This window comes from Impatiens glandulifera, chromosome 6 (genome assembly GCF_907164915.1).
Source record: "Impatiens glandulifera chromosome 6, dImpGla2.1, whole genome shotgun sequence".
NCBI lineage: Eukaryota > Viridiplantae > Streptophyta > Magnoliopsida > Ericales > Balsaminaceae > Impatiens > Impatiens glandulifera.
In genome coordinates, this window is record NC_061867.1 from 45,292,918 (window position 1) to 45,365,006 (window position 72,089).

The 72,089-nt window shown below is 28.9% G+C and overlaps 1 protein-coding gene across 1 annotated transcript; it reads left to right on the forward strand.

Annotated features, from left to right (window-relative positions):
- The first annotated feature begins 48,208 nt into the window (after positions 1–48,208).
- Positions 48,209–53,447, forward strand: LOC124942341 (galactokinase-like). The gene is made up of 13 exons (XM_047482821.1): positions 48,209–48,479; positions 48,567–48,751; positions 49,027–49,073; positions 49,884–49,978; positions 50,060–50,142; positions 50,446–50,514; positions 50,620–50,805; positions 50,896–51,030; positions 51,514–51,648; positions 51,860–51,930; positions 52,232–52,309; positions 52,915–53,056; positions 53,151–53,447. The coding sequence occupies exons 1-13, from the start codon at positions 48,317–48,319 to the stop codon at positions 53,259–53,261; spliced, it is 1,500 nt and encodes a 499-aa protein (XP_047338777.1). The 5' UTR covers positions 48,209–48,316; the 3' UTR covers positions 53,262–53,447.
- The last annotated feature ends 18,642 nt before the right edge of the window (positions 53,448–72,089 follow it).

A 72,089-nucleotide genomic window follows, 5' to 3' on the forward strand; every position in this document is an offset into this window, starting at 1 on the left:
GAGTTGGTGGTGGTCCATATATGTACCTTCTTTATGTAGAGAGAAAGAGTTAACTGTTGTAGGAAATATAATCCATGACCAAAATTCCAGCATGATACTCTTATTGGCCTCCTTTGTGTAAACATCCTTATCTTTATGGCTATGTACTATCCCAATCGAGCATTTCCTTTTGGTAAGGCTTATATTTATTAAGGATGAGAATAAAAATAATTCCCAATCGAGCATTCACTACACAATATTAAGGATGAAAATAAAAATAATATATATTATTATTGGTTGTAAATTGCAACACTTAGTAGGTTTCTTGTTATTGAAGTAGGTAAGGAAAGAGGTCTACTTAAACTTGAAATAATATAATTAACTAAACTTACCATTCCTACAGCCACAATTTTCATACTTGCATAGTTTACATGCAGTTGAAGATCATCTATATATATATCAGTTGTTAGGTTATCTATTGCCCTGAATCAGGATACCATGTTGGTGGTGTGTGTTGCAATCAAGTCAGATTGCTGAGTAATTCAACTAATTGAGTTTAAGCTTATCATATCTCCTACATAGATCCGTTCCTTCTAAAAAGATCCAAGGTTTAAGTACATCGATCATCATCTGAATGTCAGGTGACTCCCTGAGTTCCCCCAAACACTTCAGTAGATTACATCAAGTATACAACAACTTAATTCCATTGAAGTGTCCAAGGAAAACTCAAGGGGACAACTGACTCCTCCTTCTCAGTTCTACTTTCTTGATGAATTATTCACAATGGATGAGATGAAATCAAATTTATAGTTTTTTTGGGTGGTCATCAACCATTCTTTGTAGAAAGAAGTAGATTTGAGTCTTGAATATGGATGCAATTGTGTGCATGGTGAAGGTAAAGAATAAGATCTTGGAGTTGGTGGTGGTCCATGTATGCACCTTTTTTTATGTAGAGAGAAAGAGTTAACTGTTGTATGAAATAGAATCCTTGCCCAAAATTCAAGCATGATACTCTTACTGGTCCTCTTTTGTGTATATTTCATCTTCATGGCTAGGTACAAACCCAATCGAACATTTTCTTTTGTTAAGGCTGATATTTATCAATCTTCAACTTGATTGTCTATGAAATACTCACCAATATTGGAATAATATCTAATATTTGGATATATATTATTTAGTGATGGTGTATTAGTTGTTATCCTATAAAGAGTAAAGTCCAATCAAAGTGATCTATTATAGTATAAAGATTATGAGTTTATTTAGACATTTATAATAAATATGGGATATATTTGTGGAAAAACAGAAATATTATTTTTATTTCGTTTATGATATGAATAATAAATAAGTATATTAGGACTAGTTCTTCAGCCTATATAGATTAGCTTACCTGTTATGTTTCTCTCATTAGACAAAAAGGTAGAGGTTGTTTATCTCTCAAGAACACTCAATTGACTATCGACAGAGGGTTGGAATACTTAAACCCCATCCACATCAGACATTCTGATCTAGGTCCAGATCCAGAACAAGAATATATAAGATCAAAAAAATCTGAAAAATAACGAAGAACGACTTAATGAACCGTTCTACATTCTAGATTTAAGTATTTTTCCGCAACTTATGTTTGTCACAATTTATCGACATAGAGTATTAAAATATAGACTTAAGGAATAAAGATTTAGACTATAGATTCTAACAAGTGGTATTATTGCCTCTCTTTATGTGATTTTTTTGAGATTTAGGTTTATACAATTGAACAAACATTTTTTAAATATAATGAATTACCGAATTAAAAATGATAAATATATATTGTTGTTGATCTAATTCAAATTAAATTATGATATAATTTTAATTAGAGAATTAAAATTAATTTATAAAATCTTGAAAATATGTTAAAGAATTAAATAAGGAAATCTTCACATCAAGAATATGAACCTGTTTTGTTTAAAGGATTGTGAAAAAATATAATAGATGAATATCTAATTAATTAGATAAAGCTATGGTCAAGAAGTTGAACAATTTTATTATTTTAAGAATAATGTTTAATTATTAATTATAAAATAATCAGTGAAATTAATAATCCGGATTTATCTGGGAGAAATTATGTCGTTAATATATATTTGATTTGAAGTTATATATTTATTATCAATTAAAGATTTTTTTATTATATTAATTATTTAAATCATAATTATATATATATATATATAAATATTTATGAAATTGAGTAATTATAATTAATTAAAGAATTATATATATATATATATATATAAATATATATATTTAAACTTCAGAATTCAAGTATTCTAATAATTATATGAAACCTTAACCTATTAATTAAAGAAATTAAATTTTAGAATAATAATTTATTATTAATGTTCAAGGAATTCAGTTTTAGAATAATAATTAATTATTATAATTAATTAAAGAATTCAGATTTTAAAATATTAATTAATTATGACTAATCATTAAAGATAAAATATTTTATGAAATTAAAAATTAAAAATTATGAAATAAAGTAAATTATGAAATTTAATACATTAAAGATAAAATATTTTATGAAATTAAAAATTAAAAATTATGAAATAAAGTAAATTATGAAATTTAATATATATATATACATATAATATAGTATATTATATATATATACATATAATATAGTATATTATATATATATATATATATATATATATATATATATATATATATATATATATATATATATATATATATATATATATATATATATATATATATATATATATATATCATGATTGAGAATTAAGTAAGAAAAATATACTTGTTTATATTTACCTAACATATTTATCAATATTAATATTTTATTTTATCAATATTAATATTTTATAAATATGGATTATATTAAATACACATGAATTATTTAAATGTATGAATAAATACATTTAATTTATAATTTAATTAAAGTATTAATTATTTATATTGTTCAGTATATTTATATGAATATATTGAGAATTAAGAAAAAGTCAAAAGGGAAATAAAATAAATAAAGAAAACATTTATTATTATTTTATTATTAATAATAATTTATAATTAAGAATAAATAAAAAAATATTAATAACTATTTGTTATATTTATCCAGAATTAAAGAAATAAATCATGTTATATCAATTAATCTAATAATTAATAAATTTAAAAATTTAAAATTTAATTTTTTTTTTATAATTTTTATATTATATTTGGATGAATTATAAATCATGTTATATTATACATTCGGATATATATTTACATATCTTGGTCCTTTTATTTATATATATATATATATATATATATACATATATTTATTGATTATATTAAAAAAATATTTGACTGGAGTACACGTATATAGAATTTATGCAATTTTAATACATAAAATAATATTATGATTTTTAGTATTAATAACACATTCAAAATTTGGTACAATTTTAGGCCCACTTAAATTTATAATTATGTGATTGTTAATCGGCCAAAGAAAGATTAATAATTGGTCCGATTACAAATTTAAATAATGTACATATTAATTTATAAACCATATTTGTTTTATAAGATTAAAACGGTTGTGTTTGTAACTAGCTATGTGGTTATTAATCGGATAAAAGAAAGTTTAATAATTCATCTAGTTACACACTTAAAGTATGTACATAAGTTAATAATTTATTAAATCTATTAATTGAAGCAACATCCTACCAAAGTAGGCTATGTTGCGTAGGTTAATATGTTTTATAAATTAAGAAGGTAGTGTGTATATAATTCATGCGGTTATTTAATCGACCCAAAGAAAGATAAATAATTGGTCAGAATGACATTTTGCACATGTGGTAATAAATATATAACAGTTATTCGGTGTGACATGTAAATAATTGGACTATCCAAAGATAACTAATTATTTGATAGGACTTATTGTTAATATTTGATTACTACAAAAGAATAACGTTTACAAGTTAATATTTAATGTCCAAAGACTAAATATTAATATTGCGCTTGTTATCTTATGATGAGATGTACCATTATTTTGAATTTATGTGATTATTAAATTTTTGTGAGTATGGTTGTTCATTTGTTTTGTTATCTAATTAAGTTAACATTTCTGCTTATACATTTTTTTTGTCGACATCTTAAGTTCATTTTATATGATAAAGTTTTAAGGTCTATTTAGAATTTGCTATTTTTAATAATTATATCTAAAAAGATTAAAATTGCTAAGGGTATTATTAGAAAAAAAAAAATATCATAAAAATACACCATAATATATGTTCTATTTTGTTTCAAAATTAAATGCATTAAAGTTAGAGTTCCAAAAATGTATTCACATGCATCTAATTTAGATTTTCTTATTCACACTTAAGTTAATTGATGTGAATTGCAGTTGTATAAAAAGAGACGTAGTCTCTATATGAAATCACATCATATTGTGTGTAAGAAAATAAAAGATTGAAACAAAAATAACAAAAATATTATTCACTTAGAAAATACTTTAAAAGATAATAAAGTAATGAAGTTGTAAGAATTGCAGATTTTGAACCTAAAAGAAAATTACTAAAGAAAGTGGTGCATAAAAAATATATATTATAGTTTTTTTTATTCTAAAAGTAATTTAACTTTATTACTCATACTCATTTGATGGTAAAACTTCAGTATTACTATCTAAATTAATGTGTTGATGTACGGTTAAGTTAGTTGTCAAAAGTCTATTGATGATGAAAGAAACATCAGTGTGGGCATTGACAATTCAAATTAAAGATGAGAAAATAAAAAAATATTTTAGATACTCTTTATTTAAAGATTGAGTTAGTTGTCAAAAGTCAATTGATGGTGAAAGAAATATCGGCACGGGCAATGACAATTCGTATTAAAGATGAAGAAATAAAGAACTTCTTCAGAAACTCTTTATTTGGAAACAAACATTTATGGAATATCTCCATATAATTAATTTATTTGGAAAGAATAATTAAGAACTACAACTTATATACGGAATAAAGTTATAACTAAAACAACTATTGAATTTTTTGGAGTTGTCCAGTTAAGGTTAGATCTTATAGGTCAAAAGAAAATAAACTAGACAAAAGAATTGTTAAATGTTAATTGTTGGATATTTTAAAAGATCTAGAGAGAAATTTAGTTTTATAAGTAATTCAAGATTATCCTTGAAAATAAATTACAAAGGACTCCTTAAACAAGAGTCTTATGTATTCTCAATATAATATAAATCAAGAAATTAAGTATATTTATGATGTTGTACAAATATTTGAAGGCGCCTGGTTTAGATCATTAAGAAAGCAACCAAACAAGGAATGTTACATATTAAAAACAAAACATTACATACTCATATAGTGAAATCGAATCGGATACGAGATCATTTGGTATTTTGATTCGAATTTTGTTGGATACCAAAAAAGTCGGAAATTCGGGTCACATAATTTTATTTAATTATTAGTTGAAATAATTAATTTTGTAAAGTGTTAAGCAGACACTCAAAGTATTTTAACATGATGACATAATTTATTTTGTGTTTTGTGATATCCAGTTAAAGAATCTGACTGTAAAATTTTGTCACGGGATTGCAAATTATGAATGATATAGAAAGAGCACTAAAGATATTACGTGACAATAATCTACAGTTCTACTTTAAGAGTAATAGGAGTTAGACTAAGTTGAACTATTTGAAAAATAAATAATTCAAAATGTTTAGTTATCTATTGAGCATATTTGGACAAACTCTTAAATTACAGATCGATTCTCTAGAGGCCTTTCATGAACATATTGTTCATATGCATATTGCATATTTAGATGATATATAGTTTTAGTAATAGTTTGTATTATGATGCTTGTATATATATAATTTAGAATGTATGTGCACATTAAAGATTCAGTTTCTAAAGAAATTAAAGATGTAGTTTTAAAGAAAATCAAGATTATAAAATTATTCAGATTGATCTCTATAAAAAATAAAGGAGGATTGGTTGGTATTAGACATGTTAAAAATTAAACTATATGTTAATCCACACTACACACCCATGTTTATTCTATGTCATTTGATTGTATTGACATATGTGACTATTGAGGGTTTAGTTACGAATTAATGTAAAAAAATCGATTCAATCTTATGTTGATATAATTGATGGACGAGATTAATATAGATGCATTTCAAAATGATAACAATATTTTTAGCTCTTAAGGTTATAATATACAATTAATGGAAATATATATGACCCAAGTGGGAGATTGTTATAATTATTTCAATATTTGAGTACATATATTATTTAGTAATTATGTAGGAATTTTTTATCATATATAGAGTAAACTCAATTAAAGTGATCTATTAAAGTATAAAGAATATGAGTTTATTTAGACATCTATAATAAATATGGGGATATATTAGTGTAGAAGCAGAAATATCATTCATTATTTCATTAATAAGCCGAATAATAAATGAGTATATTAGGGCTAAGTCTTCAACCTTATAGATAGTCTACCTATTATGTTTCTATCATCAAATAAAAGGTAGAGGTTGTTCATCTCTCAAGAACACTTAAGAGTTACATAACTCCTATATAGATCCGTCCCTTTTATAATGATCCAAGATTTTAAGTACATCAATCATTTCTCAATGTCAGGTGACTCCCTGAGTTCCCCCAAACACTTCAGTAGATTACATCAAGTATACAACAACTTAATTCCATTGAAGTGTCCAAGGGAAACTCAAGGGGACAACTGACTCCTCCTTCTCAGTTCTACTTTCTTGATGAATTATTCACAATGGATGAGAAGAAATCAAATTTATAGTTTTTTTTGGTGGTCATCAACCATTCTTTTGAGCAAGAAGTAGATTTGAGTCTTGAATATGGATGCAATTGTGTGCATGGTGAAGGTAAACGAATAAGATCTTGGAGTTGGTGGTGGTCCATATATGTACCTTTTTATGTAGAGAGAAAGAGTTAACTCTTGTAGGAAATATAATCCATGCCCAAAATTTCAGCATGATACTCTTATTGGTCCTCCTTTGTGTATATATCCCATCTTTATGGCTAGGTACAAACCCAATCGAGCATTTTCTTTTGGTTAGGCTGATATTAATCATTCTTCAACTCGTTTGGCTATGAAATACTCACCAATGCATATTTTTGTCAAACAATTACTAACTTGGTCAAAAAGGCAATAGTTTTGTCCTCTGATCATCTAATATGTTCTACTCTACTTATCTTAACTTGTTAGCCAATTAAGGAAACTTACATATAATTTGATAGGTTATTTAAAATTACAAACCATTTATTAGTGACTGTATCTAGATTTCCAAGTTGATGACAATCAATAAATATATATCAAAAATTTTATATATTAACTTGCGTTTTAGAAGAAAATATTGAAAATACAAGCGTGGGCCAGATGCATTCATTATATCGATTTGTTAATTAGAATGTATTTGTGTTTCTGATGGACCCTTTTTTACTATTGAAACCTGACAAAGTTCCTGGTTCACTTTGAATTATTTAATCAGATGATAACAAAGATGGAAAATTAAACGTTGAAGAGATATATTCTTTGATTATAATTGAACTTATTTTATTATGGCATTTTATCTTTTACAAACAAGTCCGTATTTTTCTCCTATTATATATTTCTGACTAAACTATAAAATTCATAATTTGTTTACCTAATAACTGAAATGACTAAATTTGATTTGGTTCTTAACTTATTTTTTTATATCCCTACTCAATATGATAATATTGTAAGTTTAAGCCTTTTATTAGGTATCTAAACTCTGTCTGTCGATAGGTACGTGAGATCGTTCATACACTATCCCGTTAAAACCCTAATTATAGTTAGGTATAAAATCTCTATCTATCGATAGGTATGTTAGATCGTTCGTACACGATCCCGTTTAAACCCTAATTGTAATTAGGTATCTAAACCTTATCTGTCGATAGGTATGAGAAATTGTACGTACACAATTCCTTTGTATGCCTTGTTTGTTGACAAGCATAGAGATCATTTGTAAGATGTTTCGTTAACAATCTTGTCTGTTGACAAAGACCTGAGATCATACGTACATGATCTAGTGGAAAACTCTATTTATCAATAGACCGAGACATTGTTTGTATACGATTTTGTTAGAAACCCTATATGTTGATAGGTGTGTTGATCGTTCGTACATGATTTCGCCTGGAAAATCCTATTTTTTAATATGTCGAGACATCGTTTATATATGATTCCGCTGAAAACCCTATTTGTTGATAGGTGCGTTGATTGTTTGTATACAATTCTATTTGGAAAACCCTATTTGTGAATAAGTCGAGATATCGTTTGTATATGATTCTGTTAGAAACTCTATTTGTTGATAGGTTCTTTGATCGTTAGTACATGATTCTGCCTGGAAAACCCTAGCTGTCAATAAGTTGAGACATCGTTTGTATACGATTCCACTAAAAATCCTATGTGTTGATAGGTGCGTTAATTTTCGTATATGATCTCATCTGAAAACCCTATCTGTTGATAGATGCATTAATCGTTCATATATGATTCCGTCTGAAAACCCTATATTTTGATAGGTATTCCCTCTCACGACATCACTACAAATAAATATCCAAGCTTTGTTTATCAACAAGCATAGTGATCATTCGTACACGATCCTAACAAAACCATATCGCTCAAATAGGTATCCCAAACCCTATCACTCGAATAAGTATTCCAAATCCTATCTCTCGATAGGTACTCAAAGTCAAACCCTATCTCGTGATATATATATATCAAAATCCTATTTCTCAATAAGTACTTCCTTCTAATTTACAAAAACACGAAAATCTATATGTTGATAATCTATAATCATATGTATATGATCGCCTTCAATCTCACTTGTTTGTAACCTTCGTGGAAAGTTTGTCGGCTCCCACTATAAACATATCTATGGTTAGTACCCTGATCATATGTATATGATCGTTCAACGCATTGCTTATTAGTAAACCCCATAAGTAAGTTTGTTAGCTTTCACCAAGATTTATCTGTTGATAGTCTCGCGATCATGCACATATGATCAACTTGAGTGTTACTTGTTAGTAACCTACATGAAACGTTACTAAAACTTTTATGTTCCCTTGCATATCTCATAACATGAACCATTATTAATTTGTAGATGACTAATCCTGAATAATTTGTTGATATTCATGCTAGATATGAATTGATATTTCAATATCTATGATTATTTTTATCCTCCAGATTTTATGTATACTTTGTTAAGATCTGTAAAATAGGATCCGCAAGAGTTATCCTTGCTAGGATAATCATGAAGGAAAGATCCTTAGAGCAACGCTTCAAATCACCTCAACGAAATGATATACACAACACCACCAGGTCACTTCAATATCAGCACGCTACAGGTTCTATCTTTCTAAACACCCTCATTAAAAATTGGACAAGATAACTTATGTGATACTAAAATCAGCATTTTCAAAACCAGTTTGGTGTATTCAAACTCGATTCGAGAAGAACTCTCTATAAACACTAAAAATCTACCTACCCAATTTATAAAATTAAAACAATTATTTTATTTATTTTCAAATCAATAAAATCAAAATAATTAACCCCAAAGGAAAACCTAATTCAAATAATTAATTAGATTAATTATTATGATAATTAAAAGCTAATTAATTAAGAAAAATGACCAAAAGAAAAAATATAAAATTATTTGGGATAAATGTTGTACTATTTTTATCTTAAAATAATTTTAGAAAAAAATAAAGGGATAAAATAAATAAAATAAATAAAATAAATAAAATTAATAATTTAATATGAAATGAGGTAACCTTTTTATCCTTAAAAATTATTTATTTATACCAAAAATATACCAAACAAAATAATAAAAAAAACTAGCAAAATATTTTTCATATTTATTTTAAAATATTTGTATTTAAAAAGATCAAAATTAAAGTAAAAAAGGTAAAAGAAAAATCAATTTCAAACAAACCCTTAAGGTTTTAAAATAAAAATAAAATTGCAATCGGGTGTAGCCGAAACTCGGAGAGAAAGCTATAACCGAAACCACATCCGCTGGATGAGCGCTAGATTGACATCCAACGCACTAGACGCGCCCGCGTAGCCAGTTGAAACCGAAGGAATGCGCGTCCGCGTCTCACCAGATCGGCTAATATCTGTTAGCTAAAATGCTAACGAAGCACCCAATCGCTGACATAACTGGACAGAATGCTTTGCGTCCGCGTTTTTCCTCAAAACTACGTTGTTTTAAGCCTATATTGTCTTCTTACTCGCGATCGCCTGAAGGATAAAAACATACGCCATCTTTAATTTTTCAAATAAGGAACTCAACCATTTCTCAACCATTTCGGCTGATTTTAAAGTTAAATTGATCACTCTACCACGGTGATAATTTCTCCTACATCTATATGATGTGATCATGCTTATTCCAGAAAGTTGATCCAAAAACAGCCAAAACATCATTAATGGATTTTGAATTATTAGATCCACTTCAACCCTCCACCGACTCGAGAAGGCTATAACTAGTCTCCCTCAACACTTCCGATCCTAAGGGAGAATATCTCAAGCCTCAAATTAAAGAATTTCGAAAATATGACATTAAAGCTCAAAGCTTTTAATTTTTCGAAATTTTTGTATAAGTCTTCAAAGCTTAGATACAGGCATCTCAAAAGGTTTCTTAAGTCTAAGGAGAGTTCTCCAATTCTTGTTATACTTCCAATCATCCTTTAATTCATACTTCTAGTTTGAAATTATATGTTTTATATTTCAGTTTTTACAAGTTGTATATTGTCTGGTTATTGGATTTTTTGATTGAAAATTGATCCTAGGATCATTTATAAGCTTTCTGTTTAGGTTGGTATCAAAATCAACCTTAAACAGAAAAACCAAAATTTGAATTTTGAAAATCCAAAAATCGGGTTTGTTGTTCTTGGGCTAATCTTCATGAACAATAGTTCAACAAAGCTTTCCAACATGTTTCTAATGATGCTGAGCAACTATTTGGATCATGTTTAATCCATCCCGATCATGTTTAATCAAAATTAAAAATTTCAAAATAAATGAAATTTTTTAGTTCTTGAATTGGTTTAAATGAACAACCAATGCTCTTGTTTTGAAACTAATAAAGTACATGGAATATAAGGAAAATATTAGAAAGCTCTTTTACTTCAAAACAACTTTAAAACCAAAAACTTGAGTTTTGGTTACAAACTATTTTAAACGAATTGATCAACACCCTAGTCGATTGATACATTGGAATGATTTCTAAATGTTCCCGGAAGCTTTGTGAAACTACCTACACCCTTGGATCGAAGAATCCAAGCCTCTATCAAAATTGAAAAACCTACAATTTTGATGTTCTTGAGGACCGAAAGGTCCGACCAAGAAACTTAACCTAAGACCGATAGGTCCGACCGAGGTATTTTAGTTAGGATCGAGAGATCCAACCAATGTTCTTCATCTATAACCGAGAGGTCCAGCCGAGGATTTTTACATCCGACCTAGAAGTAAAACTTAGGATTAAGGAGTCTCACACCCGACCGAGAACTCATGAACCTATGATCGATGACTTACACCCAGGATTGAGAGTTTCGACCAAGAAGTCATAGCTAGGAATAAGGAGTCTCGCACCCGACCGAGAACTCTTGAACTTAAGACCGATGACTTCCACCCAGGCCTAGGAAGTCCGACCAAGAATTTTGGCACCTGACCGAGAATTCTAACCCAGGACCGAGAGTCATTAGCACTCAAACCGAGGATTTTCAGCAATGACCGAGAATCCTAAGCCCCAACCAAGAGGCTTTTGACCTAGGACCGGGGGTTCTTAGCCCTTGACTGATAAAATGAACCCATGATCTAGGACACTAGTCCTAAGACATATTTGGTTCCCATTTTCAAACTCAAAATTATTTTAGTAATTTTGGAACTTCAAACCATTTTCAAAAAATCTAAAAAAATTAGAAAATGATTTCAACATATTTTTGGTATATTTCCACAAAACAATATTTTGACAAACTCATATTCTTCAGGTATTCTCCCTAGTCAATGACATATGCAACATTTACCAACATTTAAATAATTGTTGTTACAATTATTTAAATAATGCTAAAACATATGCATTCATAAGACCGGAAAAATAATCGGTAAAAATAAAACGTTATACAACCGATTTTCAAAATGTCAAATTTATAAGTAGAGACCGTTTTTAAAATGAGTACGGATGATGAAACGCGAAAGCCCTTTCATGAGTATCACCAAACTACGAACTGAACGAAACTTTAACTAAAATTCGTTTATACATATGCCATTTTTGTTGATTTTTAAAAATCAATTGACGACTCTGTTTCAAATAAATAATCTTTTAAATTAATTATTTTTAATTAATTTAAATAACGAATTTCTAAAAAATTAAATTGTAATTTGATTACTAAAAATATCTAGATTGTTCAAATTTAAAATCGAAATAATTATTTTTAATTAATTTTAAAAGTTGTCAGGAAGTATCTAAAATCTTTTAAAATAATATTTTATTTTAAAAAGATTCTTAAAATGCAAACCGAGATTGAAATTCTCGAATCTCGAAATTTCCGTGGAATCAAAGAGTTTTGGGGTTATATATATTAATATAAAAATAAAAATACGAGAGAATATAATATATATATATATATATTATAAATTAAAGAAGAGAAAAAAATATTAATTATTTGTTTTTAATTTTCTCTTTTTTAATTAAGAAAAATATAATAAAAATATAAAATAATTTATAAAAGTCTTATTTTCTAAATAAAGAAAATAAAAAATATATAGGTAAATATTTGTTTTATTTTATATATATATATATATATAATTAAAAAAATATAATTATATTATCTAAATATTAAATATTAAATATTAAGATATAAAAAAATAAAATATATTTTGTATTTTTTTTAAATATATGTTCTGACTATGAAAAATAAAGATGTTGTTAAAAGGGTGATGAAAGAGGGACTAGCAATCTAGTGGATTCTTAATTTTATTTTACCACGATAACACATCACTTATTTAGTAAGGTCACTAAGGTGGAAGAATTACTTATCTTTTAGTTAAATATCTTCTAATTATTTTAACAATTGAGACTGACTACAAGTCTATAATTCTTCAAGACTAATTATTACTTTTTCTTTCTCTGCATAAGTAGGCAACATAGATGGAAGGCAACGACAAGATGAATCGAATATATTGTTCTAATTAACCCTATTTATAAACCGTTTACCTAGCTAATTACCTTCAATTAATAAAAAAATAGTTCTTTATTATTAATATATTTTATAATATTCATTTCAAATATCTAATAACCCCTAAACTCAATAACTTCCATTTAAGTGTGTACAAGGGAAATACAAGGGGATTATCTACTTTTTTAATTCTACTTGCTTGATGAATGGTTCAAAATAGATGGCACCAAATCCAATTTATAACATTTTGTGATTTTAAGGAAGTGACAGGCATTCTTTGGACCAGCAAGTAGTTTCGACTTATATGGCTGCAATTGTATGCATGGTGAAGGTTAAAGAACCAAATAAAAAAGTGTTAAGATTTTATTAACCAATTTAATAATACTTTGTATAAATTTTAAATAGTCATCAAATAATAAACAAGAGATTTGAGATGATAAATCAATTCAATTACTATAAACGGAACATACCTTTAGCTTTAATGGTTCTTGATTGTCTTTGGGATTAATTTCGGTTGATGGATCTTCCAATCTAGCACAACCCTTAACTTCAATTTGGAATTTCTCACTCTGTGAATCCTCTTTGTTGATGGGGAGACAAGAATGATGTCTTACCTACTAACCCTACTAATACCAATCGACAGGTATTAAGATCAATGAGCCTAATCCAGTGTAGCGCTGTGTATATTGGGACCATAACCATCCTTTTTAGATTTCGGTTATTAATAAATCAGCCCCTCATAGATATTTAAATAACCTTTTGGTCTCTACGCATTTATTCCATAACTTACGTACCCCATAAACCTCCTTAATACCGTATTTGATCACTTTAGTTATGATTTATTACATAATAACCCAACACTATAAAATATTGCATTAAAGACCCAATAATTATTGAATTAATTATAAATTAATCCAACAATCTCCCACTGGGCCGAATATGCAAATCCACAATAGTGTAAACTTATTGCTAGCTTGAATGGTTATTATAAACTTTAGGGTAACCCTTACAATCTGGTCCATTAAAAATATTAATAAAGGATCATAGCGGCTTTCGTTAGCATCATCGTAACTAAATCTTCCATGGTCACATTACCAACATAGCTAAATGACACAGATCAATTATGGATGCATAGCATTAAAATACATAAATATGATCACCACATGTCTATTTTCAACCGGTCATCCATAAAAGATTTAAAATGTAATCGAGAGAATAAAATGAATACTTTAAAATGGATAAATCTGATCAGTAAAATATCCAAAACATTATTGACTGAAACACGCAAAACCATACATCTAGAACAAACAATAGAGTATAAAAATAAAATAAATACGAACTCCCACTAAACTGATATATATCATTGAATAACTTAACACAAATGTGATCAGTGTGTTCATGAAACGCTTTAGGTGTTAATGCCTTAGTTAGTGGGTCTACTAAATGGAGTTTGTACATATGTGCTCTATTGAAAGTTGACCATCTTGAATTCTCTCCTTCATAACTGGAAACTTAATGTCAATATGCTTTGACTTGTATGAGCTTGTGTTGTTATTGGAATAAATAACTTTTGATTTATTGTCACAGTATAACTTTAGTGGTTGTTCAATACCCTTTATAACGCGTAGACCAGTGACAAAATTTCGCAACCATAATTCGTGATTTTATGCTTCGTAACATGCAACGAACTCTACCACCATAGTGGATGACGCAACAATTTTTTTGTTTGACACTTTTAATGAAATCAATCCACCGGCCAAAAAATATACATCAATCTACATAGATTTCCTACTATCTGCACATACCACAAAATCAGAGTCGGAATACCCGATAATCTCTAAATCATCTGATTTCCTATACGTGAGCATATAATCATTTGTTCAATTTAGATATCTTATAACCTTTTGGTTGTGCGCCAATGGTCCATCCTAGGGTTACTTAAATATCTACCCAATACTTTGACTATGAACACAATATTCGGACGCGTACATACTTGAGCATACATTAAACTCCCTATAGCTGACAATGGGGAGTTGGTATCGAAGAAAATATGGGAGGTAACCCGAGAAAAAACGTAGAAAGTAGAATGGACTCCTCTTGTATGGTCAACGAAGATTATCCCTCGACACAAGTTTATCATATGGCGCGCCTTCTAGGAATGACTCAGCACACGTGATCGTATCAGCAAGTATATGAGCATCCCGGACGCGAGCTGTCTACTATGCAGAGGAAATGAAGAAATTATAGATCACCTATTTGGGAGCTATTGTATTGCTTCGGAGCTTTGGGACAGATTCTATAAAATCCTGGTGCTGATCAATTTCTCGAGCGAATAGAATGAAATCAATGAAGCACCACTACTCAAAGCCAAGGGAAATAGATTTGCAACAAGCGTGTTCAAGTGCGGCTTTGGAGTAGTGGTGTATAACATTTGTCAAGAACAGAATGCAAGGGTATATGGCAGAACCCACATAAGCGTTGAAGAGTTATGAAAATATATTGTATCGGATTGTAGTGCCCTAGCAGGAACGGGGAGAAGAATTCAAAGCATGGAGCAAAACTAGAATATCTGTAGGAACTGAAATTTACTGTTTTTTGAACTCACTAGAATTAAAAACATTGTAATCAGATAATTAATTTATATTTTTAGCTTTTTAACTTTTATTCAAAATATTATGACTTCAAAATCATTCTAGGCCTGTCTAGAATGATCTCTTAAACTCGTGGGTTTTTTTTCCAGTTTTTGGGAATTTTTAATGAAATGACGCTAAGTCGTCTTTCCAAAAATAAAAAACTCCCTACAGCCGAAAAATAGGGAATTAACTCAATTTCTTTAATTTCCGAATTGTTCTTAGAGAACTGACTAAGACTAAAATTATCACTTTTAGCGACAAGGGTGTCAATCATCTTACTTTTAAGCATGACAAAATTTTCAAGTACTTTATCGATGTAGCTTCTTTCCTATAATCCAAGAACACCACGAGAACGATCTCGATGGATTTGGATCTCTAATACAAAAGAAGCTTCACATAGATCTGTCATTTGTAAATTCCTAGATAGGAATTTCTTAGTGTCATGCAAAAAGCCCTTATCATTTGTGGCTAACAAAATGTCATCAATATAAAATACCAAAAAGATGAATTTACTCCCACTAAACTTATGATACACACAATCTTTGTTATTGTTCACCTCAAACCCGAACGAGATAACCACTTCATGAAATTTATGGTACCATTGAAGAGAAGCCTACTTAAGCCCATAAATGGATTTTGTCAATTTGCACACCATTTCTTTAGTCATTTGACATGAAATTTGTGGTTGCGTCATATGAACGTTTCATCTTTGTTGCCATTAAGAAACATTGTTTTGACATCCATTTGATGTAGCTCAAGATCAAAATATGCTACAAGTGCGATTATTGTTCTAAAAGAGTCTTTCGATGAAACCAGAGAGAAAGACTTTTTCAAATCTATAACTTCCTTGTGAGTAAAACCCTTTGCCACAAGACGTGCTTTAAGACTCTCCACATTACCCTTCGAATCACTTTTGGTTTTATGAATCCATTTATAACCAATGGATTTCTTACCTTTAGGTAATGGGACAAGTTCTCATACTTTATTGTCTTGCATGGACTTATACTCCTCATTCATTTCTTCGATTCACTTTAAAGAATTGAAACAATTTATAGCTTGAGTGAAGGTGAGTGGATCATCCTCACTCGTACCATAATTTTTCCTAATACTCCTGAAGAAATACGATGAAATAATCCAATATTGTACTTCTTCTCTCTCTATTGGACCTTCACAAATGCACTTGTTCCTGAATTTGAGGTTGTTGAGTTTCAACTATAGGAAATCTGCAAAGAAAAGAAAAGTCCTTAGACAAAATCATGGCAATAAATTGAGAGAGAGTGTCTTGTCTCCCAAAGCTACCAAAAATATGTGTTTAAACACAAGACTAACTGAGAAAAAGTACTCATTGTGGTTGAGATATTGAAATTATCACTTGTGATTCACCAAAACGGTGTCTTTATTACAAAGTCAGAACCAAAGTGTATCGATTATATTAGATATATTTGTGATATTAAAAAATAAAAGACTCGCGTGTTGGTTGAGATATTGAAATCACCACTTCTCGTCTAAACGCCAAGACATTATTGTAATGATTCTGTCAGATATGCCCAAACTGTTAAAAAGAAAAATGTATTAAAAGACTCATAGTACTTGAGATATTTCAATCAACATGGTTGTTTGCCGATATTAATCTCAATTGCAAAAGTAAGAACTCAAGTGTACCGATTTTATCAAATACATTCTATGTCTAATAAAATTCTTCTTCAAAACCAGAAGTTATAAAACATCCTCGCAAACCCGTACAAGAGTGGAGACGAGGAAAAATTTCAATAGAAGTGGCTCAAGTTGGAAGCATAAGACAAAACTTCAAAATGGTTATGCTCAACTAAATTTCTTCAAGGGATTAAAATTCAACATATACACAAAGTTGAGTTCATAATTGATGATTTTTGCGCAAAAAAACAAATAAAATAAGAAACAGAAGAAAGTTTGTTTCTCTTGGAAACAACTCAATGAACATAATTTAGATTTAATATGAAGATGTTTCGAGCCTAAATGATTATGTTGGTGGGTAAAATAATAAGTAAATGCATTCATCCAAACCCCCTAGTTCATACATTACGGGCATTTTAAAATGCATTCATCGAAACCCCTATTTCATATATATTAGGGGTATTTTTAAAATGCATATTCATCCAAATCTTTAAATTCGTACATCTAAACCCTCTTCATTTCTCTTCATCCAAAACAGTTTAGTGACACTTAATTAAACACAAAAGAGGAAAAACAATACAAAAGTTTAAGATCGGATCTAGACAATTTCTAGATTTGACAATGAAACAAGAACTGAATTACAGACATTAACAACATTCAGTTAGCGCCTATAGTGATTTTAGTTTGATTCTACTTGTGACTTTGTCAAACGAAATATTTCAATATCTTTCAATTTTCTTCATTCCTTTGATTCCTCTCCAAAATTGAATGAGTGCATTTCGATTTGAAATTATATAGATAATCTTGCATAGACATCATGATCTTTGACGATCAATCAGATCAAGTTCAGAGCATGCGTGTATTTGAGATGACTTGGTTTGTACCTGAGACATGTCTTTTTCCTTTGCTTGGATTAGATGAGTGTGTTTCTAACATTCTCCTTCAACCGAAATTGTAACGAAGACATTGTCACAAAGAATGAGAATAAGAGACATGAAAGTCGTCGATCTAGTACATATTGTCATTCACTACACAATATTAAGGATGAAATAAAAATAATATATATTTTTATTAGTTGTAAACTGCAACACTTAGTAGGTTCCTTGTTATTGAAGTAGGTAAGGAAAGAGGTCTACTTATATTGAAATATTATAATTAACTAAACTTACCATTCCTACAGCCACAATTTTCATACTTGCATAGTTTGCATGCGGTTGAAGATCATCTATATCAGTTGTGAGGTTATCTATTGCCCGGAATCAGGATACCATGTTGGTGGTGTGTGTTGCAATCATGTCAGATTGCTGAGTAGTTCAATTAATTGAGTTTAAGATTATCATATCTCCTACATAGATCCGTCCCTTCTATAAGGATCCAAGGTTTAAGTACATCGATCATTTCTCAATGTCAGGTGACTCCCTGAGTTCCCCCAAACACTTCAATAGATTACATCAAGTATACAACAACTTAATTCCATTGAAGTGTCCAAGGAAATCTCAAGGGGAAAACTGACTCCTCCTTCTTAGTTCTACTTTCTTGATGAATTATTCACAATGCATGAGATGAAATCAAATTTATAGTTTTTTTGGTGTTCATCAACCATTCTTTGTTGCAAGAAGTAGATTTGAGTCTTGAATATGGATGCAATTGTGTGCATCGTGAAGGTAAAACAATAAGATCTTGGAGTTGGTGGTGGTCCATGTATGTACCTTTTTTTTATGTAGAGAGAAAGAGTTAACTGTTGTAGGAAATAGAATCCATGCCCAAAATTCCAGCATGATACTCTTATTGGGCCTCTTTATGTATATATTGTTGGTAATATTATCTCGTAAAAAATTACACGTAAATAATATATGAATACAATAAAAGGATAATACAACAGATACAATAGATTATGTAAAAATGTCTTCCCGTATGCTCCGAGGCCTGTGAAACACAGTTCCCTTAAAACAGTTTCACCGTCTCCCGTTTGTGCTGGAGAGTTTCGTCGGTGGCTGCTTCCCAGGGTACAACGGAACCTGCAATGATTTAGCACAGAAAAACCACTACAACAGCGAACTAGACAAAAGTACCTGAATCACAATCACCGGGTTTCGCACAGAAATGATCGAGGCAAGAAACTCGAAGAACGCTCACAAGAACACTCACAAGAAAACTCACAAGAACAAGAAAAGACTTTAGAATTCTAGAGAGAGAAGTGATAAGATAATGTGTGGAGAGGAATACAATGTGAAGGGATATTTATAGTTGAAAATTAAACTCATAATCAATTCTTTAATCCAACGGTCACTAATCCATCATCCATTCATCCAACGGTTATCGTTGCTTGCCTTTTCATCATCTTTGCAAGTTACATCCTACAATAAATATTTTGTAGTTACAATGGCAATTAACATCATTTGTTAATTGCCTCATTCAAGACATTTATGTTAATTGTAACAATTAACAAATTTAATTCACAATGAATTTGATGTGAATTTCATTTGGATGAAATTTCACCTTAATTTACATTTGAATTTCATGTGAATTTCATTTGGATTAATTTCACTTTAATTCAAATTTGAATTTCATGTGAATTTCATTTGGATTAATTTCACTTTAATTCACATTTGAATTTCATGTGAATTTCATTTGGATTAATTTCACTTTAATTCACATTTGAATTTGGTGTGAATTTAATTAGCCCAAATATCATTTCCATTTAATTAATGGAATTAGTTTAATTCCAACATATATCCCATCTTTATGGCTAGATACAAACCCAATCGAGCATTTTCTTTTGGTAAGGCTGATATTTATCATTCTTCAACTCGATTGGCCAAGAAATACCCACCAATGCATATTCTTGCCAAACAATTTAATAGTAAGAATTTGATTTATAAGAGTATTAGTTATATAATATTCCTATTTATATGTAATTAAGTACTTTATACATTAACAAATTAAAAATAAAAAAATAATTATAAAATTACTTTAATGATAAATAACACTATAAAAATAGTTATATGAATTCATTTTTTGAATATATAATAAAAAAAAATTAATTTATAAACATAATTTTTTTAATGTAAAATTATAAAATCAAATTATATATAAACAAGTAAAATTTTAAGAATTTAACTATTTTAATTTTTTTTTAAATAAGACTCATTAATCTTCTTTAAACTCCTATAGTTTTATAAATAAACTTGAAATTTTCGAGTTATAGAAGAAAACATCCTGGCAAAGTTCTTGCTTCATTTTGTGTGAATGTCGTTACACATAAAAGACTATCTGTAACGGTTCTTTGAAAAATCGTCCGATTCTCGTTAAATGAGCATCTGTAATGGCTCACAACAGATTCGTTACGGATACTCGACCAATTAACCCAAGATTCTTATATTTTTTCCTATCTTATTTCTTTCTGCTTCCTCGTTGCGTTCCTACTCTGATGTTGCCTTGCCTCCCTTCCGTCCCTTCCGTTCATCAGGTTAGTTCTTCTTTCTTTCCTTCTTTCTTTCGGGCTCATCAATCAAGCTCGGTCACCCTTCTTGAAACTAATATATATATATATATATCGATTCTACCATACATACCTCAAAAACAAAAAAATAAAACGACTCAAGTGGTTTAGGTATTGAAATCACCATCCGTTGTCAATCAGACTCTATTCTTAATTGCTATGACAAGGGAAATGATGTATTAATTCTACCAGATATACCCACGAGTCAATAAACGAGAAAAAGAGAAAAATGGAAAATGAAAACCCAAAGCAGAAAGTTTATAGACCTCTATAAAATATATTTTTATGATGAGTTGGACTTTCAAGAAATGTGGTTTAGAGCCGGGCAACCAAAAATAGTTGCACACATGTTAAAACATCGAATTTTTGACTATTTTCTCTAAGGGATTGATTCTGGATAATCGTTTGTGCACGAGATCGAATTTATAGCTAATATCTTGAAAGTTGGGAAAAAAATATTATTCCTTGATGAATAAGAATCATCACAGAGGATGGAAAAGATGTTCAAAGTCTAACCTTGAACACGTTTTGAATGCGAATACTTTATGATTCATTCATATGGATCAAGGTCCATTCCAATCTCAAAAAAAATGAGAAAAAATGATTGGAACTGGTAGAACAAAAAAATGTTTCTTTATCCAAAAATACGAGTCATTTGTTCATAAATAAAGTTTGACACCGCCAACTAACGAATTTCAATTAGTTGTGAATGACACTTTAAAAAAGAAATGAAAATAAGAATTCTTTTGAAATATTCCCTTAAAATGAATAGATCCACGACCGATACTTCAAAAAAATATGCAAAATTGAGTCTCTTAAACCCTATATGTTGTATGTGAGATCGTTCATACACGATCTCCTATAAACTCTAATTATAGTTAAGTATCGAAATCTTATTTTTCAATAGGTACATGAGATCATTCGTACATGATATCTTTTAAACCCTAATTGTAGTTAGGTATCTAAATCCTATATTGATAGGTATGTGAGATTGTTCGTACATGATCCTGTTTAAACTCAAATTGTAGTTAGATATACAAACTCTATATGTCGATAAGTACGTGAGATCGTTCGTACACGAGCCCGTTTAAACCCTAATTGTAGTTAGGTATCTAAACCCTATATGTTGATAGGTACATGAGATCGTTCGTACACGATCCCGTTTAAACTCTAATTGTAGTTAGGTATCCAAACCCTAACTATTGATAGGTATGTGAGAACATTCGTACACGATCTCATTTAAACCCTAATTGTAGTTAGGTATCTAAACACTATCTGTCAATAGGTACGAGAAATTGTTCGTACACAATTCCTATGTACAGCCTTGTTTATTGACAAGAATAGAGATCATTTGTAAGATGGTCTGTTAACAATTTTGTCTGTCGACAAAGACATGAGATCATACGTAGATGATTCAGTGGAAAATCATATGTATCTATAGGTCGAGACATTGTTTATATACGAATCTGTTAGAAACCCTATTTGTTGATAGGTGCGATGATCGTTCGTACATGATTCCACCTAGAAAACCCTATTTATTAATAGGTCAAGACATTGTTTATATATGATACCACTAAAAACCTATTTATTGATAAGTGCACTGATCATTCGTATACAATTCTGCTTGGAAAACTATATTTGTCAATAGGTCGAGACATCATTTTTATACGATTATGTTAAAATCCTTGTTTGTTAATAGGTGCATTGATCGTTCGTACACGATTCAACCTAGAAAACCCTATTTATCAATAGTTTGAGATATTGTTTGTATACGATTTCGCTAAAAACCCTATATGTATTTAGAAGCATTAATCATTCGTACACGATCCCGTCTGAAAATCCTATATGTTGATAGATGCTTTAATTGTTCGTACACGATTCCGTCTAAAAAAACCTATATTTCAATAGGTATTCCCTCTCGCAACTTCATTGCAACCAAAATATCCAAGCTTTGTTTATCAACAAACATAGTGATCATTCATACATGATCATAAAAAAACCCTATCGCTTGAATAGGTATCCCAAATCATATCACTCGAATAGGTATTCCAAACCCTATCTCTAGATAGGTACTCAAAGACAAACCCAATATCTCGAGAGGTATATCAAAATCCTATTTATCAATAGGTATTTCCTTCTAATTTTCAAAAATAAAAAAATTATTTGTTGATAGTACTATGGATCATATATATATGATCTCCTTCAATCTTACCTATTGGTAACCTTCGTGGTAAGTTTGTAGGCTCCCGCGATAAACCTGTATATGGATAGTACTCTAATCATATGTATATAATCTATTAACGCATTACTTATTAGTAAGCCCCATAAGTAAGCTTGTTAGCTTTCACCAAGATTTATCTGTTGATTGTCTCGCGATGATGCACATATGATCACCCTAAGTGTTACTTTTTAGTAACCTATATGAAACGTTACTAAAACTTTTATGGTCCTTTGCATATCTCATAACATGAACTATTAGCCATTTGTACATGACTAATCCTGAATAATTTGATGATATTCATGCTAGATAGGAATTGATATTTCAATACCTATGATTATTTCTATTCTCCGGATTTTATGGATACTTTGTTAAGATTTGTAAAAAAGGATTCCCCAAGAGTTATCCTTGTTAAGATAATCATTAAGAAAAGATCCCTAAAGCAACGCTTGGAAGCGCCTTGACGAAATGTTATACACAACATCACCAGGTCACTCCAATATCAACACGATATATGTTCTATCTTTCTAAACACCCTCATAATAAATTGGATAAGATAACTTAGTGTTAGATGTCATACTTGAATCAGCGTTTTTAAAACTATTTTGTTGTATTTAAACTCAATTCGAGAAGGACACTCTATAATCACTAAAAATCTACCTACCCAATTTATAAAATTAAAATAATTATTTTGATTTATTTTCAAATAAATAAAATCCAAATCATTAACCCAAGGCCAAAACCTAATTAAAATAATTAATTAAATTAATTATTATGATAATTAAAAACTAATTAATGAAGGAAATGGCCAAAAAAATTTATTTGGGATAAATGTTTTACTCATTTTATCTTAAAATAATTTTAGAAAAAAATTAAAAGATAAAATAAATAATTTTAAATGAAATGAGGTATCCATTTCATCTCCAAAAATTATTTATGATACCAAAAATATACCAAAAAAATAGAAAAATATAAAAGAGAAACAAACCTTTCAAACAAAAAGATAAAAGAAAAATCACTTTCAAACAAACCTTTAAGGTTTTTAAATAAAAATAAAATCGCAATCGGGTGTAACCGAAACTCAAAGAGAAACTTACAACTGAAACCACATCCATTTGATGAGCGATGGATTGTAATTTAACGCCCCAAACGCGCTCGCAAAGCCCGTTGTAGCTGAAGGAATGCACGCACATGTCTCACCAGATCAGCTAATGCATGTTAGCTAAAATGATAACAGAGTGCCTGGTCGCCCGGTCGCTGACGGGACTAAATGGAATGTGGATGAAACACTCTACGCCCTCATTTCCCCTCAAAATGACGTCTTTTTGAGCCCCAATTGTCTTTTTCCTCACGATCGCCAAAGGGATAAAAATAGTCACCATCTTTGATTTTTTAAAGATGAAATTCAATCGTTTCTCAACTATTTCAGTTGATTTGAAAGGTGAAACTATCACCCTACCACAATGATTATTTCTCCTACATCACTGGGTTGTGATCATGCATATTCCAACAAGTTCATCTAAGAACAACTAAAATGCCATTAATGGTTTTTGGCTGATTCGGTCCACATGAAGCCTCCACCGACTTAGTAAGGCTATAAATAGCCTCCCTCAACACTTCTGGACCTAAGGAATAACATCTCAAGCCTCAAATCAAAGAATTTCGAAAATCCGCCATTGAAGCTCAAAACTTATGATTTTTCAAATTTTTTGTATAAGTATTTAATGCTTGGATCCAGGCATTCCAAAAGCTTCCTTAAGGTCTAAAAAGTGTTCTTCGATCCTTGGTATGATTCAAATCATCCTTTAATTCATACTTCCAGTTTGAAATTGAAATTATATTTCGGACAAGTTTGCATATTGTCTAGTTGTTGGATTTTTGATTAGAAATCGATCCTAGGATCGTTTATAAGATTTTATTTTAGGTTAGAATCAATCAATCAACCTTAAATATAAATACCCAAAATTAAATTTTGAAAATCAAAAAATCGGGTTTAATGTTCTTAGGCTAATCCTCAAGAATAGCGGTTCAAAAAGCTTTCCAGCATGTTTCTAATGATGTTGAGGAATTATTTGAAACATGTTTGATCCATGTTGATCATGTTTGATCAAAATCAAAAATTTCAAAATAAATGAAAATTTTGAGTTCTTGAATTGGTCCAAACAAACAACCAATTTTCTTGTTTTGGTATCAATCAAGTACATGAAGTATAAGGAAGCTATTGTCAAGCTCTTTTTACTTCAAAACAACCTTAAAACCAAAAACCCGATTTTTGGCTATAAAATGTTTCAACGAATTGATCATCACCCATGTCGATTGATACCTAGAGACGATGTTCTAAATCTTCCTAGGAGCTTTGTGAAGCTACATGGGACCCTAAATTGAAGAATCCAAGCCCTATATCAAAATTATAAAACCTACAATTTTGATGTTCTTGAGTACCGGTAGGTCCGACTAAGGACCGAGAGGTCTGACCGAGAAACTTAAACTAGGACCGACATGTCTAACCAAGGCATTTTAGGTAGGACTAAGAGGTCCGACCGATGCTCTTCAACTAGGACTGATAGGTCCGACCGAGGATTTTTACATCTGACCAAGAATTCTGACCTAGGACCGAGAACTTCTGAACCCAAGACCAATTACTTCCACACAGGTCCGAGAGGTCCGACCGAGAATTCTATCACCCGATAGAGAATTCTAACCTAGGTCCAAGAGTCCTTAGCACCTAGGACGAGACTTTTCAGCTAGGAACAAGAGATTCGACTAAGAATCTTAAGCCTTGATAGAGAGGCTCCTAACCTAGGACTGAGGGTTCTTAGCCCTTGGTCGATAAAATGAACCCAAGACCTAGGACACCGGTCCTAAGGCCTATTTGGTACTCATTTTAAAATTCCAAAATTATTTTTGTAATATTGGAACCTCAAAGCATTTTCTAAAAATCCCGAAAAATTAGAAAATGATATTTCATAAAAATATATTTTGACAAATGCTCGTCTAGGATTTATTTTTAAACCCTAATACCTTTAAAAATTGATGTTCTTCAGGTATTCTCCCTAGTCTACGAAATCCGTAACATGTACTAGCATTTAAATAATTGTTGTTACACTTCTTTAAATAACGCTAAAACATATGCATGCCTATGACTGGAAGAATAATCGGTAAATATAAAATGTTATACAACCAATTTTCAAAAAGTAAAATTTATAAGTAGAGACCATTTTTAAAATGGATACGGAGGATAAAGCGCAATAATCATTTCCTAAGTAGCACCAAACTACAAATTGAAAGAAATTCTTGCTAAAACACGTTTGTACACGTATGTCATTTTTATTAATTTTTAAAAATTAACTAACGACTTTATTTCAAATAAATAATCTTTTAAATTAATTAATTTAAACAATGGATTTCTAAAATATCAAATTGTATTTTGATTATAGCAAATTCATGAATTATTCAAATTTAAACTCGAAATAATTATTTTTAATTAATTTCAATTGTCAAGAGTTTTTTAAAATCTTTTAAAATAATATTTTATTTTAAAAAGATTTTTGAAATGTAAACCGATGTCGAAATTTCGTGGAATCAAATAATTTTTTTATTGTTACATATATACATTAATATAAAAATAAAAATGAGATAAAATATATATAAACTAAAGAAGAGAAATAAATATTTATATATTAATAAACTAAAAAATAAAAAGATATTTTTTATTTATTTAAATATATGTTGGAACTATGGAAAATAAAGATGTTAAAAGGGTGAGAGAGGGACTAAACAATATAGTGGTTTTTTATTTTATTTTACCATGTAACCTTGCATATGAGTGAGAAAAAATACCGATATTATAAGTATATTGAAAATATCGTACCGCAATATATTAAAAATATTAATTTTTAAGGTGTATCAAAAAAAAGGTAAGGTATGATACTGATACCGATACTAAAATTATTTGTACGATATATATATGAAATTTTCAAAATTTTGGTATATCAAAATATAACGAAATAATATATATATATATATAGTTATAAAGAAATAAATAAATTTAATATTAATTTAATTATCTAAACATAATTTTTTAAAATCAAAATATAAGTATACACTTGGCAATAAGATTATAATTAACCAAACTTTCATTCTCTTAGATTGATGGATATTAAATGAAACTAGGCACCGATCCTTTTAATTATTTTCAAAGATAACTGTTACTTGTGAATATGTTTTTAACTTAGGTAAAAAGATAATGAATTATTTTAGGAGCAATTTGAGTACTAAAGTGGTAAGGACATTAGTGTGCACAAATATGAAAAAATCATTCAAGTGATGAACTTAAATTTTTTAAGTAAAATGAACCAATCAAATAGAGTGAGTTTTTTATTGATTAATTATAAATTAACTAATATTTATTATTATTATAAAGATAGAAATGAAAGAGAGAAGCTTAGAGTATTTTGTCTCTTTGCCAAAACTAAAGGTCACCATTCATGTCATTTTTTCATTGATCATTTGGCTTGAATGCAAATGTAGTACGGTTAACATTGGTAGACTTCATGTTCTCCTCATTTATAGTGTTATCCATGAGAGCTTTGTACTAGACTTTCTACAGACATTATCACGGATATGATTGTCCTTTTGAAAGAGTTCAAAGCATGTTGATGTTTGGCTTGGATTCCTTGTTTTTCTTTTGCTTAAGTTTTCATCCACTTCTTTGCGAGACTCGTTTGTAAATTTTCTTATATTTTCTCCATGTCATTTTTTGGTGAATTCAAAAGACCCCATCAATATATTGCAACAAACCATTTCGTGAGGAAAAATAAATTAATTGTGAAAATCTGATTTGTTGTATTACTTTTTCTTTCTATTTTTCCTTTTGATTTCGAACATAGCCGATTTTTATTTAGTTTACATGAATCATTTAAATATCTCTTTTGGTTTTGTGTTTCTAATGAATAAAAGTTTTATGTTACATTTTCTATGTATATAATAAGATGGATTAATCTAGACATTAAGACAACAAATAACAATAATTTAGGTAATATCAAACCTGTTAATTATTTGGAATTATATAGATAATCTTGCATAGACATCATGATCTTTGACGATCAATCGGATCAAGTCCAAAGCATGCGTGTATTTGGGATGACTTGGTTTGTACCTGAGACATGTCTTTTGCCTTTGCTTGGATTAGATGAGTGTGTTTCTAACATTCTCCTTCAACCGAAATTGTAACGAAGACATTGTCACAAAGAATGAGAATAAGATACATGAAAGTCGTCGATCTAGTTCATCATTCACTACACAATATTATTATTAGTTGTAAATTGCAACACTTAGTAGGTTCCTTGTTATTGAAGTACGTAGGTAAGGAAAGAGGTCTACTTAAACTTGAAATATTATAATTAACTAAACTTACCATTCCTACAGCCACAATTTTCGTAGTTGCATAGTTTGCATGCAGTTGAAGATCATCTATATATATATCAGTTCTGAGGTTATCTATTGCCCCTGAATCAGGATACCATGCTGGTGGTGTGTGTTGCAATCAAGTCAGAATGCTGAGTAATTCACTTAATTGAGTTTAAGCTTATCATATCTACTACATAGATCCGTTCCTTCTAAAAAGATCCAAGGTTTAAGTACATCGATCATCTTCTCAATGTCAGGTGACTCCCTGAGTTCCCCCAAACACTTCAGTAGATTACATCAAGTATACAACAACTTAAGTCCATTGAAGTGTCCAAGGGAAACCCAAGGGGACAACTGACTTCTCCTTCTCAGTTCTACTTTCTTGATGAATTATTCACAATGAATGAGATGAGATCAAATTTATAGTTTTTTTGGTGTTCATCAACCATTCTTTGGAGCAAGAAGTAGATTTGAGTCTTGAATATGGATGCAATTGTGTGCATGGTGAAGGTAGAAGAATAAGATCTTGGAGTTGGTGGTGGTCCATGTATGTACCTTTTTTTATGTAGAGAAAAAAGAGTTAACTGTTGTAGGAAATAGAATCCATGCCCAAAATTCCAGCATGATACTCTTATTGGGCCTCTTTATGTATATATCCCATCTTTATGGCTAAATACAAACCCAATCGAGCATTTTCTTTTGGTAAGGCTGATATTTATCATTCTTCAACTCGATTGGCTAAGAAATACCCACCAATGCATATTCTTGCCAAACAATTTAATAGTAAGAGTTTGATTTAAAAGAGTGTTAGTTATATATTATTCCTATTTATATGTAATTAAGTACTTTATACATTATCAAATTAAAAATAAAAAAAATAATTATAAAATTAATTTAATGATAAATAACCCTATAAAAATAGTTATATGAATTCATTTTTTGAATATATAATAAATTTTGTTTAATTTATAAACATGATTTTTTGAATGTAAAATTATAAAATCAAATTATATAAAAACAAGTAAAAATTTAAAAATTTAACTAGTTTAATTTTTTTTTTTAAATAAGACTCGTTAATCTTCTTTAAACTCCTATAGTTTTATAAATAATCTTGAAATTTTCGAGTTATAGAAGAAAACATCCTAGAAAAGTTCTTGCTTCATTTTGTAGTACAAATACTTATAACAATTTTTTTTTAAATCGTTATAGATACCACGTATGTCGATTTGTTTTCCAAAAATGTATCTGTAATAGTTCTGTGTGAATGTCATTACATATAAAAGACTATCTGTAACGGTTCTTTGAAAAATCGTTACTGATTAAATGAGTATCTGTAATGGCTCACAACAGAGCCATTACGGATACTCGACCAATTAACCCAAAATCCTTATCTTTTTCCTATCTTATTTCTTTCTGCTTCCCCGCTGTCGTTCATACTCCGATGTTGCCTTGCCACCCTTCCGTTCATTAGGTTAGTTCTTCTTTCTTTCGGGTTCTTCAATCAATCTTTGTCACCCTTCTTGAAACTAATATATATACCGATTCTACCATACATACCTCGGAAACGAAAAAATAAAACGACTCAAGTGGTTGAGGTATTGAAATCATCATCCGTTGTCAATCAGACTCTATTCTTAATTGCTATGACAAGGGAAATGATGTATTGATTCTACCAGATATACCCACGAGTCAATAAAAGAGAAAAAGAGAAAAATGACAAATGAAAACCCAAAGCAGAAAGTTGATAGACCTCTATAAAATATATTTATATGATGAGTTGGACTTTCAAGAAATGTGGTTCAGAGCCGGGTAACAAAAATAGTTGCACACATGTCAAAACATCGAATTTTTGACTATTTTCTCTAAGAGATTGATTCTGGACAATCGTTTGTACACGAGATCGAATTTATAGCTAATATCTCGAAAGTTGGAAAAAAATATTATTCCTTGATGAAATAAGAATCATTACAGAGGATGGAAAAGATGTTCAAAGTCTAACCTTGAACACATTTTGAATTCGAATACTTTATGATTCATTCATATGGATCAAGGTCAATTCCAATCTCAAAAAAATATAGAAAAAAGGATAGGAACTGGTGGAACAAAAAAAATGTTTCTTTATCCAAAAACACGAGTCATTTGTCCATAAATAAATCTTGACATCGCCAACTAACATATTTCAATTAGTTGTTAATGAAACTTTAAAAAAGAAATGAAAATAAGAATTCTTTTGAAATATTCCCTTAAAAGGCATAGATCCACGACCGATACTTCAAAAAAAATGCAAAATTGAGTCTCTTAAACCCTATACGTCGTATGTGAGATCATTCATACACGATCTCCTATAAACTCTAATTATAGTTAGGTATCTAAACCTTATTTGTCAATAGGTACATGATATCATTCGTACATGATATCTTTTAAACCCTAATTGGAGTTAAGTATCTAAATCCTATATATCGATAGGTACGTGAGATCATTCGTACACGATCCCGTTTAAACTCTAATTGTAGTTAGATATCCAAACCCTAAATGTCGATAAGTACGTGAGATCGTTCATACGCGATCCCGTTTAAACCCTAATTGTAGTTAGGTATCTAAACCTTATATGTCGATAGGTACGTGAGATCGTTCAAACACAATCCCGTTTAAACTCTAATTGTAGTTAGGTATCCAAACCCTAACTATTGATAGGTATGTGAGAACATTCGTACACGATCCCGTTTAAACCCTAATTGTAGTTAGGTATCTAAACACTATCTGTCGATAGGTACGAGAAATTGTTCGTACACAATTCCTATGTATAGCCTTGTTTGTTGACAATAATAGAGATCATTTGTAAGATGGTCCGTTAATAATATTGTCTATCGACAAAGACTTGAGATCATACGTACATGATTTAGTGGAAAATCATATTTATCTATAGGTCGAGACATTATTTATATACAAATCCGTTAGAAACCTTATTTGTTGATAGGTGCGATGATCGTTCATACATGATTCGTTTGTATATGATACCGCTAAAAACCCTATTTATAGATAAGTGCACTGATCATTCGTATACAATTCTGCTTGGAAAACTCTATTTTTCAATAGGTCCAGACATCGTTTTTATACGATCAGTTAAAATCCCTGTTTGTTGATAGGTGCGTTGATCGTTCGTACACGATTCTGCCTAGAAAACCCTATTTATCAGTAGTTTGAGACATTGTTTGTATACGATTTCGCTAAAAACCCTATATGTATATTGAAGCATTAATCATTCGTACACGATCCCGTCTGAAAACCTATATGTTGATAGATGCTTCAATAGTTCGTACACGATTCCGTCTAAAACACCCTATATTTCAATAGGTATTCCCTCTCGCAACTTCATTACAACCATAATATCCAAGCTTTGTTTATCAACAAACATAGTGATCATTCATACATGATCATAAAAAAACCCAATCACTTGAATAGGTATCCCAAATCCTATCACTCGAATAGGTATTCCAAACCCTATCTCTCGATAGGTACTCAAAGACAAACCCAATCTCTCGATAGGTATATCAAAATCCTATTTCTCAATAGGTATTTCCTTCTAATTTTCAAAAACACGAAAATTTCTTTGTTGATAATACTATGATCATATATATATGATCTCCTTCAATATTACCTATTGGTAACCTTCGTGGTAAGTTTGTAGGCTCCCGTGATAAACCTATCTATGGATAGTACTCTAATCATATGTTTATAATCTCTTAACGCATTACTTATTAGTAAGCCCCATAAGTAAGCTTGTTAGTTTTCACCAAGCTTTATCTGTTGATAGTCTCGCGATCATGCACATATGATCACCCTAAGTGTTACTTGTTAGTAACCTATATGAAACGTTACTAAAACTTTCATGTTCCTTTGCATATCTCATAACATGAACTATTAGCCTTTTGTACATGACTAATCCTGAATAATTTGATGATATTCATGCTAGATAGGAATTGATATTTCAATACCTATGATTATTTCTATTCTCTGGATTTTACGGAAACTTTGTTAAAATTTGTAAAACAGGATTCCCCAAGAGTTATCCTTGTTAAGATCCCTAAAGCAACGCTTGGAAGAGCCTTGACGAAATGTTATACACAACATCACCAGATCACTCCAATATCAGCACGATATATGTTCTATCTTTCTAAACACCCTCATAATAAATTGGATAAGATAACTTAGTGTTAAATGTCATACTTCAATCAACATTTTCAAAACTATTTTGTTGTATTCAAACTTAATTCGAGAAGGACACTCTATAAGCACTAAAAATCTACATACCCAATTTATAAAATTAAAATAATTATTTTGATTTATTTTCAAATAAATAAAATCCAAATCATTAACCCCGAGGCCAAAACCTAATTAAAATAATTAATTAAATTAATTATTGTGATAATTAAAAGCTAATTAATTATGGGAAATGGCCAAAAATATTTATTTGGGATAAATATTTTACTCATTTTATCTTAAAATAATTTTAGAAAAAAAAATAAGGGATAAAATAAATAATTTAAAATGAAATGAGGTACCCATTTCATCTCCAAAAATTATTTATGATACCAAAAATATACCAAAAAAATGGAAAAATATGTGTCATATTTATTTTAATATTTTGTGTATTTAAAAAGATAAAATAAGGCAAAAAGGTAAAAGAAAAATCACTTTCAAACAAACCTTTAAGGTTTTTAAATAAAAATAAAATCGCAATCGGGTGAAGTCGAAACTCAAAGAGAAACTTACAACTGAAACCACATCCGTTTCATGAGCGATGGATTGTAAACCAACGCCCCAAACGCACTCGCAAAGCCCGTTGTAGTTGAAGGAATGCATGCACGCGTCTCACCAGATCGGCTAATGCACGTTAGCTAAAACGCTAACAGATTGCCCGGTCGCTGACGGAATCGAATGGAATGTGGATGAAACGCTCTACGTCCGCATTTCCCCTCAAAATGACGTCTTTTTGAGCCCGAATTGTCTTCTTCCTCATGATCGCCAGAGGGATAAAAATAGTCACCATCTTTGATTTTTTAAAGATGAAACTCAACCGTTTCTCAACTATTTCAGATGATTTGAAAGGTGAAACTATCACCCTATCACAGTGATTATTGTCTAGTTGTTGGATTTTTTTATTGGAAATCGATTCGAGGATCGTTTATAAGATTTTATTTTAGGTTAGAATCAATCAATGAACCTTAAATATAAAAACCCCAAATTTAAATTTTGAAAATCAAAAAATCGGGTTAGATGTTCTTAGGCTAATCCTCAAGAATAGCGGTTCAAAAAGCTTTCCAGCATGTTTCTAATGATGTTGAGGAATTATTTGGATCATGTTTGATCCATGTTGATCATGTTTGATCAAAATAAAAAATTTCAAAATAAATGAAAATTTTGAGTTCTTGAATTGGTCCAAACAAACAACCAATTTTCTTGTTTTGGTATCAATCAAGTACATAAAGTATAAGGAAGTTATTGTCAAGCTCTTTTTACTTCAAAACAACTTTAAAACCAAAAACCCAATTTTTGGCTATAAACTGTTTCAACGAATTGATCATCACCCATGTCGATTGATACCTAGAGACAATGTTCTAAATATTCCTAGGAGCTTTGTGAAGCTACATAGGACCCTAGATTGAAGAATCCAAGCCACTATCTAAATTGCAAACCTGTAATTTTGATGTTCTTGAGTACCGGTAGCTCCGACTAAGGACCGAGAAACTCAAACTATGACTGACATGTCTAACCGAGGCATTTTAGGTAGGACTAAGTGGTCCGACCGATGCTCTTCAACTAGGACCGATAGGTCTGACCGTGGATTTTTACATCTGACCAAGAAGTTTGACCTAGGACCGAGGACTCTCGCACCCGACCAAAAACTTCCGAACCCAAGACCGATGACTTACACACATGCTCGAGAGGTCCGACCGAGAATTCTACCACCCGATAGAGAATCCTAACCTAGGTCCGAGAGTCCTTAGCACCTAGGCCGAGACTTTTCAGCTAGGAACGGGAGATTCGACCGAGAATCTTAGCCCCAACGGAGAGGCTCCTAACCTAGGACCTTGGGTTCTTAGCCCTTGGTCGATAAAATGAACCCAAGACCTAGGACACTGGTCCTAAGACCTGTTTGGTACTCATTTTAAAATTCCAAAATTATTTTTTTAATATTAGAACCTTAAACTATTTTCTAAAAATCACGAAAATTAGAAAATGATATTTCATAAAAATATATTTTGAGAAATGCTCGTCTAGAATTTATTTTTAAACCCTAATACCTTTAAAAACTGATGTTCTTCAGGTATTCTCCCTAGTCAACAAAATCCGTAAGAAGAATAATCGGTAAATATAAAATGTTATAAAACCAATTTTCAAAAAGTAAAATTTATATGTAGAGATCATTTTTAAAATGGGTACGGAGGATAAAGCGCAATAATAATTTCCTAAGTAGCACCAAACTACAAATTGAAAGAAATTCTTGCTAAAACACGTTTGTACACGTATTCCATTTTTATTGATTTTTAAAAATCAATTAACAACTTTATTTCAAATAAATAATCTTTTAAATTAATTATTTTAATTAATTTAAACAATTGAATTTCTAAAATAACAAATTATAATTTGATTACTGCATATCAATGAATTATTCAAATTTATACTCGAATTAATTATTTTTAATTAATTTTAATTGTCAGAAGTTTTTTAAAATCTTTTAAAATAATATTTTATTTTAAAAAGATTCTTGAAATACAAACCAGTGTGAAACTTCCATGGAATCAAATGATTTTTTTATGGTTTATGGTTATATATATATATATATATATATATATATATTAATATAAAAATAAAAATGAGAGAAAATATATATAAACTAAAGAAGAGAAATAAATATTTATTATTTATTTTTAATTTTTCTTTTTTAATTAGGAAAATATGTTAAAAATATGAAATAACTTATAAGAGTCACGTGATTATATATATATATATATATATATATATATATATATATATATATATATATAAAATAAAATATATAAATATATTATCAAAATATTATATATTAATAAACTAAAAATAAAAAGATATTTTTTATTTATTTAAATATATGTTGGAACTGTGGAAAATAAAGATGTTAAAAGGGAGAGAGGGATTAAGCTAGTGGATTTTTATTTTATTTTATCATGTCACCTTGCATATGAGTGAGAAAAAATACCGATTATATTGAAAATATCGTATCGCAATATATTGAAAATATTAATTTTTAAGGTGTACCGAAAAAAAAGTAAGGTATGATACCGATACCGAAATTATTTGTATGATAAATGTATGAGATTTTCAAAATTATACGGTAATATTATTCAATATTTGTAATCTCTAACTTGGCAATAAGATTGAGAAAACAATTAACCAAACTTTCATTCTCTTATATGGATGGAAATTAAATGAAACTAGGCACCCGATTCTTTTAATTATTTTCAAAGATATTTTTGCAATATCTCATTCTCAACCGTTACTTGTGAATATTCTTTTAACTTGGGTAAAAAGATAATGAATCATTTTAAGAGAAATTTGAGTACTAAAGTGATAAAGACATTAGTGTGCACAAATATATGAAAAAGATCATTGATGAACTTAAATTTTTTTAAGTAAAATGAATCAATCAAATAGAGTGAGTTTTTTTATTGATTAAATATAAATTAACTAATATTTATTATTATTATAAAGATAGAAATGAAAGAGAGAAGCTTAGAGTATTTCGCCTCTTTTCCGAAACTAAAGGTCACCATTCATGTCATTGTTTCATTGATCATTTGGCTCGAATGCAAATGTAGTACGGTTAACTTTGGTAGACTTCATGTTCTCCTTATTTATAGTGTTATCCATGAGAGCTTTGTACTCAATGCTGTCAAAATCGCGAGTCAACTCGTGAACTCGTTCAAGTTTACGAGTTAACTTATAGGGATCGAGTCACGAGTTGAAGAAACTCGAATGGAAAGAAAATCGTAATGAAATCGCAAGTTAACTCGACTAACTCGTCAAACTCGAAAAAATCAGTCGTATCGTGCGATTTTACCTTCTCCAGCATTCTTTGATTTATGAAACAGACATTGCAGACGATTCTTCTTCATCTTTCATCGGATTAGATATACATTGCTTAAGATCGTAGGATTTATGAAAGATTAGATCTTCAGGAAAAATAAGAAAGGGAGGAAAGAACTGAGAATATGAAATGGAGGAGAGCGGTCTGTGAGTTTATTCCTGGGTTTAGGAGGAGGGCGGCGGCTGAAAAACTAGTAAAAAAATGAGGTGTATTAGGGTTTAATATAAGAGAAATGATTAGGTGAGGGATTTTTGGTGAGGGAATAACTTGGCATAATCTTATTCGCTGAAAAAATTAAATAATTTCTCTCTTTTTTCTCTTTCCTCCCACTTTTACATTTTCTAACCAATGAAGGTGATGCCAAGTCATTTCCTCACCAAATTCCCTTATCAAATTCCCTTACTCTATCACTCCTCTTAATATAATATTATATATTTATAAATATATTAAAAACTTTATATAATATATATTTACGGTTGGATAGACGGTAAATAAATATACTAGTTGGATTGAAAGTAAAGATAAATAAAACTGGGTTTGTAAATTATAAATTTAATTATATATATTAATATATAAATATTATTTTTTATAAATATTTAAAAATATTTTTTCATTTTATATATAAAAATAATCATTATAATTTTATATACCATATTTTTAACTTTTTTTTATTAATTTAATTATATATACAAATAATTATTATACTTTTATTTTTATATTATTTTAAGTAAACTCTTATGAGTTTACGATTCGATTTTGATTTCCGAGTTTACAAGCGTCTAACGATTTTACGTAAACTCTCGATTTTGATAGCCTTGTTTGTACTAGACTTTCTACGTGATAATTACGGATATGATTGTCCTTTTGAAAGAGTTCAAAGCATGTTGATGTTTGGCTTGGATTCCTTGTTTTTCTTTTGCTTAAGTTTTCATCCACTTCTTTGCGAGACTCGTTTGTAAATTTTCTTTTATTTTCTGACCCCTTCAATATATTGTAACAAACAATTTCGTTAGGAAAAATAAACTAATTGTGAAAATCTGATTTATTTTTGAGACCTCTAGAAGACTTTTTGGCCAATTAATTATATTACTTTTTCTTTCTATTTTTTTTTTTTTTTTTATTTTAACTTAGAAGATTTTTATTTAATTTCCATGAATCATTTAAATTTCTTTTGGTTTTGTGTTTATAATGAATAAAAGTTTTATGTTACATTTTCTATGTATATAATAAGATGGATTAATCTAGACATTAAGACAACAAATAACAATAATTTAGGTAATATCAAATCTGTTAATTATTTGGAATTATATAGATAATCTTGCATAGACATCATGATCTTTGACGATCAATCGGATCAAGTCCAAAGCATGCGTGTATTTGGGATGACTTGGTTTGTACCTGAGACATGTCTTTTGCCTTTGCTTGGATTAGATGAGTGTGTTTCTAACATTCTCCTTCAACCGAAATTGTAACGAAGACATTGTCACAAAGAATGAGAATAAGATACATGAAAGTCGTCGATCTAGTTCATCATTCACTACACAATATTATTATTAGTTGTAAATTGCAACACTTAGTAGGTTCCTTGTTATTGAAGTACGTAGGTAAGGAAAGAGGTCTACTTAAACATGAAATATTATAATTAACTAAACCTACCATTCCTACGGCCACAATTTTCGTAGTTGCATAGTTTGCATGCAGTTGAAGATCATCTATATATATATATCAGTTCTGAGGTTATCTATTGCCCCTGAATCAGGATACCATGCTGGTGGTGTGTGTTGCAATCAAGTCAGAATGCTGAGTAATTCACTTAATTGAGTTTAAGCTTATCATATCTCCTACATAGATCCGTTCCTTCTAAAAAGATCCAAGGTTTAAGTACATCGATCATCTTCTCAATGTCAGGTGACTCCCTGAGTTCCCCCAAACACTTCAGTAGATTACATCAAGTATACAACAACTTAATTCCATTGAAGTGTTCAAGGAAAACTCAAGGGGACAACTGACTCCTCCTCAGTTCTACTTTCTTGATGAATTATTCACAATGGAAGAGATGAAATCAAATTTATAGTTTTTTTTGGTGATCATCAACCATTCTTTTGAGCAAGAAGTAGATTTGAGTCTTGAATATGGATGCAATTGTGTGCATGGTGAAGGTAGAAGAATAAGATCTTGGAGTTGGTGGTGGTCCATGTATGTACCTTTTTTATGTAGAGAGAAAGAGTTAACTGTTGTAGGAAATAGAGTCCATGCCCAAAATTCCAGCATGATACTCTGGTCCTCCTTTGTGTATATATCCCATCTTTATGGCTAGGTACAAACTCGATCGAGCATTTTCTTTTGGTAAGGATCTTTCTTCAACTCGATTGGCTATGAAATACCCACCAATGCATATTTTTGCCAAACAATTACTTACTAGGTCAAAAAGGCAATAGTTTTGTCCTCTGATCATCTAATATGTTCTACTCTACTTATGCTAACTTGTTAGCCCATTAGGGAACTGACATATAAACTTGATGGGTTATTTGAAAATATTTCTCAAGTTTAAAACCATTTGTTAATATATATATATATATATATATATATATATATATATATACACGACATCTAGAGTTTATCATAAAATTTTATAAATTAACTCGAAATTTTCAAGTTCAAGAAGAAAATATTGAAAATACAAGCATGGGCCAGATGCATTCACACTACAACAAAACATACTTTCAGCGACCCTTATATGCCAACCCATATTAAGCGTGGGTAAAAATTAAAAGAAAAAAACTTTTGCCAACCTTTATATCTATACCATCACCTTTATTTTTTTTTTTATATACCAACTTTGTAACTTTGTTAAAACTTTACAATTTAAATATTCTAAATTTTAATAATTTTTATGTTTTATTTTTAAACTTTGTAAATATTTTATTTTTAATTTTTTAAAATTAAATTTGACTTAAAATTTTGTTAACATTAAAATTTAATTAATATTTTTTATATAACATAATTTTTAAACTTTTTATAGTATTATTAATATATGTCTTTTATTTAATTATTATTTAAATTTAATTAAATTAAAAGTAAAATATGAGAGAGTTAATTAGTTTGTGAAGTGTTAATATGACATTTATCCCACATCGGAGAAAAAGAAGAAGTTTTTGGTATATAAAATATGAGAGAGTTCCTTAGTTTATGAAGTGTTTTTAAGGTTATAATGTGCTGGAATATGGGTTCACTCTAAGGGTTTAGGGTTATGTTCATCAGGTACTTGAGAGATGAAGGGAAAATGTGATAATAGTAGAGATAAAAAATAACATCTAAAATGAAAATAAAAATAACAAATTTTAAAAAAATAAAATAGACTTTTAGCGACGTTTTTTAATTTTGTCAACGCTTAAATAAGCGTCGTTAAAACTTTCGCCTTTCGGCAACGCTTGTACCGACGCTTAAATAAGCGTGGTAAAAACTTGCGCCCACCCTGCTTCTGGCGACGCAAGAATAAGTGTCGGTAATGTTTTTGGCGACGCTTTTAAAGGTTGACAGAAGTCTTTTTAAGCGTCGCCGAAAGTCATTTTTGTTGTAGTGTCATTATATCAATTTGTTAATTAGAATGAATTTGATGCATTTGTAGTTCTGATGTACCCTTTTTTACTATTGAAACCTGACAATGTTCCTGGTTCACTTTGAATTATTTAATCAGATGATAACAAATATGGAAAATTGAACGTAGAAGATATCTATTCTTAGTTGATAATTGGAACTTTGTCGGAACAGAAATGCGATCAAAAGCAAGAGGAAAGCAAATGATTGAAAACCGTTTCTAATGAAGAAAGAACTGACTTATTTTATTATGGCATTTTATCTTTTATATAGATTAACGAATATACCAATAATTCTCCAGTGTTTTTCTCCTATTATACATTTCGTCTAAACTATAAACATTAGTGAAAAGGGGACCTTTACCGACAGAGTTTATCGGAAATTTTATAAATCTCTTGGTAAAGGTCTCGACAGGAAGAAATCTTTCTTTATTAAAAATAATTTCCAAGAGGTGTATAAAACCTTCGGTAATGTGATTTTTTATCGAAGTTTTTTACAAATCTTACGATAATATCACCAACCCCAAAGACTAAAATAATTCTAAGTATTGAGATGTGGGTATTTGCGAATGTTTTCAAATATCTCTCGGGTTGGCTCTTCCCCTAAGCAACTGAAAAGTTGGGATGGGGTATTTGCGAAAAAAATTCAAATATCTCTCGATTTTTGCTCTCCCCAAAAAAACATAAAATAATTCTAAGTGTTGGGGTGGGGTATTTGCGAAAGTTTTCAAATATCTCTCGGTTTTGGCTCTTCTCAATAAAATAGAAAATAATTCTAAGTGTTGGATCGGGGGTATTTGCGAAAGTTTTTCAAATATCTCTCGGTTTTGGTTCTCCAAAAAAAACATAAAATAATTCTAAGTGTTGGGATGGGGGTATTTGCGAAAGTTTTTCAAATATCTCTCGGTTTTGCCTCTTCTCAAAAAAATAAAAAAATAATTCTAAGTGTTGGGTTGGGGGTATTTGCGAAAAATTTTCAAATATCTCTCGGTTTTGACTCTCCCCAAAAAAACATAAAATAATTCTAAGTGTTGGAATGGGGTATTTGCGAAAGTTTTTCAAATATATTTCGGTTTTAGCTCTACCCAAAAAAACATAACATAATTTTAAGTGTTGGGATGGAGGTATTTGCGAAAGTTTTTCAAATATCTCTCGGTTTTTGCTCTCCCCAAAAAACTGTGTTAAAGTCAATACTGAAGGATATTGAACAAATCTCTCACTATTTCATATTAAAACCGAAAGATTTACTAAATCTTTCAGTATTTTTTTTTGTTTTTTCACTATCTTAGGTTGTCTAAACTCCTAATCTAATCAAGTGTGTGTTATTTTTTAAGTATAGGGATTGTGGTTAATTTTATAAGTGTATATGATTGTGTTTGATTATATAAAGAAGTGTATGTATCTGTTGTGTTTTGATGATAATTAGGTGTGACTGAGTGTGATGGGTCTTTTTGTTGACTAGCTCATTAACCCCTCGTGAAGTTCTTCCCCACATTCTTCATTGGCACAAGTGAAAGCCTTACTTAAAGCTAAGAAAGGAGTGAGAGCAACTTCAAATCTTGTTCCAAGATCTGTATACGCGGGTACCTACGGAGTCCAAAGTGAACGTCTTATAGAGATGTCCCCTTCCCAACTACGTATGATTGAAAACAATTAAATAAATACCTCCAAAATACCCAAAAATATAATAAATAAACATAATTTTTATTATGTTGTCAAAAATAATTTTGTGTATTAATTTGGTGAAGAAAACCACAAGAAAATGGTTAAAAATTCGATTTCAAATAACCTTTATATTAAAAATATAAATCGATAATCTTGTATTGCACAAATTATGTTTAAAAATTGCAGCGGGAACCATGACCGTCAGATGAACGCCCAGGCTTCATCCAACGCCCAAGAACACATCGTGTAACTGGCTGTAACAAAAGCAATGCGCGTCCGGGTCCACACTAGATCAACTAACTGAGCGCTAACCCCGTTAGCCCGATCTTCCAATCGTTAACGGATCTCCAACGAAACGAAACGGCGTGTTTTATTTTTAAATGAAACGACGTTGTTTTATTCATCTTTTCCGATCAATTGGGAGAACGTCGGAGGCTTGCGATTGATGCTGGCAGTTCTTCTAGAAAACTTATCTCCGTCATTTCTCAACCCTATCCCTCCATTCTTTCACCCATGTGCACGTCTATTCCTCTCCATCATTTCCCCTAGGATTAGAAGTCACATCCTACGCTAGACCTAGGCTACTAAATACAAAACATAAGCGTTGAAGAATTATTTTGAAGAGAAATTGAAGTTGAATTCGTCTATGAAATCGACTTAGCTCTGGTAAAAATAGTCTCTATGAGTTCTTCTTCCAATCCATCAAACAAAATCGGAACATTATAGTCTGATTGAAGATCTGCAAAGAACTCCGGCGACTTTTTTTTTTAAATTGCTCCGGCGATCTAGGCTTCGATTCAGGACTTGGGAAAGCTTCCTACACATCATTTAAGTGTTTTTTAGTCGCTAGTAAGCTTCCAGGCCTACTGTAATTCAAGTTAGGATTCAAAATTGGATTTTTTAAAGTTTGATTGGGTTAATCATATTTAGGGATCAATTATGTGTTTTCTTTGTTTGAAATCAATCCTTAGATGTTTTCTAAGCTTTCTATCGAAAGATATTTCATCAATTCATCTATATCGAAAAAACCCAAATTTGATTTAGAAATCTGGAAATTTTGAATTACGTGTTCTTCAGCTTTAAGCTTAAATTTTTTATTCAAGTAGTTTCTTAACATGTTTGTAAACATGCTAGAATAATTTTCAAATCATAAAATTAACATCCCGATCATGTATGATCTAACTGAAATTTTTAAAAATATAAGTTTAAATTTCATTTATAAAAGTTGTTACAGAGTTTGAATGATGTTCTTGTTTTGGTTCTGTTCGACTATAAATATCATTTCAAAACTGTTGGAACAAAAATTAGGTCATGAGATGGCCTAAATTAAAAAGATCTCAATTCTTGCCCTAGAAATTAGGTTGAGAAATTGATCATCTTAGAGCTTGATTGATCGTGTTTAGGACTAGAGATTATGATCCCTACATCCATATGAGTTGTTTGCAATTTACATATCATGTTTTCATGATCTGTATCAAAAGTTACAAATCTTCAATCTTCATACCAAATGAAGAACACTTGGTCCTTTAGAAACGATTCCAATAGGAATGAGGACCAAGAAGCAAGACCGAGAATCATCAGTCCTGACGAAGACTGGGGACCGAGAAAATTGACCTAGGACTGAGGACCAAACAATGGTATTCTTGAATGAGGACCGAGCCCTAGGACCGATGTTCTTGAGCAAGTACCAAGAAATTCGACCGAGGATTCTTAACTAGGACTAAGAGATTTAACCTAGGACCGAGGCTCCTAGATCCCATGACGAGAAATCTAAATCTAGGACCGAGACTCCTAGACCTAGGAACGAACAACCTGAGTTTAGGAACCAAGCCTCCCAAACCCAGGGCCGAACCCTTTCGTACCTTGACCGAGCGTCCCGAGCCCTAATCTAGACCTTCCATAGTCTAGACTGAACCCATCCGAACCCAAACCGGTAAAAATGGATCCAGCCCTAGGACTCTGGTCCTAAGACCTATTTGGTTACACTTTTTTAAATCCAAAATTATTTTTATAATTTTAGAACCCAATCCATTTTTAAATAATCCTGAATGGTCAGAAAATGATTTTTTAATATTTTCGGGATATTTCACAAACAAATATTTTGACTAAGGCCCTATTTTGAATTTATTTTTAAATTCTAATATTTTTTTATATTTTTTAGGTCTTAACTCAGTTTTATATTAGCACAATCATAGGTACGCACTTCTAAATAATTTTGTATAATTATTTACGTAATCTAAATCTATCATTGTTTAGGACCCCGAACTACTAACTAAATGAAATAAATCTTATAAATAAATCTTTTTATAGCCGGACTTTTAAAAAATAAAACCGTCATTGGTCTGCATAAAACTTTATTTTTTAAAAATTTTGACAATACTTAGATATTATTGATAGATTTAGATTGATATTAGTGATAGATTTAGGTTAATATTATTGATAAATTGATAGATTTTAGGTTTTATTTGATAAATTGTTTGAACTATTTCCAAATAATGTTTGATCTATTTGATACGTTGTTTGATTTAGATTGTTTTATTTAGGTTGTTTTATTTAGGCTGTTTGATAAGTATTATTAATAGATTTATGTTTGATTTTTATTTATGGATATTATTGATAGATTTATGTTTGATTTAGGTTGATAGATATTATTGATAGATTCATATATTCAGGTTTTATTTGATAGATTGTTTGATCTATTTCCAAATAATGTTTAATAATAAATTTCCGTTGTTCTTTATTTTCAGTTTTATCGGTCGGAATTAAATAAGTATTTAAGATTTACTCTTCGTCAGCATTCTTCATTTGGTAAGTTCTAAAATTTTCCTATGTTTTTTATTATTATGGATGCATGTTTAGAGAAATGACTTACTTGGATTATTAAGGTTGCATGTTTATAAAAATGACTTATTTGGATTAATATGTTAGGTTTTTTCATTGTGTTTTGGTGTTAGTTGATATGTATTATAGGTATTGATTTCATTAATTGGTTAGTATGTTGATTAATTGAGTATATGTTGCTAGTAATGAAATAGGTAGATGTTAATTTCATTATTGGTTATTAATTCCTAGTTAAAATGGAAGTCCCCGATAAAAGTTGAATTAATCTACGCCGATATTTAAGGGTTGAAATGTTCATAGACTTCGCGATTAGATCTACTTATATAAGTCATGCGGTATGTTAAATAAGTTAGAAGATAATTATTTTTTAAGATTTGTTTGATATTTTTAATTGAATATTTTAATAATTTATGAGTATTTTTTTTTATCTGTGTAGTTGTGTTTATTTTCTTTATGTCCAAATAATATTTTACAATTAAATTGGTGTACATATATTAAATATATGAAACATCAATTCGTAGGAAAAAAAAGGAAAATCATTTATTTCTTCATTATTTTTTTAGAATTAAAAGAGAATTAGAATGACACTTCACAGTCATAGTCCTCCACTTAAATTTAAAGTGCTTTCAGATGGAATCAAACTCGTGACATTTTTGTCTCTTAAACCGACTCTTACCATTGACTACTTTGGTGGGTTTATTTCTTCATTCTTTAATAAGAAAGATCTTGAAAATATTGAAAGCACTTCACATGTAATCTCTATAATCAACCTTAATCTAGTGAAAATCTTCATTTTCTCAATGTCCAAACTCTTTCAATTTTATCCCCTAATAGTGATCATCATTCACCTTCTACTTGTATTGAACATGATCCGGAAAAAAGAAAATATATAGATGAATATAATGTTAACGATCGAGATGAGATAAAACGTCCATATATAAAGATGGGGCCTTATCAACCAAATATGTTAGAGTATCCATGTACAAAGTTTGGGAGTCATAATTGTTGATTTAATAGAAAATAGTTCGATAAATTTAATTGGTTGGAGTATTCGCCTTCAACAAATAATATATATTGTTTTTATTGTTTTATTTCTAAATGATGTTCATTCATCTAATATCTCGACATTGGTCAATGGAGGATTTGACAATTGAAAAGGAGTAAATGAAGGAAAACATGTGCATGTTTTGCTATATTGGTTGTGCAATTTCTTCGCCTCATACTATGTGCGAGAGAAAAGTCGAAAATTTAATGAAGCCCTCACACCATATTGATAATGAGATAAATTATTAATCTAAAGAGTAAAATGAGAAAAATCGTTTACATTTGAGGATATCTATTATAATTGTTCGTTTGTTAGCACCTTAAGGATGTAACTTTACAGGTAACGATGAATTTATCTTTGTCTAATCTAGGGAATTTTATTGAATTGATGAAGGTATTTACAAAAATGAGTACAAAATTCATGAAGTTGTACCTGTAAATGCTCCAAAAAAATGCACAATATATCGCTCCGGAAATTAAAAAAGATATTTGACATATTATGGCTAATAGAGTATGTCACATGATTCGTGAATAAATTACAGATAAATACTTTTTATTATTGTTGCATGATATATCTGGACATGAACTCATTATCTTAAGATTAAGATTTGTGAACAATCATGGAATTTTAAAAGATTTTTTGCAATTAAAAATATTAGTGACACTACTTCACTAAATCTCAGAAGAGAGACATCAAATATTCTTGTTCATCATTATTTGAATATTCTTCTTCATCATGATCTCCAAATAAAAAACATAGCCAAGGATACGATGATGCAAGTAATATGTGTGGCGAGTGGAATAGACTTCATTGTTTTGCCCATATTACAACTCACATTGATTTCTGCAACTAAAAATGTAGGGGTTATTTGAGAACTTTTTTCTCATTTGGACAATATTATCAATATTATGACTTCTTCTACTAAGTGTTACATATTGCACAAATAAAAAAAATGAAATTTAGCATATATTAGTAGTTGAAGAATGTAGTTGTGGAAGTGGGATTAATCAGATATAATTTACAACCAACAGGAACTGCTCATTGGAGTTCTCACTATGACCAAGTAAAAAGTTTAATATGTATGTATGCTACAACTTATAAACTTTTTATAATTTTTTTTTATCATTCTCTAAATAGCTAAGGCTTTCGGGGAATTTATAAAAACATGGAAATCTTTGAATTTGTTTTTCATTTTACATTTGATGCATAGGATTAAGAGAACAACAAATAATCATTGTCAACTTTTCAAAAAAAATCTTTTGACATTTTGAGTGTTATTACATTTATCTCTACTACAAAAACTATCTTTCAACAACTAGAGAATGTGGGTGGAAAGATTTTTGTAATGAAGTAAAAGTATTTTGTTTAAGAAATGAAATTGATGTGCCTTACATTGACCGTCAATATATCAGATTGGTTGTTCCCGTCAACAAAATACATTTGAACATCATTATCACCTTGTTGTCTTTACTTTAATAATATATTTCATCTTGATGAAATTAAATACTTGGTTTAATAAGTCATCAATTGAACTTTTTTCTCTTTGAACAACTCTAAGATCCAAAAAAATCATTTGACTCATTTAACAATTATGGTAATTGCAAACTTGCAACTAAATTGTATTCTGAGAATTTTACCATTTAAGATATTATTGCTTTGAAATGTGAATTAATATATTTTAAATTTAATGTGATGCAAAATATTTGAAGATTTCTAAAATTGTTGAGTTGTGTGAACAATTTAACTAAATATGAGCTGTCAAATTTGATGCGGTAGATATATTGAACGATTAGTTAATAATATATATATATATATATATATATATATATTTAAACAAACATAAAAATATTTAAAAAAAAAAGTGACACTAAAACATAAAGACAAACTTGGCATAATATAAAAGAAAAAATGTTAATAATGATAAAAAAAAAAGAGAAACTAGATTTAAAATTTATGAATAGTTTAATGATAAAATATATAATTGTATAAAAAAAATATTAAAATTGAAAAAGTATTTTAATACTTTTAATTTGAATGACATATTGAAAAAATAGTTGTAATATTTTTGTAATAATAATTATTTGAATAATTCACTTAAATAATTTATAATTATGTTATTATTTTTATTTATTAAAATATTCTTTTTTTATTTAATTTATTTTTTATTAATAATTCAATTTTTTATAATCCTAAATATGAAAATTTATTTGAAAATGTTGAATGAATAGTGAGTGGTCCACAAAAAAGATATTTTTAAATCGGCCAAATATTAAGATCTTATCTTTTTTTGAAAAGATGACTGTATAAGCTAAAAGAGACTTTGTCATCATTATTGCATTTTCGGCTCCTCCTTGGACTTATCTCGTTTTCTCAAAACCCAAATTCTTATTATAAAGAGATCTCATCCATCTTTTTCACTTTGATCGAGTTTATGCAATGACAAGGCATGAAGAACTTCCAATTCCTATATACTCCTCGCTTGACCCAGTCTATGGCGATGGATCATCACTCGAAGAAGCTCAACTTCGTTTCGACAACCTCAAATCCAAATTCATTCAGGTCTTTGGGCATCCGCCAGATGTATACGCTCGTTCTCCTGGTTGATTATCTCATCTCCGACCCTTTTCATCATTTTCATTTATTTCGACGTTTCTTACATAAAGTATGAGTTTTTATGTTTATGCAGGAAGAGTGAATTTGATTGGCGAACATATCGACTATGAAGGGTACTCGGTGCTTCCAATGGCTATTCGTCAAGATACGATTGTCGCAATTAGGATGAAAGATGATGGGTATCCTGAGAATTTGATTCGAATAGCGAATGTCAATGACAAGTACAGCATGTGCACTTACCCTGCTGACCCAAATCAGGTTTAATTAATCTATTTTATTGCAATAGTCTTGACCTAGAGATTCTCATTGGCATGTCATTGTGATGGAATTCTATTATTCTAATACTTGAATCTTTATATGGCTACTTGTGGTTTTTGTGAATATGATTTTCATTCATAGGGACATTTATTTTAGTGGTATTTTACTATACAATGCCTTCAGTCCTGTTGAGTAGGTTTATCTGTTTCATATTTGTTAAAGAGTGAGTTGTTCTCTTAATTATACATAAGCTTGATGGTTTTATGCTCTTGTAGGAAATTGATCTAAAAAATCATCGATGGGGACACTATTTTATATGTGGGTGAGTAAATATTCTTCATCTCTTTTGGTTAGTCTCGTTGCATTGATATGTTAGGTAGTATTAACTTTGTTTTTGTAATATTAATTATAAAAGTGATGCTTCACATCTTATTCTTTCAATAATTTCTCTGGTGCGGGATGGAATGGAACAGTTCCTACAGGTTTAAATCGATTCATAGATCGACCCATTTGTGTTAGATCTCAATACCTATACCTATGAAAATTTTCAACTAAATTATGGGTTTGTGCTTCTTGATGTTGTTGATACCCAGTTTTTAACATAAGTTACTTACTTAATGTGCTAAGATTCTTGATTCTATGTATCATTTCCCTTATTGTCGCACTAAAGATCTCTGTGTTGTTGACACGACCTTTGTGTTTTCTGCAGATTTTAATGAATTTTCTTTTAAAAAGTGAATAAAATTGAGTATTAGTTATGGTCTTTGATATATGATATCTTTTGAATGTACGATTTCATCCTAAACATGCAAGAAAAAACAACACATGGGGATGATAATTAATCTACATATTTATAAATAAATTGTGCACTCTTGGATTTAGAAGTTGGTCTATGATCTATGAAGTAAAGTGATAATTGTGCCTGACTATGAACTAGACATGGATTCTTGATTAATCAACTGAGGTAATCAATGCTATCTAATTTCAAGATCAAATCAATACTTTATGTAGAGTCTGATTTCATGCTTTAAGTGTCTAATCATCAAATTCATGTATTATGGTTATCTCCTTTCATCATCTTTCTTACGTGTCCTCTTTGCTATGCCTCGGATGATCACCTGGACTTCTGCAGGTACAAAGGCTACCATGACTTTGCCAAGTTAAAAGGTCTCAAACTTGGACCACAAATTGGCTTGGACGTTATGGTTGATGGAACAGTTCCTACAGGTTTAATTCTACACAATAAATGACCAGCAAAACTACTGAATATATAAAAGAATCATTTAGAGATGCTTCTTTTTCTTCTAGGCTCTGGATTATCAAGTTCTGCAGCATTTGTTTGCTCATCTACGATTGCAATAATGGCTGCATTTGATCAGAATTTTCCAAAGGTTACTTCACTTTTTCTGGGCTGTTAATTATGTTTGCACGATTACATATGATTTTCCAATAAATAATCTGTGTATAGAAGAGTGGTAAAAATGTTGATTTAGTCCAAGACACACAAGTTCATCTGGCAGATGAATGGAAATAATATAAAAATAGAATGAGAAGAAAATGAATTTAAAAGAGCCTTACTTCTAATTCTGGGTTAGGTTTGTTTTTGAGCTTTCGAGTCTCGGTTTAACTTATGATTATGCTTTCTGCTCTACTTAATATTGTATGTTAAATTTGTATCTCTTCAATTTGAACAGAAAGAAATTGCTCAACTTACATGTGAATGTGAACAGCATATTGGGACACAATCTGGTGGGATGGACCAGGTTATCATTAAACTTCTATTATAGTTGCTCTTCCCTTGATGCCTATATCTGAAAGCAACTTTACAAATTTATGTTATTGATGCCATGCTCATAAATATACACTAGGCTATATCTGTCATGGCAAAAACTGGCTTTGCTGAGCTGATTGACTTTAACCCAATTCGTGCAACTGACGTTCAACTTCCAGCTGGGGGTTCCTTTGTGATAGCCCATTCATTGGCGGAATCCCAGAAAGCTGTAACTGCTGCTACAAATTACAATAACCGAGTTGTTGAATGTCGTCTGGCAGCTGTGAGTAATAGCCCATTTAAGTTAATAGATCGATTATATCATGCCCCATTTGTATACTTTTTCTCAAATTTTAAATTTGGTATTCAACAGATTATTCTAGGTATAAAGCTTGGAATGAAACCCCAAGAGGCAATATCCCGTGTGAAAACTCTTTCAGATGTTGAAGGGTTGTGTGTATCATTTGCTGGCGATCATGGATCTTCTGATCCAGTTGTTGCTGTTAAGGTAAATAGCCCCATGTAGAAACACTTTTTCATTGAGATATTTGGGTGTGAATTCAGATGAGATCATTTGGAAACATAACTTAGTTAGACAAATTGAAAATTTAGTGATTGTCTCCTCTGAATCCAAATTTAGATCCATAAATAGGTGTTTCTAATACTCATGCCAAACATTTTATATAATTCAAACCAAACAATAGTAACATATATAACTTATATCTTTTATTCATGCTTACAATTTATGCCATAAATAACTTGTGCCTCCTACCAAACGAGCCATAAGGTACTGATTATGATCCTATTTGAAAATGTCATTTGGTGGCTTATTTATTTCCCATGCGTTACCATATTATTTTTATAAACAGATACACAATTATCCCAAACGGTGATATGCTATGAACCAGATGTGAAAAAGATAAAAACATATGTTTCTTCTTTTTCCATCTTTCAAAGTATCTCATCTTGTGTGAATTCTTCTGTTGTGCAGAAACTCTTGAATGAGGAACCATACACCACTGAAGATATTGAAAAGATTACAGAGGAGAGCCTGCAATCAATCTTTGTCAAGTCTCAGAGCTCTTTGGATGTGATTAAAGCTGCTAATCAGTACAAATTATACCAGGTGCTTTTGTATAGTTTCTGAAAACATGAAATATGTTCAATCAATTGAAATTCTTATATTGTTGTGCAATTTAGTTTATTTTTGTCATGTTCTGCTCAAGAACTTAGTATTGTTTTCTCTAGATATGTTACTAGTTTTTGTGGATTATTTTCATTTACTACCATGTTAAAAAAAGGGTTAACTTTACTGAATGGAGAATCCACTGTTTCAGAGAGCCTTCCATGTTTATTCTGAAGCCAAGCGAGTGTATGCTTTCAGGGACACTGTATCATCAAATATGAGGTGAGTATACAATATTTGTTGGTCAATGCAAAACATTGCATGGAATCGAAACATTTGGGTGGTTTTCCCGTTTGGCATGAGATGTGGTGGGGACATTAAAAGAATATAATAATATTATATTTATATCCCACTAAAATAACTCAAGTGGCAAGAGTGGTTCTTAAAAGACCAAATGTCACGGGTGGATTCCTACTTAGAATGCCCTTAATTTCTATTCTGAGAGGGTGTTTTGTAGTGGGAATGCATCCAAATATGGTAAAGGGATACTAAAAGACTAATTCTGGGTGAAATTTATGTGTAGTGATGATGAAATGTTGAAGAAGCTTGGGGCCCTTATGAATGAGAGTCATCATAGCTGCAGTGTTCTCTATGAGTGCAGGTACAATCCCGATCTTTTTACTTAAAATGAAGCAATTGTTAACTAAACAAGTTGCAGTTATAGACATGAAAGTCTATATAAACAATTAATATTGTAGATCTCAATCAAGTAAATAATATTTTATACCGAGAAGCTTGCAGACATCTTTTCGATAGAAGTGAGAACAATAAGGAAATTGCTCTTCAAACATGACAATGATCTTTTCTAGCCATTAAATATCTCTTGTTCCTTTAGTTCCATAAGATCCACTGATAATAATAAGGGCGGTGTACCAATTCTTATTAAGACGAATCTCTCTACTCTAATCAGTTCAAAGCTTCCGAAATCCAAGGCATAATCAAGTTAAGGTTGAGAAGGCTTTAGAAGTTCATATTGTTTACTCAACTTGCATCAAAACCTAGCTTGTTTTGCTTCTTAAACTTGTAAAAATAGATCAAATTATATTTTTTCGATAGTTTTTTTTGTTATTTCCGTTATGTTTTTAAATCACTATACACAATTTTGCATCTCCTTAATTACAATTCTTGACTTAATTTTTTTTCTTTCTAAAATCATATCAATGCCATTATTAACCCTATTACTATAATGACTTGTATTGCCTGAAGCTGTCCGGAATTGGAAGATCTGGTGAAAGTATGCAAAGACAATGAAGCATTTGGAGCTAGGCTAACCGGAGCTGGATGGGGTGGCTGTGTGGTTGCTTTGGTCAAAGAGTCTATTGTTCCTCAGTTCATCCTCAACTTGAAGGCAAGTGTATATTTTTCTTCCTTTTTAAAAAACTTTGTAACAGTTATATTAACAATATCTAATATGATATTATCTTTTTGTCCATTAATAACAGGGACAATTTTACCAGTCAAGAATAGACAAGGGGGTGATAAGTAATAATGATCTTGGCCTATATGTGTTTGCATCCAAACCTTCAAGTGGCTCTGCTATTTTCAAATTCTAGCAAATGGGGGTTTAAGTATAAGATTAGAGTATAAGAATGATTGAGATTCAGTTGATTATTATTAGTGCAAGTTATAACCAAGTTTATCTTTCCCATTTAATTCATTGATTGATAACTGTTTTGCTGCCACTTAATCTTTTGTTTCCCAATTTGAGATTATTTGCAATAAGAATCTTTTATTTTATTTTTTTTTGTCAAAAATCAGAACCAATATTGTTTGACAGAAAAAAAGTTGATCAAATTTTATTTTATAGTTTGATTAAAAATTCAATTTATTATTCCATATATTTTACAGTTTCTTCTAATTTAATCATTCAATTTTATAATTTCAATTTATTATTCCATATATTCAATTTTATAGTTTGTTCTTTTGGATACTTGTCACTCAATTTCCTGGCCTATTTCTCAATGCTTTTCATTTTTAACACAAAATTCCCTTTAGATCTTGTCATATATATTAGCTTTTCCCAATTGAAGCCTCACTCTTATTCACTATGTGATTGACCACATTCAACTTTGCAAACCCTAGCACTTCACACTTTTTTTTAATTAAAAGAGAACTAGTCACACCCCATAGTTATGATTTCCTATTTAAAATCAAAGCGTTTATAAATGAAATTGAACATATGACCTTTTGGTCTATTAAACCTATTCTTAGCACATCATTTATAAGTATTTCAACATGATGCATCGGAGTTAGTATTTGATGTCATTTGGATTTAATTTTATTTGTTGTAATTTTTTTCAGGTTTCTTTTTTTTGGCGTGATTTTTGTTTCTTTTTCTCTTTCTATTTCAGTTCTTTGTGTTTTTTGTGTGTCAATTTTGTCGTGTTTAAAAGACGACTTTCTTTAAATGAAATGAAATTACTCAAAAAAATATTGATATAGCTTATTGCAAATATTGTTTGCAACATGAAAATAACAAAAATCAATTATATGGACTTTTATGCATCTCCAAATGACATATAGAACTCAGACCAGGGATGTCAAATATAATATGTCTCAAAATTTCTGATCTGAATTATTACGACGTTTTTTTTTCAGTTTGATCGATAGTTAACTGAAGATGAGACAAAGATAGTATTTGTGTCATTTATGCGCGACCATATATGTATATGTTGCAAATTCAAGTCTTATAAATATGTTATTTGTAATCTTATTTTTTTTTAATGAATCGCTCCAAATTCGAGAAAAGATCAACCCCCAAATCAACAACACGACCCGTATACGCTCACATAACGGGTCATATATTATGGTGTGAAGACTCAATACTTTATTATTAAGTGTTATTATATATATAATAACACATAGATCTCTTGCGTTGCAAAGATTAATTAAATATGTTAAAATTTATAAAGATTAATTAAATATATTATAATAAATTAAAATAATAAGAAATTATTGTCACTATAATCGTCCTAATCAAATACCAAATAAATATTTTCAACATAACGATCATTTATGTTAAAATTTAAAATGATATTTTGGAATTAATAATCAAGAGTAAATATTTTCAAAAATATTTGATGAACAAACAAATTCTTAATTAAATTTATTAATCTTAAATGAACCTATTTAGAAACACTTTGAACTGAATGTTTAAACGAAAAAATGATATATATAATTAAAGTATGTCATCATTTCATTATGTACCAACAAAGTCACCATAATAAGAGAAACTATAAAAGAGACGTTTAATATTATGTGATTGCAATCATAATGTAAATATGAAAACAAGCAAATAATAAAAACTTAGAACACCAAAATTTAACATTTTGTTATATCGGTGACTATCTTCTATCCTCACATTGAGAATTTTGCTTAATTCGATTCGTCATTATCGACTAACACCTACCATTACTTTGGCCATTTTGCTTCAACTCTCATTTTGTGTATTTTGATTCAATTCGAACCACCATTCCCTTAATCCTTCAAATTCGCATCCAACCTTCTAAAATTCAACCATTCATTTAATCCCTCAAATTCACACTCACACATATCATCATCATAATCATTTTAATCTTTATAATATCTCGTCTATATTCGCACTAATTAGGACACAAATTCTAGTCTCAAGTTTAAAATGTGAATACTTTAACTACTACAACACTTGTTATTATTGAATTCAATATATATAAGTTCATCCAATAATAATGTTTTACTTTTGATAAACAAAAACGAGTGTCCTCGTTTGAACAAGACATTATGCGTTAACAAAACATGAATAATTTCCATGAGGGGCATTGCTACAAGTTGATCGCTAAGATGATTTCATACAATTTTTGTTGGGAGAAACTTTGGGATCAAATATTTCATCAAAGATCTTGTTCTTTTGATAGAGAGTTATTCACAGTGGAATTATTATGGATGATATGAGTATAAAAAATGTTGTATTATGGTTAGTCATATGTGTTACGAGAAGGTTGCATAGATTTCACCTAATTTTGCATTGTCGAGGGGTAACCAATATATGGAGCCTTTTCTAGAGTATTATTGAGATTCAGTGGGTAATGCATGGATTTTTGAGTAGTTGCAAAGAAGTTTGGATTGATGCGACTGATATGAAAGACTTACATATTTGAGTTACCATTTCAATTATTTTTTGATTAACTATTTTGTTGGAGAAAAATCGTCGAACTTTCAATGATTATAGTTGTCTGATTCATATTAATCATAATGTTATTATTATGACACTTTCTGATATTCATTCCGGAAAATTAGTAGAGTTCGTTAGAGAGTTAATCATTATTCTAAAAGACTTACTGAGTAACATTTTTATTTTTTTATTTTTATGTCATGCTTTGTCGTTGTGTTTAAACGATTTTTTATCATTTTTAATATACATAGATATTTTTCAAAAAAAAGAAGACTATAACATTTGTCGTTCATCTTACATTATATTCACATAAATGAATAAACTGAAGTAATGTCATTTAACTATATTCATTATTTTGACTTACTATCCGGAAATGACTGGTCGAGATATATAATCATTCACCAGTCACCACACATACCCGCACTTTGAATATTATGCAATAACCACAATTCTTTTAATTTCTCAAATTCGCATGCATATCCAACTTATATGTCATTATCGGTCACATTATACCCTCATTTTGGACATTTTGATCTAATTTAAACCATCATTGCTTTAATCCCTAAATTGTCACCCAATACCACCATTATTTTATAATACTTCAATAAAATCTGATCATTCCCTTAATCCCTCAAATTCAAAACCACCTATACCACAATATGATTCGAAGTCTGATCTCAAGTTTGAAATGTGAGCAATTTAATCCTTCCATCATTTGTGATTGGTGAATTTAATTTATAATTTTGTATATATATATATATATTTTGTATATAAACCCATAAAAGAGAGATAAATAATTAAATAAATAAATTTATTTTTATTTAAATATATCACGAATTAGTTTTTAATTAGGTTTATATATATATATATATATTTAATATATAATTATATAATTTATAAAATAATTAATACAAATAAAATGATTGATATACCTAATTATTTATAAGAAAAACTCATAAAAGCACCACACACTTACCTTCACTTAAAACATTAATTGAGTATAAAATTTGAAATATAAACACTTTAATCAGTGCATCACTTGGTTAAATTAATGGTTAAATTTAATTTATAATTATAAATTATTTAAAAAAACAAATAATAAAAAAATAATAATTTTTTTTTTAAATATATCACGAATTAAGTTTTAAATAGATTGTTATATATATTTTTATATAAATTATAAAATAATTAATAAAAATAAAATTAATACATATAATTATTTATAAAAATAATTAAGGGACACAAATAATTAAATTAATTAATTTATTTTTATTTAAATATATCACGAATTAATTTTTATATAAGTTGTTATATATAAATTTAATATAAAATTATATAAATTATAAAAATATTAATATGTATATATATAATTATTTATTAAAAAAATAGAAATAATTTTGACATATTAATTAATTTTTTTAAATATATATATATATATATATATATATATATATATATATATATATATATAATTAAAACAATTACTTGGTATAACTTATACTCATACATACTCATATCCATTTGACTTATGACTTATGGTTAAATTTATATTTAAATGAATCAATCTGATTCATTTTGTTTAACATAAAAATCAAAATCCCTCGTCTCAACCCGCTAATCTAATTAAAATTAAAATTAATCTTATAGAGAATTACAAATATTTAAATATGAGACTGATTTTACAAACATTTAAATATGAGACTAATTTTTCTTGGATATGTCTAAGTTAATTATCATGTCTAGCATAAGGTTTCTCCCTCTAAAAAAATTCTCCATAAAGTTGAGTTTTTTTTTCTTGGTTCATTTAGTAAAAAAATTTTAAGTATTGGAGGCTATTTTGTTTTATTCGATTTTGCATTTTGTTTTTTGGGATTGGAATTTTCATTCTAAATTTATAGAATTTGCATAATATTTTCTAGTTGGTGGATTGTTTGTTGTCCATATCCTCCTCCGATTGTCTTGGTGATCATTACTTGAGTCAATATATTTTTCCTTTATAGCAGCAAAAGAAATGAAATCACCAGATTTCGAGTTATTTTTTATTTTTTTAATAAAGAATCATTTAAATAAATATTTCTATTGAAGGTCCTCTTAAAGGCATCTTCTTATTATTTTTATAATTTTTTCACTTTTTTTAATCAAATATGTGGTTGGTTTGTTATCATTTAATATATATATTTTGTTGGGGGAATTAAAAGAGAACCTAGCATGACATTGATCTATAGCTACGATTTCCGCTTAAACTCAAAACGTTTCTAGATGGAATCGAATCGAAAATGTGACCACAAGGTGGTTAAACATATATCCGACAAACACACTTCACCATTTAACTAGACGCAAAATTTGTCGTCTGATCGGCTCAAACCTAGGACCTCTCAAAGAGGCTGGGGATATCTACCTTTTATTGTTGCTAGGCTAGAAGAGAGGATAAATGAGATAAGGGATTAAATAAGGACATAACCTGCAAACACACTAAACCATTTAACTAGGTGTAGAATTTGCCGCTTGACGAGCTCAAACCTAGAACCTCACGGAGGCTGAGAATATCCAACTCTTATTACCGTTAGGCTAAAATAGATAATATAATTAAGTGATATAAAAAATGTAGCCACAAGGGGGTTAAAAACATAGTCCGCAAACACACTTAACCATTAACCATACGTAGAACTTATCGCCTAACGGGCTCGAACCTAGTACCTCTGAAGGAGGCTGGGGATATCCACCTCTTCTTGCCGCTAGGGTAGAAGAAGAGATAAAAATATGCCAAAAGGGTTATGAACATAGCCCGCAAACACAATTAATCATTTAAGTAAATGCATAACTTGTCGCCTGCCGGACTTGAACCTAGAACTTCTTAAGGAGGCTAGAGATATCCATATTGTTGCCGCTAGACTAAAAGAGGGAATTAATTATATATAGGGTTCTAATTGAGCCTAGCCAAACAATGTCAGACTCGAGCTTGGCTAGTCTAGTATATATATTCGGACTTGAGCTTGGCTCGAACTCGTTTAAGCTTGTATGAATTTAGTTGAGCTCACGAGTCACTCATGCTCGACTCATTTAGAGCTCGTTTAAATTTCGTTTAGAGTTCTTTAGAAAGCTCGTTTAGAGCTCCTTTAGAAAGCTCGAACTCCTTTAGAGCTCGTCTAGTGAAATAATATATATATACTAATTCAACACTTTTACGCGGGTTTGCCTCTACCCTTGTAAAGTTTATAAGTTTTGTATCAAATTTAAAAATGATGACATTCAAATAATTGAAGATTGTTTAGACTATAAAATAAGTTTTTTTTTTCAAAATTTTATTTTTAAATAGTTAGCATTACTCATTTAATTATTATTTTAACCTAAATTGTTTTAAGTGTAATCAAATCTACCATATTAATTGGTTAGACACAGACACTTTAACTTGAGCCATCACAGTGAATTATAAATTATTTTTGAGAGTTATAATATTTAAATGGTAATTTCTAAATAATGTAATATTAATTGTTGTTTTACTTAATTATGTTTCCAACTAAATCGATCATGATCCTGATTTTTTTTGTTATAATTTTTGTATTTTTTATATTTTCTTTTTGTCAAAATCATAATAATTAAAAAAATCATCTAAAGAATGATTAAAAATTAAATAATGTTAAAGAAATAATATCAAACTATAATATAATTCAACATTGATAATGATAATAAACTACTTTATATATATATATATATATATATATATATATATATATATATATATATATATATATATATATATATATATATATATATATATATATTTATAAAGTTGAGTCTTTCTATCGAACACAATATCTCAGTTCTGATGAATAAAATAGAAGGAAAACTCAAATAACAACAATTCAGAACAAAAAAAAAACATGTGAAAGTAACAAAACATATTTCCCCAAAGAGCAAAGCAGAAATAACCCTAGAGTATATATGAGTTGTTAAATTAAGCAAGAAAATAAAATTTCAATTGGTAGACAATGACAATGCCACTCCTTCATAAATCATATGATTCATATCCTGTTTTTATAGTCCATGATAAGAGTTTCTCTCAGAGTTTTCATTTCAAAAACATCGTTTTTCACCGCTAGTTCTTCGAGTTTCTTCTCAATCATTTGCGCCTCTTTGATATTGCATTCCCTTCGCAATTTCATTTCAGATTTGAGCTCTATCGTCATTCCTAGATAAATTTAAGAAATGTAAACTAATATTTCAATTTATAAAAACTAATATTACCATGTAAAGTAAATAAGAAGAACTCTTACTTGCTTTCAATAGATCGATCTCCATTTTCTCATCCATCAGTTTGCGCAAAACCTGGTTCTCTATATGCAACTCATCCCTTCTATGATTTTCTTCCCAAACCTTAGCTTCTATGTCAATCTAAACAACATATGATAAAGATTATACATAATTATTAAAAAGGCCACTTAGGAAAATTTAAATAGTGATTTAGTGAGGATTTTATTTTTATTTTTATTTTTATGCTTAAACGATGCATTTTTTTTTTAACACGGAAATAAATTATTTGAGATTTGTGTTAATTTGAACATTAAAAGTGTTTGCCCAAATCCTTGGCCAGCCTGTATTTGACAATCTTGGTATAATAAAAATAAGTAAACCATTACACATACTTAAAGTTAATCATAATATATAAATTCTAATTATTCATTACTTTGAGACTTTTTTCTTTCATTTTCATCTCAACAAAGTTTTTTTCCTTCCTCTCTCTGTTCTTCCTTGACGCTATCCGGTTTGATATAATCCTGCCAAAAAGAAAATTCATAAAATAATTAAGTGTTTGGGATTTAATCATATCAGTCATGCACAAAAAGAGTCTTATAAAGATATTTGTATTAAAAAGACAGACCAGTCATAAATCTTTTGAGATATTGCTTAATATGGTTTTGCATTCTCTTTTATTCTGTCCATTTTATTTATATACAAAAATAATATTTACGATTCAATTTTTTGTAAAGAAAAAGAACAATATTTACAATACAGTCAATAGAAGCTAATGTCTAAATAAGGGAGAAATAATATAGAAAAGCACGGTTATAAGTCGGAAAGAAGTGATATAGGCAAGATTGATATACAATGTTACCTCTTTAGTCGATTTTCAATAGTTGGATCATTGCCATTGTAGGGTGGTCGGATTATATCAACTGTTTTCTGAAAGAAAATATTTTGATTGACATCGGATGAGGATCCAATGTGGGTAATTGGAATCTGATTCGTAAGACTCTTCTTGCTATGAGTAATGGAATGTGGAGATTTCGGAGGTTTCGAAGATGAAAAGAATGTAATACCTTTTTTATTTGCGCTCACCATATCTCAACTTTTTAATTCGCAAATGAAATGCACTATTGTTCGTAACTAGATGATAAATATATATACACAAATATATACGCGTTCACGGGTACAAAGGAATATAAAATTAAAGTTTTAATTAAGATTGTATTAATAAAATTAAAATAATAATGAGAACGCAAACATGGTGAGAAATGTGTATAAAAATGAAATAGTAATACAAATTATATTAATGAAAATAAATAATCATGAAATGGTAGACTCACCAAAAATTAATTTATACATTTATTATTAGAAAAAATAATAATTAATTCTTAATAAAAATTTATTATTTCATAAATGTTTTATTTTTCCTTTTATAAGAAAATGTACTTTGATCAAATCAAAGTTCAATTTACAAATGAAATCCTTTTGTGATTTTAGTTCACAATGTTTTTTTTTTTAATTTCTCTAAAGGTTATAAAGTTTGAAATTTTAGGTGTTTAACTATTACTATGAAAAATTATTGTAGGATGTATAAATAATAAAAATACTTTTGTTAATTTTCAATTATAATTTAGAATGTTGCATACAGTAGAAAGTGTCAGAATTTAGTATAATGGTTAAAATATATTTGCTGTATTGTTGTTGTATTTTTATTAATCATAATATTATTATTATTATTTAATTTTCCTTAATATTATCTTTAAGATTAATTCCCTAATATGTAATAATTATAATGGTAATAATAACTAATTAATTATTTTATGTCCATAATCATAAAATATACTTAAGGTATAAATTACTAATATACTTATATACTGTATTATGATAATCAGAATTAATGTTTTTAAATATAAAATTACTATTTTCTATTTCATCTAATTTAAAATTTAAAATAATACTATATATTATATTAATGTATCTTTCATCATTATTATCTGCTAGATTGCTTCCCTAATTTCTGTATCTAATAACTATAATTATAATAATTATTGTAATCTATTAATCATAGTTACCATAGTCATAAAATATATTATAATTATTTAATGCATACTATATTAATATAAGATAATGAAACTTTATTCTATTTATGTTATAATATTATTTTATGAATATAGATATAATTGTGATCCTATAATATAATAATGAAAAAATATTATTAGAAATATTATTGATTAATTTAATTTTACTCAAATCATATAGAATGTATAGTAACTAAATATAAATATATGTCGGCATGTAATTACAAATGAAATTCATTTTACTAAATATAATAATTAATTTGATAAACAATTAGGTAAAATGATATTTTTGTAATATATATATATATATATATATATATTAAAATATTATAAAATTAATAAGTTATAAAAAATTTATCTAATTTTAAATCCGTTTCTTAATTTTAATTTTTCTATTAAGTTATAAGATTAAATATTTAATTAATTAATCTGATTTTAAAATTTTCTCTTAAGTTATAAAAATTACATATAAAATTTTCTATAGCTGTAATGAATTATAAAACATTAAAAAATAAAATGAATTAAATTATTATAAGAGTAAAGAGTGCAATTCACAATTAATTAATAATATGAATTAATTATAAAATATAAAATAATTTGAATAAATTACAGAGAAAATGAAATAAAATAAAAAGGGAAATTTTAATTCAAAATTATGATAGAAAAAATAATATAAAATAATGTGTATATAATTTTAGAAAATTTTAAAATTAAAGAATTATTTATATATATTTAATATAATATATATAAATTTAAATGTTACAAGCTTATATAAAATAATATGTAATATAAAACTTATTGAAAAAGTTCATATAATAGTGAGAAAAAGAAAATATGATATAATTTTAATTCAAATATATCTATATTTATACTTAAATATTTTTTTTCAAACATTTGTCATATAAATAATAATAATGTTAATTTATATATGATGCACACAACTTTTATATTTCTCTCTCCATAAAAATTCTTATTTTTCTTTTAAGATTAATTTATTTTTTATTTTTATTCAATTATTTTTCTCACTTGATAATTTAGTTATTTTTGTAATTATATATATATAAATTATAATTTTTCTCATTATTATATATATATATATATATATAATTGATGATAATTTTATAAATAATATTTTTTTGGTTAGGTTATAATTTGATTTTGATTGAATTGATAAATAAGTAGTGTGAATCTGAATAAAATGTAATATCATTAAAAACTAATTATGAAATTGATTTATTTTAAAGTTTTTGTAACATTTTTTTATTGTCTAAAATTAATTTAGATTGATTAGTTTAAAGAGATTTTTTATATTAAATACTCTAAGATAGTTTATATTTTTCTTAACTAAAATTTAGTAGTTACTTTTCATTACTTTTTTTTATCTTTCTATATAAGATAGGGACTAAAGATCATAATTATAAATTAATACTCTATATATTTTATAATGTGATTATTGATTTTAGATACTTTAAAATTTTTTAAAACATTTTATTTAAAAAGATTTAGAGTCTAAGCATGATACTGTTTTTGATTTGCATCATATTGTTCTTGACTTATGATAACTTTTAAAAATATTTGGTTAATGATTTAAAATCTAAGCATCATATTGTTATTGATTATATAATACCTTTTACGACTATTTGGTTAAAAATGATTTAGTGTCTAAAGCATGATATAGTTTTTATTTAGGATAAAGTTTGATTGTTCTAACTTAAGAAAATTGAGAAATTGTTTGTTAAACTATTTTTTTTTATTATTTCTATTCATTTTTAATTGTTTTCTCTTTATCTTCAGTCTATTTTACAAAATAGCTCTTACTAGAATAAATTATTATTGACATGTGGGTTTAAAATTACATAATTTAAAGATGTTTTTTTTACCATTTAAGGTGTTACATTAAATCATAATTTGTAAGGGAGTGAGAGAAATATGACCACGATTAAGAGATTTTTTTGCAATGAACTCCTTCAATTCATATCCGTGAATCTTGACTACATTACTGGTAAAATATATAATCATTCCTCTTCTTTTTCAATTGATTTATTATTATTATCCGGTATGAAAATAAAAAATATTTATAATTTTTTTGTTTCATGTGTTTGATTATATTTCAATATGTCACTTATTTTAACGTATTTAGCGAGATTACCATTATTCTTTTCTTCTATAATCTAAGCCGACGTTTCCAATCTTCGTTACATTAGTTAGTGAAGAACCATGCAAATATTTACACCTCCTATATATATATATATTGCTCTAATATTATTTCATGATTCTCATATTTTTTTTTTGTGATTTGGTTTAAAATTTCTATAAAGAGTTATTTGAAGAATCTTAGTAAATTTGACGAGTTTTAATGTTTAAAAATTAAGTTAATTATTTTTCTTAATTACAGTTTTTTTAGATATCAATGTATAAAAAAGTATTATAATCTAAGTTCACAATATGTATATGGGAAGAAATTCAACAAATATACTAAATAATTTGTGGGACAGGATCCTTTGCTACCAAATGTTTGTGTCCCCTGTTCTCTCAAGGGGAGGAGCAATATGGTAAATAAAAGAAAATTACCATATTGACTTAATATTTATGCTTATTTATTAGGACGACCCATCCTTATTGAGTTCTTATAAATGACAAACTTCCGTGAAGACACATTTAGTCAATGCGAAAAGAATAAATACAATCTTTGTGATTATTCCAACATTATGCATCTAAAAAATATTGACAGGTAATAACTTAAATATTTTATTTTCCTCTTAGATTAATCAAAAATTTTCATTACTATTATCACAAAAGTTAACACACAAGTCTAACTACTTGCATGTCGAGACTCCTAAAAATCAAATTTTGAATAACAAATGCAATATTATTCCTTTATTATTTTTTAATAATTTATGCACATTATTTTAATCTTCATGCATCTAGTGAAAAACTATGCAAATATTTACACATTTTATGGATTCACGACAAATTATTTTAAGATGTAATTGTAAAGTTGAATTGTCCAAATTAAAAGTTGAATTATCTACTAAAATGATGTCATTTTAACTTATATATTAAATTTTCCTGTATTCGTTTTAAAATTTGTTTGAAAAATGCACTTATTTGTTTTTAATATGTTAAATTATAATATATTTTGGGTAACAAAAAAAGTTTTTGAATTTTTTTTATTTGAAATTAATCCCAATACTAATTATCCCTTAATTTTTGATTAATTATCATTATTATTTGTTTATTTTATATATGTGAATGCTTTTTAATATATTGTTTAAAATTTATTATTATTTATTAATGATTAATTTTAGTTAAACATTTTGTTCATGTGTATCCACAAATTTTACTTTATTAAAAAAAATGCTTGGTGGTTAAAATGATATTTAAGATTAAAATATATAAATTCCATGAATGAGTTTGACTAAAGAGAAAGTAAGGCCACTTGATGATAAATTTATTAAATTTATGCATAAACGTGGAATGTGATAGTTTGTTAGTTTAAGAAAAGTTAGAATGTTGAGTAAAAATATTCGAAAAAAAGTATTAATATGTGAGGGAATTAATATTAATATTTTTTTAAATAAAATATAAATAATTTATTTTTAGCAATTATTAATATTATTTGTGTGTAATAAAATATTTTATAAGTAAAAATTATTAAGTAAAATAATATTTTTAATTAATTATTTAATAAATTTTTAATTAAAAATCAATATTTATGTATCTAAAAAGGTTGACATATAATGACTTATATATTATTATTTTTTTCTATTATAAAAAATTAAATATTTTCACAAAAATTAACATAAAAGACTAACTACTTCTATGTCGAGGATCTCGAAAATTGAATGATGTGTAACAAATACAATTTTCTTCCATTATCATTTTTAAAATAATTTATGCACATTCTTTCAATCTTCATATATCGGTTAGTGAAAACCATGCAAATATTTACACATTTTATGAATTCACGACGAATTACCTTGAGAAGTAATTATAAAGATGAAATATAAAAAATAAATAAGCTTAACCTATAAATTGCTGAATCAAACGTATTCAAACTTAACGATTAAATAAGCTGAGATTATATTAAACGTACCTGAAAATAAGCTGGATAAGCGGTCGTCAATAAACTGAGAATAAGCGGATTGAAACTAGCCCAAAATAGAAGTAACAACAAAGGTTAAGCTAGAGTAGCCCAACAGCGCAATACTATATATGTAGCCTTAGTTGGTTTTCTTTTAAATGTTATATATGAATAATATACCCACTAGATTTTGGGTACCCAGATAGGAATAGAGATTTGGGTATCGATCTGGCTAAGCATTTGCAAACTAATTAGGTTCGGGTAAGGGCGGATAATCACTACTTAACTGCGGTAGTATACTCATTGCCATCTTAACTGGTTTGCCCCCAAAAAGAAAAAGAAAGATTGATGAGTTAATATTTATTTTAATTCCTTTGGAGGGGAGATGACCCATTCCTAAGGGGGTTCGTGGCCTTACCTCAGGCCGACGACCTTACTTCAAAGCACAAGTTAATCATCATCATGTCAAGTGGCACCCAAAGTTCCCCCAAACACTTCAGTGCGGGTACGTATGTACATCTCTTGAAATGAGATACAATAAATCCCATTGAAGTGTTCATGGGAAACTTAAGGAGACAACTGACTCTTCCTTAGTTAGTTCTATATGGATGCTTGCTGATGAGTTATTCATAATACTTAAGAGTTGAGACCAAATCCAATTATATAGCTTGAAAGAGTTGGAAGGCATATTAGGCATTAGGGTCAGGAAGAAATTTGATCAGCCTTGTACATGGCTGCAATTGTTCGCTTGGTGAAGTGAAAGAATCCATGCCTAGAATTCAAAACATGATTCTCTTATGTATCTTCTCTTTGCACCTAGCCTATAACTATGACTAGGTACAGACCTTGAACCCTCCTGGCCAGTCTAGCACTTTCTCTTGTCAAGGCTAGCTCATTCAAGAGATTATTTGATTACGAGTTATTTGTATAAACAGAGATTATTTATTAATTTTGAAAAATATGTTTTTTATGGAAAAAAAATTAAAAGTTATTAATATATAATGATAAATTTTTAAAAATTAAATAAAATGTATTTAATATTTTGGTTAGTGAAGGAAGTAATGTGATTGCCCAGAGTGGATATAACCATGTACACTTAGATATGAATATGTTAACTTAAAACTATAACTTATCTTTCCGAGTTTTTGATATCAAGAATCGAGTTCTTGATAGTTGGGACCGAGTGTGAAATTCTATAATCAAACGCAGCGGAAATAATATGAGAAGAGAATTCGAAATTAAAGAAAGAAGAAACAAAAATGAGAAGAGAATACTACTAGAATAAACCTAGCAGTCCAAGATAGAGGTTTAAGACCGAGAGAATAATTAAGAGTAAGAAATTTCACAAAGCTTTCATTCATGACCAAAAAGTGGGGTGAACATCAGCATTTATAGCGGCTGAATTACTCAAGAGTAGTCGGTTACAATCTTGTTACAACAACTTTTAAAAATAACAAGATTCGGTTTGAGAAATATAAGAGAAGGGAAACAAAACAGAATTATTAAACAAAAACATAAAGTGGCCCATGTGCACAATAGGACCGAGAAAAGGGTTCTGGAATTATTTTAGGACCGATGCCTTAATTTGTAGACCGTATCAGAATATTTACAAAAAACAAAAACTTCGGAACCTTGAAATTTGCTTGGTGCAAGACATGACCATGCAGTGGATCCCAAAGAATATTTAATCTTGCAGCTATCCATTTATCAATCTATCTGAGAAAGACATAAAATATTCATGGGAACTGTGGTTGATTCTCTTTGCTTCATCTAGATCATTTTTAGGACAATGTTCAGCCTATTTCTGAATGGGATGCTATCTCGACCAGATTTAGAGGGAATACTGAATGATTAACTTATGAAATATCTATTTACATATTCTTTTGCCAACCAATTACTAGTAGCTATGAAAGACATTTTGTCTTGTTTTGTCTTGCACTCATTGGATGTTCCCTGAATTTCTGAGTTGATTTTGTTTTTCAGTAAACAGTGCCAAAAAATATAAAACAAGATAATGTATACATTCTAAATCTCCCATTGTCATGATTTTCATTTAAATTATAGTGTTCGGAGTGTGAATTGAATATTGAGACTTTTTGTGTTTTAATTAAGATTTTTCATCAATTGAACTACATTGATAAGTTGATGGAGAATTATTTAATAACCCCAATCAAATATCTTGATTTGTATATTTGGTTCATCTTTAAAATTGAATATTGCACATGTAAGTATTTAATTTTATATAGTAATTAAAATACAAATACACATAATTAGTGTATTAATTTGTGTAATAGTAGATGATATATAATAACTAAAATAGGAATACAAATAATTAAAGTGTATATTAATTTCTTTAATAGTTTCTGCAAATTAATTTATTTGAATTAAATTGTAAATTAAGATTTTTAAAATTCGAGGTAAATTTCGCATTATGACATTTACATCAATATATATTTTTTTATGTAATTAAATATGTATTAATTCAATGGAAATAAAATGACACTGAATTATATGAGGTTACAATTCATGTGTGATGACATTTTCAATGAAATTAAATATTTGTGCTCCATATTATTTATATCTATACAAATAAGTCAGTCAAATTATTTGATGACAATAACTCTATAAAATAAGATTTATCCTCTTTAGAGGTCTATAGTTTATTCATTTATTAAGATTTGTACCATTGAAACTTTAGGAAGAGCAACTATTTAAAAGAATCTCTAAAGATCCTTGGGTGTTAGGTTACAAACATTGTTTGATGGAGAAATAATGAAGTGTACCGGTGTTTAAATCGACAAGATATACCATTGTCGAAGGTATGTGTTCGGCCGATCGGATCACATTTCTCCTTTTCTATTTAATGTTCATAATACATTTTATAATTGTTAAATCGATTTAGTTTTTAAACGATTTATAACACTTAAAATTATTCAATTGGATTCTAACTAATTAACAATATACTTTAATTGAAACTATAGTTTTTTACAGTTTTAAATGTCTATATTAACCTATCTTGTACAACAACAAATGTAACCTAGAAATTTTATTCATCTCAACTACAAAAGCAAGAGAGGCAGAACACTTTACTCTCTACCATTTCTATCTTGATTCCTTACTTAACAAAATCAAGCCAAAGAAATAGGATAGATACAGAGAAGAGTTAAGAGAATGATGCTAAAATTTTGAGCATGAATTATGTTTCCAAAAGGTACATGGACCACCACCAAGATAGTGCAAGATCCTATTCTTTCACCATGCACACAATTGCAGCCATGTACAACTCTCAAACTACTCCCTTGGTCTAAATTAGAATTCCTACCAACTCATTAAAACTACAAAAGGCTATAAATTTGATTTGGTGTCATCTATTTTGAATCATAATTCATCAAGCAAGTTGAATTCAAAAGGAGGAGTCAGTTGTCCCCATGAGTTTCCCTTGGACACTTCAATGGATCATTTAAGTTGTTGTATTATATAGAACATGTAATCAATCTACTGAAGTGTTTGGGGGAAACTTAGGGTGTCAATTGACATGAATATAGGATGATAAGCTATTGTTTTCTTTGGATTTTCATGCATCCTCTCTTTGTCATTCCTTTCTAATGTCAAATTATTATTATGAAGTATATATGATCTGACATGGTTATTGTATATAGAGAGAAATTGAAGGGAGGGCTCTTAATTCCATATTCCTTAAGGCTCCTGATAATACCCTAGCTGAGAATGGGGGGCATGGCACCCCAAACACTAAAAAATACATTATATATGCTACCAATATGTATATAATTGTAACTCATTTTATAATGCTCTCATATTCTATGTTGCATATTTATATTTAATATTCTCTTTAATTTATTATTTTAAATATTACTATAAAGATATTAGAGATCAATGAATGAATGTATTTAATTTAATTTACTCAATTTACTAGGATGATGGCTTTCTCGCCTTGGTATTCCATTGATTACATGCTATGTGATATCCTTTTTGAGAATCCAAATGCGATGACTAGAATAAATAATACACTGATATCATCTTAACTTGATTTATAAATATTAAATTTGGAGTTAATCAATTTATTTTAAATAATATGTTTATAAAAAATTATTATATAAGATTATTATTTAATAATCAATTCAATACTGACTCCTAGCTATTAATAACCTATCAAACTAATTATTAAAAATATCAGACAATTAAATAAAATTCATATTGACTTTTTAAATATTTGTTAAATATATAAACCGAATAAAAAATATATATATAGAATTAAATTATTTTTAGAGATGTATTGAACCCAGTACAACTCAAACCAACCTACAAGAACAGTGGCCAATAGATCAATTCTTTGAACAAGTTTTGAGCTTGATCAAATGTAAGGAAAGCTCGATGATTCAATTGATCAAAATGCAAAAAGTTAGGGGACTCTGTTGCTGAAAAATAAAAGAAGGATCAGGTTAATTTGTTTTCAGGTTATAATGGCTGAGTCATGTAACCTCGCAATAAACTCAAACAAGAGTTTTGTTTGAGTTTATTGGGTTTGAACTTTCATCAAAATTATTTAAATTTTATTATATGAATGTTTATTTTATAAATATGTTATTGTTAAAAGTTTACATTAAAAAAAATAATAATTATAGAGAAATAAATAGTACGAGGCAAAACTATTTATTCTATCTTCTTTATAATGAAATCTGGTGGCGGTTGAAGTGAACGTAACTCTTTTGAGTAAACTACTATAAATTTGTGTCTTATCGTGTTCTTCTTTTTTTTCTTGCATTTTTACAGATCGTTTCAAACATGTTAGATGTGGGGGATTCAAATCCTAACAACTGATATCAGAGCGAGGTTAGGTTAGATCAGACATTTGAAATGGTGACAGACGAGAACAGTATTAGACATGACATTGGAAGATTCGATAGAACACATTATGCATTTTGTAGGATGCAGATTAATGATTACCTTTATGGAAAGAAGTTTTGTGTTCATTTGAATGAGAAACCAAGGAAAATGGATTAAACTGAATGGAAACTCCTTGATAGTTTTGGGAGTTGTCCGATTGATGCTAGCCAAGTCTGTTGCTCACAACGTAGTAAAGGAGAAAACCACCATGGGTATTATAAAAACTCTCTCTAATATGTATGAGAAACCATCTGCAAAAAACAATGTACATTTAATGAAAAACCTCTTCAATTTAAAAATGATTGATGATATTTCTATCACTACTCATGGAACGAATTTAATACAATTGTAAATCAAGTGCTATATGTTGATATTGATTTTGGGATGAAGTTAGTGCCCTAAATTTGTTAGCATCTGTACCAAATAACTGGGAACCTATTTGGAAAGAAATTAGTAACTCTATTGTAAATTATAAAATAAAGTTTATTGAAGTTAGAGATCGATTTTTTGCTGAAGAAGTTCGCAAAATTGATTCTAGTGAAACGTTCAAAGGTTCTTCTCTGAATGTTGAGAATAGGAGCATAGGTAATGATAGAAATTTCAACCGAGGTAGGAGTAGATTTATGTCGATAAACAAGAGGAGTCAGCCCAAGTTTGGAAAACATTTGATTATTGGAATTGTGGTAAACATGGCCACTTAAAGAGAAACTTCAAAACACCAAAGAGAAATAGTGATGATAAAAATAATACAACAAACACAGTTATAGAAACAATCACTGATGCATTGCTTCTGTCAGTTGATAGCCCAATAAACTCATAAATTTTGAACTCAGGAGCGTGTTTCCACACTACTACCCACAAAGAATTAATGGAAATTATGTGGCTAAAAACTTTGGAAATTTTATCTCGCAGATGGTGA

Coding starts and splice junctions, on each gene's coding strand:
- LOC124942341 (XM_047482821.1), top strand. CDS start 48,317: ATGACAAGGCATGAAGAACTTCCAATTCCTATATACTCCTCGCTTGAC. Junction 48,752..49,026: donor ACCCTGCTGACCCAAATCAG/GTTTAATTAATC, acceptor ATGCTCTTGTAG/GAAATTGATCTAAAAAATCA. Junction 50,143..50,445: donor TTGATCAGAATTTTCCAAAG/GTTACTTCACTT, acceptor CAATTTGAACAG/AAAGAAATTGCTCAACTTAC.